At 42.6% G+C, this 72089-nt stretch overlaps 1 protein-coding gene across 1 annotated transcript; it reads left to right on the top strand.

Annotated features, from left to right (window-relative positions):
• Positions 1–13601: 13601 nt before the first annotated feature.
• On the top strand, positions 13602–52199 carry MTX2 (metaxin 2). The gene is made up of 10 exons (XM_053410429.1): positions 13602–13820; positions 30475–30522; positions 31582–31628; positions 40816–40888; positions 44115–44191; positions 47229–47321; positions 47719–47757; positions 48109–48234; positions 49888–49964; positions 51680–52199. The coding sequence occupies exons 1-10, from the start codon at positions 13781–13783 to the stop codon at positions 51888–51890; spliced, it is 831 nt and encodes a 276-aa protein (XP_053266404.1). The 5' UTR covers positions 13602–13780; the 3' UTR covers positions 51891–52199.
• Positions 52200–72089: the final 19890 nt, after the last annotated feature.

Below are 72089 nucleotides of genomic sequence, written 5' to 3'. Positions count from 1 at the left end.
GCTGCTGGAGTCTAATAACTACAATTATCACATACTAGCTTGGCTATTGGGACACGGGTGGAGCTGTGGGTTAAACCACAGAGCCTAGGGCTTGCTGATTAGAAGGTCGGCGGTTCGAATCCCTGCGACGGGGTGAGCTCCCGTTGCTTGGTCCCTGCTCCTGCCAACCTAGCAGTTTGAAAGCACGTCAAAGTGCAAGTAGATAAATAGGTACCACTCCGGCGGGAAGGTAAACGGCGTTTCCGTGCGCTGCTCTGGTTCGCCAGAAGCGGCTTGGTCATGCTGGCCACATGACCCGGAAGCTGTACGCTGGCTCCCTCGGCCAATAAAGCAAGATGAGCGCCGCAACCCCAGAGTTGGCCACGACTAGACCTAATGGTCAGGGGTCCCTTTACCTAGCATGGCTATTCTTTTGCACAAGCACCATTGAATGGAAATAGTGCAAGAACATAGTAGACACATTATCAATAGTGGGCTGTCATGGGCCAGCTCTCAGATCAAGAGTGGAAACCCATTCATTTCTACACTGAAGGAAGTCCCTCTGTTGGGCTCACTTCCAAGTAAATATGTATAGGACTGCAGCCTTCCACTTTCCCTTATGGTGAAATAAAGTGGACAAAACTGAGAACTGATAGCCAGTAAAACTTGGTGAGCTCAGACAGTTCTTCCTTGGAGTTCCTGTTCATTTCAGTTGTTTTGTGCAGAAGGGCCTATTTCTTGACTGTGACTATTATATACAGTGGTACCTCGGGTTAAGAACTTAATTCATTCTGGAGGTCTGTTCTTAACCTGAGGTACCACTTTAGCTGCTGCCGCCGCACGATTTCTGTTCTCATCCTGAAGCAAAGTTCTTAACCCGAGGTACTATTTCTGGGTTAGCAGAGTCTGTAACCTGAAGCGTCTGTAACCCGAGGTACCACTGTACCACCTTTACTGAGACTGTTGCACAGACTTCATTTTGTACATCTTCCTAGAGTAAGGTTGCCATTATTCCCATTTTACATTTTGGAGAAAGAAGGGAAAGCTATAATACATGAATTTGCCAAAGGCCACCCAGTAAGCAGAGAAAGAAGCCTCAAACTGAGAAAGAGCCTTCTGACATGCCACTCTCTCCCCCTCGTGCCATATATTTCCCCGAATAAACAGATACACATGTTGACCTTGTAGTGGGGACAGCTCTATATCCATCAAAATGACACAGCCCAAATATTGAGACTTGCCTGTAAATTATGACTGAGCCACGCAACTTTTCTTACAGCAGCCGGTGAAGGGATAAGGGATGAGAGAGGCTTTCGATGCCAGGCACTCCTTAAGGATAATTTCTTGCTGTGTGATACAGGCAGTTTAATGAGGCCTTATTTCCTGATGAACAACCCAAAGAGTATAAGTGTTAGCTACTGCTCCTTTGCATTATTCTGTCAGTGAGGGGGACCCAGAGGAATGAGATAATGCAACTCATGTGCCAATTCCTGAATAATTAAATAAAAAATGTCTGTAATATATATGGGCATATACACATGAGACAAATAAATGATAGATAAGGGTCTAGCATTCAATTCATACAACATTAAGCCCAGCAGTTGGGTGCCGCATATGTTCTACTGATGCCAAACAATTGGAAGCAGGTTGTAGGTTATGCTGCAAGGAATGAAAGCCTGGCTCAGAATTCTCAATGGAATCGGAACTCACAGAAAAGGCTTCTGCCATCATCTCCATGAGTTCTTAACACCTCTTGATTCTCATGTTTATAACATCTAGTTGTTTGGTCTTACTTCCCCTCCCCAGACACTCTTTTTTAAAAAAGCTCTTTTATGTTATAGCTTTCTTATATCTTACCAGATCACTCTCCTATGTTATACAGAATCAAGGACACTCTAGATAAGAAAAGACTCAAAATGATAATTAGGGATGCCTGAAGATTATAGATAATTTAGTAAAGCAATCTGGCCAGTAGATGAAGTGAAAAACGCAGGCCAGGAGCATAGAAACAATAAGCATGCTCCTGCAAAAGTACGTTCCATTTGTATCAATAGATCTTACCTCCAAATATAATGTGTTTTAATAGCAAACATGAGTGACTGAGTGCCTATTGGTATGGAAATGTAACAGGGCAAATAAGAAATGAGGCTGTGGTTTCTGAATACCAGGGGAACATTATAGGTTTGGAGAAGTGCATATATTTTCCCATTAAAAGACAACAAAACATTTAGAACACCCCGAAACAACCCAATGATCTGAGAGCTTCCAGGGTTTAGGAAATATCAGTGGCAATTGAGCTTATAAAGAAATACCCCTTCCCTCCTAGATGTTTTGCCAGCACAAGAGGACTGAATCGTAGTACTAAGTACCTGTTCTAACTGCAACACTTTTCCAACGATGGGAATATACTGTAAGTTTCCATTTGTATAAACACTGAAGCAGCCTTATATAAAACCACGTTTCACATCTGAACAAACCAGTCCACATGCAGAGAACTGCATTTCTTTTTAGTACAGAAGCAGAAGGTCCTATTTACCACAACACCGGCTAAAGTGAGGACCATCCTCTGAGAGTTGTCATAATTTGCTTCAGCAATAAACCTATGAGGAAAAACAGGGAGAGATAGAACAAGCAAATGGATGGACTGATGGACAGCAGACAAAGAAAAAAGAAGGTTGAAATATACAGTGGTAGCTCTGGTTACAGATGCTTCAGGTTACAGGCGCTTCAGGTTCAAGACACTTCAGGTTACAGACTCTGCTAACCCAGAAATAGTACCTTGGGTTAAGAACTTTGCTTCAGGATGAGAACAGAAATTGCATGGCGGTGGCACGGTGGCAGTGGGAGGCCCCATTAGCTAAAGTGGTACCTCAGGTTAAGAACAGTTTCAGGTTAAGAACGGACCTCCAGAACGAATTAAGTTCTTAACCTGAGGTACCACTGTACTCAGAGTTGAGCGTGAATTTCATGCTCTTTATTCAGCTCATAGTAGCAATGGTTGAAACTTTCCCCAAAATGTCTAGCTATATATACATTATTTACACAATGGGCCCTGCATGATTAGCTAATTCCGGGCTGCTCCTGTAGGCCAATCAGGTTGCGGATTCACCTCCTCCAGAAGCCTGATTGGCTGCTCCTGCAAGCCAATCAGGTCACTGATTCACTTCCACCAGGAGCTGGATTGGGTGGCTCCTGCGGACCAATCAGACTGCTGCATTCTGGATCCGATTGTTTTAGGATTCAGCTCAGTGCATCAGAAAGGTAGAAGAAGAGAGAGATGAAAACAGAGAGATAGATGGGATGACTAGAACCTTGGGGTCTCCCATGACAGAGGTCTGAGGTTCTCCAGAGACACTTGACCTACAAGTTGAGACTTGTTACTTAGTGCTACATTAGAGTACTCTATAATGTAACACTATATAAGTAACAAGATGACAAAGGTATATTTGCATCTAAGTGATACTCAGAGTAGACTCACTGTAAACAATGGATTTAAGTTAGTCATGACTTTAATGGCTCTACTCTGAGTATCTTAGTAAGATGCAATCAATCACCTCCTCCACTGCCCTAATCAGTTGTTCCCTTCCTTACCTTAGTTTCTGCCTTTGTGAAATGGTTGTGAATGAAGAACTCAGTGACACAGTGTGTACCCAGTTAGGTGTAGTGTCTGCCAGCTCACCAACTAAAGAGATTCTTGCCTGGACGACTCGAATCTGGATTCACAAGGACCAATCTCCAGCATGAGATTAACCGGAAATTATTTATTGGCCATGATTAAAAAAACAACAACTACAGAATATGGAGCAGTATTTAATGAGATTCCTTCCAAAGCAAAGTGTAATGAGAACTTAACAAATATAGTTTAAAGGTATAGTGTGTACATAGTCATAGTCGTATGTTGAGGGTCACTAGGATTATAGCCGTTTCCAGACTGTTAATATTTTTGGGGTGGGATTCAATCTCATACTAGTAAATTCAGGTAACACAATTAAACCTTATTTGTAGCTTTTGTACAACAATTCCTCTTCCCTCCAGAATCAGACTTTTTGAGATAAGGAAAATGATGGGGAAACCACTGTGAAGTGTGGGATAACACTTGATTCGACACAACGTTGTCTAACCTCCCTGCAAGTGAAACAAAGTGAATGCTCATTAAAACAGAAACATTGTCTAACCTCCCTGCAAAAAAATTGAAATGAATGCTCAATAAACAGGTCATCTGGAAGATCCCTAAAATAAATTTATCTGCAGCAAACTAGACTTTCCAAGATTCTTTAAGCCATGATAGATTGGTGCAGAGTTATTAATGAAAAGGGCAGCCTCCTCTAAAGTCCAGTTAAACTAAAGCACTTGAATTTGTCCCATCTGGACACTTAATTGTTACAAATTTGTCATTTTAGCTGGGAAAATTAAGTGAAACATTCAAGTTCCTCAGCTGATTGGCTCAAATAGTTTCCAGGGCAAGTAATATCTGAACATTGATTGTGACATACATTGATTAAACCAGTAAAGTGGATTAAACACAGTGTGTGCACCTCAATTCAATGCACACTTATCCCCACTGAGTTCAACGGCGCTTACTAACAAGTAAGTGTCCGCTATCAGGTGCTACCCCAAAATGGCTTGAAATACGTCAAGGTGCCTAGTGAAGAAAGTTTCATCACTGCTACTTTCACATATTAACAATTTAACATCCCTGCTGCAAGAAGCAAAGTTACCGGGAACCAGGCAGGGGGCCTTCTTGGTAGTGGCACCCACCCTGTAGAACGCCCTCCCATCAGATGTCAAGGAAATAAACAACTACAGTGGTACCTCGGGATGCGAATGGGATCCGTTCTGGAGCCCCGTTCGCATCTCAAACAGAACGTAAGACACGACAGCGTGTCTGCGCGTGCGCGGGTTGCATTTTGCCATTTCTGCACATGCGCGTGACATCATTTTGACCGTCTGTGCATGCACAAGCGACGAAATCCGGAAGTAATGCGCTCCATTACTTCCGGGTCGCCGCAGAGCGCAACCCGAAAGCACTCAACCTGAAGTGTATTTATCCCGAGGTATGACTGCATCTGACTTTTAGAAGACATCTGAAGGCAGCCCTGTTTAGGGAAGTTTTTAATGTCTGATGTTTTATTGTGTTTTTAATATTTCTGTTGGCAGCCGCCCAGAGTGACTGGGGAAACCCAGCCAGATGGGCAGGGTATAAACAAACAAATTTTTATCATCATCATCATCAATTCTTAGGGAGTGAGGGGTCTTTGACCCAACCCATAAAATATTTGAGGGCCCACCCCAAAAAGTTGATAGGCATTGCCATTCAAATGGTGTGTGTGTACTGTGTCATGTGATAGATTATGCAGAGTGGGGCTAATCTGCCCCCCCCAAATATTTATTCAAGTTGACACTCCTGTTTGTAAGTGAAACCCATCACATTTATTTCTCTGCAAGAAAGCAACGATTCCCCAACTGCCTGAAGCATCTTTGAGCAGCGAACACACAGTGAAATAATAGGCAGCTGCTTCACATCATCCCTGTAAAAACACATGGTGACCCTATGGTGGCTTTACTCCTCCTGTAAAAGGGTGGGCTAGGTTTTATTGCGCAACTGCTTTGGAGATTGCAACGACTGAAGATGTGCCAGATAAAAGGAAGGGGGCTTAAAGGCATGTTTGTTTTCATACACATTCAGATGATCCAGAATAATGACTATTTCTTGCACACATTCAGATATCCTTGGAGGAGGAGGAGGATAGACAAGCAATAAGCAGATTGCCAAACTACTAAATCATTTGTTGTTCCTTTGCATTGTTCCCATGTGGCAGTCAGACTTAAAAGACACATTTGACAGGCCAATGGTGGATAACTCAGCGGGGAGAAGTTCCATAGTGACAGCAAAGGGAATGAACACCCGTAAGGCCAGCCAAATGGCCACACATCACAAACAAACACAAACAATTTCATCTTATTCAGAGTGGCTTTTTCTAAAAATATGCATTGCAAGCAACTTTGTATATTATTGTGATGTAGCTTCAGATACATGCTGAACAGACGGATGAAATTTTGGAGAACTGAAATAATCTAAGGGAGATTATGTGAAATCAGCCCCCAGCAGCCCTGTAATGCTAAATCTACACATGCCATAGTCAGAATATGGATTGTTGCAACAATGTCTAAATTAACATATTATAGAAGAACAATTTATGATGAGCTAAATGGATTTTTAGAGCAATTGACTTTATTTGTGATGTATTGGAGCAATACATTTCAGGATAACACAGCACTTTTGCATTACTATAATTATATATGTGTAGGATGCTCTTTAATTATATTTATGTATAAATTATTTTTTAATGAAAATATTTTCTTCTTCTTCTTCTAATCACAATCAAAATTCTTCTTCTTTAAAGGTACAACATGATTCCAGATTGCTTCCATCTCCCAAACTCAAGCTATTATTAGTGAAAGTCAGTATAGCATAAAAGTTAGAGTGTTAGGCTGGGAAGATGGGTGGGTGGGTTAAAGCTCTATTCAGCTATGAAGCACACTGGGTGACCCTGGGCTAATTGCCTTATCTCAGCCTAGCCTACCACACAGAACATAAGAAGACTTGCAGGGCTCACCCTATCCTTTGGGCTATAATTTATTTTCACTGGTTTTAATATTGTATTTTTAAATAACCATGATGCATCCTGGGACTTCATGGCAAGAAATCTAACAAGAACAAGAACACCTGGGTGGCTCGGTTGGTTAGAGCTTGGTGCTGATAACACCAAGGTTGCAGGTTCGATCCCCAAGTGGGACAGCTGCATATTTCTGCATTGCAGGCGGTTGGTCTATCAGCGGTTCTCAACCTGTGGGTCCCCAGAAGTTGTTGGACTACAACTCCCATCATCCCTGAGCTCTGGCCGTGCTAGCTAGGGGTGATGGGAGTTGTAGTTCAACAACATTGGGGGACCCACAGGTTGAGAAAGGCTGGACTAGACGATCCTCAGGGTTTCTTCCAACTCTGTGATCCTATGGACATAATATGCCAGAGAAGGAGGAGATTCCGGTATTAGATGATTGGCAGGATAAGTAAATAATAAATGAAGTATTGCCAGTAACGTAGGAAATCTACTTACCACCAGCATTTTATTTACAGTATTTGGTTTATACTTCCTCCAAGGAGCTCAAAGTGGCATACAAAGTTCTTCCCTTCCCCATTCTGTCTTCACAACAACCCTGTGAGGTAGGTTAGACTAAGAGACAGTGACTGCCCCAAGGCCCCCCCCCATTGAGCTCTATGGCTGAGTGGGGATAAGAACCCTGGTCTCCCAGGTCTCGAACCACTGCATCACACTGGAACTTCAATTTAGTTACCCACTCCCATCTCTATTTGAGTGGCTCATCAGAACTTTTTCATATAATGTAATCTTGGCACAGCCCAACCTATACAGTGGTACCTCGGGTTACATACGCTTCAGGTTACATACGCTTCAGGTTACAGACTCCGCTAACCCAGAAATAGTGCTTCAGGTTAAGAACTTTGCTTCAGGATGAGAACAGAAATCGTGCTCCGGCGGCGCGGCAACAGCAGGAGGCCCCATTAGCTAAAGTGGTGCTTCAGGTTAAGAACAGTTTCAGGTTAAGAACGGACCTCTGGAATGAATTAAGTACTTAACCCAAGGTACCACTGTACAGTTAAATGGCAGTGTGGGAATTGTTAGGAACCATTGTAGAATACTATGGATTTAACAGGTTAACTATAATTATTGGCACAGCAGTGAATCCTGTAGCTCTGTAGTACTGGATTCAATGCATGTCATGATCAGATTCTGACTGCTGAATGTGCATTGCTTCACATGAAGTGGCATATTTCATTATTGCCAGAAATGCCTGAAAAAGAACTGAAATGAGGTAACGTGTCAGATTAATTTGATATTTCCAGTATAAACTATATCTACCATCTATGAGAAGTTATTGCAACTCCCCAGGGGCTCCCCTCACCATTGATCACAATCCAAGATTTAAATTAGAAGAGATGAGCACTTGGCTGAAAAGGCAGATGCTGATGATGAAGATCTTGACACAAGATTCCTGTCACATGGACAATGTGGGGCCTTATATTATGTCTTTTTTTTTTTGTCAGTTGCAGTAGGAAACTGGACACAAGATATTATCAGCTAGGGGAAAAGTCCTTTTTATTCATGCCTGATCTGAAAGGGCGAACATTTAATTTATGTGATTGAATTCTGAGTGCCAATCTGGGATAGAGCTTGGTGTCAGGCACCCAGGCCTCGGGGCAAGCGGCAAACAGAGAGGCAGAAATCACACAGGCTGAAGTAAGTGCTGTCAATTGTTAGAAGTCAACAATTCTGTTATGGGTGGAAGGGTAAAGCCCAAAGAGGGTCTGGGAATACAGATAAAAACCAGTGCTTTTTGGTAAGTTGAAGAAAGGACAGAGCTCAGCGCAAAATATGTGGTGTGGTGTAGTGGCGAGAGTACCTCAGAGACTAGGGCTCAAATCCCTAAACAGTCATGAAGTTCACTTGGTGACCTTGAGCCAGTCACTGTATTTCAGCCTACAAGAAGCAAGCATGTCATCTTGAGCTCCTTGGAGGAAAGGTGAGATATTAATGTAATAATAAGATCCATCTATGTTGTGTGCAGACTTTAAAAGAGGGCAGGGAGGGGGGATCAGCCTTGCACCTTGCTTTTCGAGCCCTGAATACCTGAAGGAGCATCTCCACCCCCATCGTTCAGCCCAGACACCGAGGTCCAGCTCCGAGGGCCTTCTGGCAGTTCCCTCACTGCGAGAAGTGAAGCTACAGGGAACCAGGCAGAGGGCCTTCTCGGTAGTGGTGCCCACCCTGTGGAACGTCCTCCCACCAGATGTCAAAGAGAAAAACAACTATTTGACTTTCAGAAGACATCTGAAGGCAGCCCTGTATAGGGAAGTTTTTAAATGTTTGATGTTCTACTGTGGTTTTTTAAATTGTTGGAAGTCATGTTTAAATTGTTGGAAGGCAATCCAGTCAGATGGGCGGCAACTTCTTCTCCTTCTCCTAAACTGTAGTCTGATGGTGCACAGGCAAGACTTGTTGGTTCCTCTTTTCCAACAGATTGCCCAAGAGATGACAGCAGAGCTGGAAACTTTGTCAGCCAATAGCACCATGATGGTTCTCTGCTATTGCCTGACTTAGTCCTGGCAGACCATGGACCCTGTTGAGGGTGGCCCAGATTTTTTATTATATTATTATTATTATTATTATTATTATTATTATTATTATTATTACTACTACTACAGTGGTACCTCTGGTTAAGAACTTAATTCGTTCTGGAGGTCCGTTCTTAACCTGAAACTGTTCTTAACCTGAGGTACCACTTTAGCTAATGGGGCCTCCTGCTGCCGCTGCCGCCCAATTTCTGTTCTCATCCTGAAGTACAGTTCTTAACCCAAGGTACTACTTCCAGGTTAGCGGAGTCTGTAACCTGAAGCGTTTGTAACCTGAAGCGTTTGTAACCCAAGGTACCACTGTAATTGATTTATACCCTACCCATCTGGCTAGGTTTCCCCAGCTACTCTGGGCGGCTCCCAACATAATATTAAAAACACAAAAAAACCACCAGTCATTTAAAACTTCCCTAAACAGGGCTGCCTTCAGATGTCTTCTAAAAGTCAGATAGTTGTTTATTTCCTTGACATCTGATGGGAGAGCATTTCACAGGGCAGGCGCCACTCCTGAGAAGGCCCTCTGCCTGGTTCCCTGTAGCTTCACTTCTCGCAGTGAGGGAACTGCCAGAAGGCCCTTGGAGCTGGACCTCAGTGTCCGGGCTGAACGATGCGGGTGAAAACACTCCTTCAGGTATACTGGGCCAAGGCTGTTTAGGGCTTTAAAGGTCAGCACCATCATTTAATTGTGCTTGGAAACGTACTGGGAACCAACGTAGGTCTTTCAGGATCAGTGTTATATGGTCACAGATAAAATTGCCTTCTGTGAAAAGCAGGCCTGTGGTGAGGGAGAAGCAAGATAATGCCTGCTCCACAGAACTCCATAAGTACACATTCAGTACTAAGTAATGTTGCAGCTGCTGCTGCTGCTGCTGCTACTATTACTACCCACGTTTTATGTAATGCAATTAAGCAACAATAGATGCTGTGTGCACAGAGCTTCCCTGAACATAGATGTGCATGGACCAGCCCCTGCTTTCACAGAAGTGCCTTAGAGTTCCACTGTGGACCATGATATAAAAGCTTCAACAGAAATGGCATAATTTATACAGCCCACAGATTGCACTTTATTCCACCAAGTGACACCTTTGTCTTTAAAAAACTCAGATATAAATACTGAGTGGAGAACAAACCTTTATTTAATATATAAATAGCTACTCTCCATAAGGTCACATACCACTCTTCATGGTAGATACAACCTGAGGTGAAATCCCCATAAAAATCTCTCATTAAATTGCTTCCTCCCTCTCTCCTTCATTGAGAGCTGCAAGATTAGGCCGGAGATAATGACTAGCTCACTGTGAAAATATAGTGAGAAAGAGCCATGTTGAAATTAGATCTAGACAATGTAGTAATGAAAAGCACTGGCCAATATTGTAACGGATGGGGATATTTATCATAATTCTGTTCATTATGATGGATTGTTGGTTTGAGGATTAGCCACATAACTATCCAACAAATGGAGGCAAAGCATATGTTTGAAGGTGATGACATTTACAACATAAGTCATGACGGATGTAAAACCCGTTAGTAACATAAACAGTGTTGGCTTCTCGAATATTGCTGACAGTTTAATTCTGCTTCTGCTATTAAAATGAAATATGAAGTAAGAGGGATAGAAAGCCTGCGGACATTGGAATTATTGGGGTATACAGCGTCAGCCATGCCGTTAGTCAATGCTGGTCAAAGTCAGATGCATGAGAGGTACTCAGGAATCAAGGTGACTTGATGTATACAGCTAAATCATGCGGAGTTGTAGGGCTCCAGTATTGTGGTTATTCCATAATGTGGAAGGAACCCATAAAATAATTATGCAAGAGCAGATTTTCATAAAGATACAGAACAAACTGTATATTCTTAAAGTTCAGTCATGCATCATCAGTGGTCTCATCAGTGCAGGACTTTGGGTCAAAAGTCGCAGGGCCCCATCAGTTTTTTAAGGAACTGAAAATGACATTACCATCTAAAGAGCCTCACCTCATAAGACCACTAGGTTTCTCAAGGCAAATCTAAAGAAAAGTAGTATAAACACCGACAACTGGGAAACACTGGCCTGTGAGCGTTTCAGCTGGAGAACAGCCTTTACCAAAGGTGTCATGGACTTTGAAGACGCTTGAACTCCGAACGAAAGGGAGAAACATACTAAGAGGAAGGCATGTTTGGCAAATCCTCACCGTGATCAACTCCCGCCTGGAAACCTATGTGGAAGGACGTGTGGATCCAGAATTGGCCTCCACAGTGACTCACTGTTAAGACCGTATTCATGGAAGCTACGAGCGATCGCCAAAGAAGAAGAAGCCTAAAATTACTAAATTGTGTCATGATATGAATATAATTTGAGTAAAAGCCTTTCCAGATAATCACTTGACAGCACAAATTCAAGAAAGAATAGGTGTGTATGGCCTCTCACAGCTGAAGTCAATGGCTTTGGATGTCTCACAGTGCAAATGGGAACAGAAAAGTGGCTCACATTTATCTCTGGCCCTCATTGGCAGTGATCAAGTTCTCAATGCAGCAATGATTCAGACATTATAAAGATACGCGGGGAAACAGAAAATGTGAGCCACTTTTCTGTTCCTGTTTGCACTGACTTCAGCCACTGACTTTAGCTGTGAGAGAGCACACAGACCTATTCTTTTTTCTTCTAAGAAAGTTTTGATCTACGTCAGTGAGTGTGTAGGGCATGAGCAGGACGGTTCTACTCAGTGGTAGCCCCATAGGGTTATTATTTTATTTATTTTACAAATTTACGAACTGTTTTACAGCCCAAGGCGACCAAGATAAAATTGAAAAAGAAACTTCAAAGAACAATTTAAATCATTTCTACAGACTCTAAAAAGAAGAAAACCATTGCTACAGAGGTACAATTGATATTTCATAAATGGCATGATCACACCTCAGGAAAAGCCTTCTTAGGCAAAAGCATCTTCAGTAGGTGTCTAAACATCATGGCACTGGGTGTCTAATTTTTGTTCATTCCAGAGGGCTGGAGTGACAACACTAAAAACCCTGTTTCTACTACAAACTAAATGCACCTATGAGGCATGGGATACTCCTGGGGAGTGAAGTTGCTGAGCTGGGATATATATTGGAACTCATTACCTAAAACAGGGGTGAGCAATTATTTTCACCCTGAGGGCTGCATTCCCTAGAGAACAGCTTTCCCAGTACAACATGTCCGTGGTGGGTGGGTCCAGACCCAAAAGCAGTGGGGCAATGTGATTCTTAACTTTGTACAGTAGGCTACATTCTAGCCACAAAAAAACCAGAGGTTTCTAACTCCTCCCTCCCCCCCCCCCATTTCTCCATCTAGGCAAGCAAGTGGCATTATTACAATTCCAAGGACAAAATCATGCCAGGCAAAAAGCACTTGAGGAGGGGATGTAGCAGTGCCAGTGAGGACTGCAACCTGGGGAAGGTGGCATGGACTGGGAAGCTTCCTGAGAGGTCTTGAGGTCTGCGGTTGGCCTGTGGACTGTAGGTTCCCCACTCCTGACCTTAAGCATCAGCTTTCATATTTTTAAGAAGTAATGTAAGACCGTCAAAGTTGTGATTCAATGTGGTGTTATTTCTTCAGTACCCCCTTTATTCTTGCTTTGCTTAATGGCAGTTACATGCTTCAGATCAATGCTATTTTGTTATGAAGTTTTTATTTCTGGGTTACATTCTTACAGAGTGCTCTGCATGCTGCTTTGAGCAGCATATCTAGGACTAAAACTCAACTTCAGGCTTGCCTTTCCATGCTTAATTTCCAAAAAAGTTTGTGAGAGAGAGAGAGAGAAAGAAAGAAAGAGAGAGAGAGAGAGAGAGAGAGGAGAAACCAGGATGCAAAACTTTGCTTTTCATCCTGGAAGCTTGCTAATAATCACCGTCCTTTCCAGAGAGGTAGCTGAATTAGTCTATCACAGCAAAAACCAGTATCTCGTGGCACCTTAGCAACTAAAAAAAAAAGACGTAACATTTCATGGTCTTCATAGAATCACAAAATTGTAGAGTTGGGACGGGCTCCAAGGGTCATCTAGTCCAACCCCCTGCAATGCAGGAATAAATTCAGATGTATGAATTGTTCTCAGCTGAGCAAATACTTGAATTCAAATTCATGAGCAAATACTTGGAACGGCTGAACAAATACTTGAGCGTACAGGGAAAACAGTGGGGATGTATTATTATTATTATTATTCCTAGGTTTCACTCTCAGCCTTGGGGTTCCAGAAATAAAAGATCATCATCATCATCCCGGTGTTTCAGGCAGGTTTTGCGGGCAGAGCGGGCTCCGGCGCGGTGGCACAGAGGGGGCATTGCGCTTTACTGCTAAAGCGCCTGAAGTCGTGCGCCGTGCGCGCTCTTGCCTCTCTCTTTCTCCAGGGCACCGACGCCGCCAGCCGGGCGAAGGGGTGGAGCAGGCCCCGGATGCACTTCCCTCGCAGGGTTGTCGGCGCAGCCGCAGTGCTCCGGTGGGTGCCCTTAACCTTGCGCGGTTTGCGGCGCGGCCCGAGGATCCGGCGCACGGTGTGTGCGCGCGCGAGAAAGAGAGGAGAAACAGAAGGCGACGCTCGCGGGGGAGCTGCGCCCGCCCGCCTCCCGCGTGGAAGCATGTCTCTGGTGGCGGAAGCTTTCGTTACGCAGATAGCAGGTGAGGAGGGGAAGAAGCGGCCGTAGCGGGGGCCGGAGTGAAGCAGCAGGGGCCGTGGAGCAGCGCCCGGGCAAAATCATTTTGAGCGCGGATAGAGGTGCGTTGCGCGCGTCCTTCCAAAAAGGCGCCTTGACCTGGTGGAGTGGCTGGGCTGTGAAAGGCAAAGTGGACCCCCTGTTTTTCTTGGGGTCTTGCTTCCTCCCACCTGGTCGGGCTACTTTGCGGGATATTGCTTGAAAACCTACCTGCCTCTCTAAAATAAATAAATAAATAAAGCAACCGTAGGAACTCCATAGGAAATCTTATAGGCCTTAAGAACTGTTTTGAGTTCTCATGGTTTGGTTGCCATAGTATCAGCAGGAGCCTCTGCTTTGGCTACTTTGTGGATATTCCCTGGAGTAAAGTCATATCTGGAGTCCCAGTTTGTGGCTAGGGTCTCCTGTGACAGTGCTGGATTTACATACAGTATAAGCTAAACAAGCTATAGCTTAGGGCCCCACTCTCTTGTGGGCCCAAAATTTTTTTAAAGGAAAAAAACAACAACTGGATGTACATTTCCAAAATACAATTAAAAACAAAATAAAACCTACATACAGCAACAGTGTTTTGTGTTGTGTAGGCTCCTATGATGTAAGTAATGGGCCCTGCCTGCTAGCCTGCTCCCTAAAATATCACTGGTTTGCTCATTTCTATATATAGGGTGCCTACATTCTGCATGGACTGGTTGCCTCGCAACATGTGGAAATGACTTTAGATACCTGTTAGGTCCATAAAATACCATATAGCATATATTCAACACAAAAAAACAGTGACAATTTGTTGTTGACAAAGGACAGCCGGATATAGAAAGGGCCCCATTACCTCCAGTAGCTTAGGGACTCATCAAACCTAAATCCGGCCCTGCCTGTGGCTTCTGGAACTAGGAGTGCTAAGACCCAGTTTAGGCTGATTTGCCAGGTGTGGGATAGCCTGGCCACAGTGACCTCATGTCTGGACTACATAGTGTGCTGTATGTGGGACTGCCCTTGAAGACAATCTGGAGGCTGCGGCTAGTGTGGAATGTGACTGCTAGGCTGGTGAGCTCTGGCAGCCCGGTGGGGCCATCTGAAAGCCCTGCACTTTTTGCCAGTGAGCTATTGGGCCCAATTCAGTACTGGAATAAGGTAAAGGTAAAGGGACCCCTGACCATTAGGTCCAGTCATGGCCGACTCTGGGGTTGCGGCGCTCATTTCGCTTTATTGGCTGAGGGAGCTGGCGTACAGCTTCTGGGTCATGTGGCCAGCATGACTTAAGCCGCTTCTGGTGAACCAGAGCAGCGCACGGAAACGGCATTTACCTTCCCACTGGAGCAGTACCTATTTATCTACTTGCATTTTGACGTGCTTTCGAACTGCTAGGTTGGCAGGAGCAGGGACTGAGCAATGGGACCTCACCCTGTTGCGGGGATTCGAACTGCCGACCTTCTGATCGGCAAGCCCTAGGCTCTGTGGTTTAGACCACAGCGCCACCCGCGTCCCTGGAATACAATGCCCTAAATGACTTAGGGCCCAAGTACCTAAAACAACGCCTTTCCCATCTTGAACTACGATCGGCAGGTGAGATCTTGCTAGTGCTGTTGCCACTTTTATCAGCCTGTGACAGGGCCTTTTCAGGGGTAGCTTCCTGTTTGTGAAATGCCCTCCCTGGTAAGGTACATCAGCCTCCTTCGTTTCCGGCTTTCAAGAGAAATCTAAAAAACGTTTCTTCTTTACCCACGTGTTTGATGGCTGAAAGGCACTGTTCTTGGCAACCTTGAAATCACTGGTTGATAAAGTGTTTTTAAAATGCTTTTAATAACGTTTTTGGTCTTGGTGTGTTTTCTGCCCTGGGCTTCTTTGGGAGGAAGAGTGGAATATATTGTAAGATGAATGAATGAATGAATGAATGAATCCAAAAAGCTGGAACAAATGGCCTGCCTAAAACTTTTTTATTGCACTAGGCCTACACAGGCAATTAAGAAAGCATATTACCACAATGGTTAACTGATGTCTGTTTTTAGCTTTTTTATATGCTCTTCATTGTATGTTTTAATTATTTTTTCCTGTAAATCTAACAAAGGGAAATTTTACCAGGCCAAACCTGTCCTCCAAGCTAACTAGCAAATACTGCTCCAGCAGCTGAGGAGTTAGGGTTTATGTCCTGATCTTCTGTAATATGTACCCAGAGCAACTATAAAAAAAGAATATTCAAGAATAAAAAAATTTATATGTGAATTTATGTACATAGCTAGATATTATTGTTTTGATAATGTTACGCTTAAATCCAGTTTCTTTATTTATTTTTGTAAAAAAAGAACCTAGCCAGAAATTACACCAAGGATATGTTATCCGAATCTCAGTTAACCATCAAGTATGTCATGTTCTTGAATCTGGATATAATTCACCCTTTTTTTTCATTTGAACTGTCTAAATCTTTCACCAAGTGTTTGTCGGTAGAGGCATCATAGTTGACTACAGCATGTTGCTTGTTCACACTATGTGACTGCTGCATCAGCTCACAGCCACCTTTGCCATCAGAAATAATTTCTTGCGGCAGCCTATGACAGGTGTCTCTACCTCTCACCCAAAACCAGGATGTTAATCTCATTTTCTGCTTAGTTGATAAATCCTCGCAAGGCTCCGTCATTCATATTCTGCACAGTGAGGATGTGAAGAGGAGCAAGTCCCATTGAGTTCAGTGGGACTTTACTCCCAGGTGTAAGATTGCAGTTTGCTGTTTGGAAAATAAGGCTTATTTACTCCTCTGAATTTGTGAAGAACATTATTTTGGGGTGTGTTGATATACTTCCATAGGATTACAGTTTTTAATGAGGTATCCACACACGACTAGTTCACACATAACATGTGTGCATGATTTGTTACCATGTGAATATCTGGCATAATATATGAGACATCTCCTTTGAAAAGTGCTGAAGGAGCATCTCCACCCCCATTGTTCAGCCTGGATACTGAGATCCAGCTGCAAGACATGAAGCTACAAGGAACCAGGCAGAGGGCCTTCTCGGTAGTGGCACCTGCCCTGTGGAATGCCCTCCCATCAGATGTCAAGGAAATAAACACCTGACTTTTAGAAGACATCTGAAGGCAGCCCTGTTTAGGGAAGTTTTTTATGTTTTATGTTTTATCATGTTTTTAATATTCGGGGAAACCTAGCCAAATGGGTGGGGTATAAATAATAATAATAATAATAATAATAATAATAATAATAATAATGGATTATCACAACTTTCTTTTTAACCTAGGATTGCTAATTCACAGTTTGCAAGTGTGAGCCAGTTTACTAGTTGTTAACAGGGCTGGCCAACTCATGAGACAAGGTGAGGGGACTCCCTCAGGCAGCAGGAACTACAAGAGCAGCAGATCCCAATGTATACTTTTATTCCGCCCTTGTTCCTGATCTAGATTGTCACTCACCCCTTCTTTCCTGGTGGGGCTGGTTGTGCCATTTTGTGGTTTGCCTCAGGTGCAAAAATGTCTTGGGCTGGCTCTGGTTGTTAATACATTCATAATCAGCCAATAGTTCCCTGGATTAATAAGACTCATTAAATACTAGCAACCATGTACCTGGCTTTGCTCAATAATTTTAAGAATCCAAAAGTTCAGGGCAGTTTTGAAGGTTCAGTCCACCATCTTAATTCAAAATGGCATCCAACATGTATCCAAACATAGAAGTTCTCCTGTTCCTTGAGGTTGGGTCTCCAACTGCATACCATATAGCTGATTCCCTGTGAAATACGTGGATAAATAGTTTGGTTAGTTTTGTAATTTGCAATGTAGTGCAGTGATGTGAAGGGAACTTAATTGGGCCACTCAGGCCTCAGAGGTTGGCCAACCTGGCTGCTTTGGGTGGTGTTAGATATGACAAGAGTCCACTGGAAAACTATTGCCACAATGCTCAGGAAATTTCCTTACCTTAGAATTTATGAATGTTTCTGTTGAAATGTTTGTAAATTCTTTTCTAGTAAGATATTCAGCACAATGCAAGGAAGTTGCTTTGCTTAGAAGCTGATAAACGTTTTGGTTACTTTGGAAGTATCAGCAAAATAATAATCCTTAACTTTTTGCTGCTGATACCTACTGTTAGAAGATTAAAATGGATCCCACCAAATCTTCTGGAAGATCATCTCCTGGATTGTTACATAAATCTGCAAAATCCTGTTGAACTGCAAGGACATGTTCACCATACGGCTCGTCATAATCTAGTGTTTCAGAAGTGAGTGGAATTAAAAATATAAGAGCCAATCTGTAATACTGGTTATAGATACACTGGTTCAAACTTTTGCTGAGCCATAAGGCTCTCTGGATGGCCTTAGATAAGTCCCTTTTTCTTTGCTTGACCTTCCTCCAAAGGTCTGTTAGGATCATAGAATTGTACAGTTGGAAGTGACCACGGGGGTTGTTTAGTCTAGCTCCCTGCAATGCAGGAACAATTTCCCCAATGTGGGGCTCAAACCCACAACCCTTAAATTGAAAGTCTCATGCTCTGCTGACTGAGCTATCCTGGCGTAAGGCCTTTTGTGAGAATATAATGGGGATGGATGAGCAGAACCTTGTATACACCATGCTGTGCTCCTTTGAAGGAAAGGCAGGATACAAATGTAATAAAAGAATTGGATATCCAGTACTCCTTCATATATACTGATAGAACATCTGAAGGCAGCCTTGTTTAGGGATGTTTTTAATATTTGATGAATTATTGTATTTTAATCATTTGTTGGAAGCCACCCAGAGTGGCTGGGGAAACCCAGCCAGATGGGTGGGGTATAAATAAACTATTATTATTATTATTATTATTATTATTATTATTATTATTATTATTACAATAGTTGATGTTCATGCATTCATCACTCTAACCCAGTGGGGCTTTAGTGTTCACACAGATGTCATTCAGGAATAGAAATAAATAAATGAGAATCTGAATAAGTGCCTCTTAAAAGGATAATGGATTTATTTTCTGTTTCTCTGTTTTCTGTAATACCAGGTCCCTTATTTTGTATGCATGGTGGTGCAGTCATAATTGAGAAAGTTTTTATATCGGTAATAAAAATGAAATTTGATTGGCTAGTAATAGAAGGTCCTGTTCGTGAAAACAATCACTTTGTCATGCAGTTCCAATTAACTGAAACTGCTGTGGTGATATAGCAGCTATAAAACATTGATCTTCACTGCATGTGCATTAAAACTGCTCTAGGGTGATTGTATTATATTTTAATTTTTTGAAATGTATTTAGGAGATTTTTCTTGGCCCAACACTGGGTCATGACTTCTGTCTGGATGTTGACTCCCCGCCCCCCCTTCTTTAATGGCCTTCATCCTCTCTGGAGAAAGTGTATACAGTCTCTCCTGGTCTTAATAGCTTTGCTTTTCATGCTTGTTCATCTGGACTCCTTTAAAAGCTCAGAGAATGTTAGTTTTCTAAAACATTGCCCCCTCCACTTGGGAAGTTGCGTTTGTTTGAACATGCTGAGCAGAGTCTGATGCTCTAATGCACTAATGATTAAATATAAAATGATGACCAAATCATTTATGAAGCGATAAGAGGCTTTTCGCGATTATGTTGACTGGGTAATGAAGAAATCATTTGCTTGCGTTTCTTTCTGCAAAATCTTACGGGTTTTAGCTGCGGATCAGCACAACACTGCTTTCTCACACCAGGGAAGCAACGTATTTTCCTCTGTAATGTTATAAATGGTAATTGTATGCCTTTATTTCAAACTGGTTGTCACACAAAGCAGTCCCGAGTTCTGTTTTGTGGAGACGTCTAGTGTAACCTGTTCTCCCACAGACACGTGACGATTTATAGAGATTAATCGTATATGTATCACTCTCAGGATAAGAAAATGAATTTCCCATGCCACTTGGAAAGTGAACATCTTGGTTTTCAGATGGTATCAGACCTTAATCTTTCTTAAAGCAGCAACTTTGCTGAAATATCAGCTCGATAGTGTTAGGCCAGAAAAATCTGTTGCCGATGTGATAGATTAGTGGATGCAAAGAAGAGAGAATTTTCCTAAGCTCTCATTTGCTCTTTGTAAATGAAAAAGAAAATGAGGGGATTTTCTTTTCTGTGGTTGCTGCAGTGGGTGGGGAAGAGGGACATATTTATTTACCAAAGTTGAGAGATTTCCTTTCTAATCTTATACTGTGAGAAATGACTTAAAATGAAAACAAAAGCCAGACATTCACTGCATGCTGGCTGATCCCTTATATTTGCCAGACGTTCACCTTCCGAGCATCACAGAGTTGTTTAAAAATAAATCTCTTCCATGTAATTTTGATGTATGAGGTTGAACCCTGATTGCACTCATAATAAATATGTAGAATGCCACACAAAGTGCTTTTGTAGACAAAAAGCTACCTCTCTCCAATAAGACTTCAAGTAACAAAGCAGGCAGGATAACAAATGTGCCTACGTTAAACTAAAAAAACACAGTATTAAATTGACATGTTGTGCAATGTCTGCGACCAAAGTGTTGAGAAAATTTGGATATAAAAGGCAATCCCTCATATACACAGATATGTTGGAAAGCTTTTCATTTAACTAGTTATGTAAGCTGCATTTCCAACGTTTCTAATTTATATAACTTCTCCAAGGCTGAAATGGGTTTTCATTGATAAACCAATTCTTCAGATTCAGTAAAGGCAGCCTACCTTGAACAAATCTTTAGCAAGTGTCTGCCACAAACCATACTCAAAATTTGAGAGTACCTCTGTGATATACGCTGCAGTACATACCCATCATTTGGTGGAGGTTTGCTATTCACTGTCTATTAACAGTCTATTAACTGTACAATCCTATACATGCCTAAAAGGTAAAGGGACCCCTGACCATTAGGTCCAGTCGTGGCTGACTCTGGGGTTGCGGCGCTCATCTCGCTTTATTGGCCGAGGGAGCCAGCATACAGCGTCTGGGTCATGTGGCCAGCATGACAAAGCCGCTTCTGGCGAACCAGAGCAGCGCGCGGAAACGCCGTTTACCTTTCCGCTGGAGTGGTACCTATTTATCTACTTGCACTTTGAGGTTCTTTTGAACTGCTAGGTTGGCAGGAGCAGGGACTGAGCAACGGGAGCTCACCCCGTCGCGGGGACTCGAACCGCCGACCTTCTGATCGGCAAGTCCTAGGCTCTGTGGATTAACCCACAGCGCTACCCGCGTCCCTATACATGCCTACACAGAACTAAATCCTATGGAGTTTAGTGGGCTTCCTCTCTTGAACTTTTGTAGGATTGTAACCCAAATAGGGCTGAATAATATCTGGTTTTCCACATCATGATATATCAGCAGCTAAACATTGCGATATACCAATATATCACACTGCCTGAAATAAGTATGGAGCTATGTAGAGCTGAACAGTAGGGCTGGGCGATGTATGTTTTTCAACATTGCGATATATCACCAGCTAAGCTTTGTGATATACTGATATACCATGATGTCTGAAATAAGGATGGAGCTATGTAGAGGCACTGGCTGGCTTCACAGTTTTTCCTGCATTGTGACTTTTGCATAGCGCGCACACACACACAGACACATATTGCCAGGTCAAAAAATGTGAAACTGATATCACAATATCGACTTCAAACTGGTTTTGAGTGATATATAGGCCAGCCCTAACATGCATCATGATTCATGATGTATTACCAGGTTAAAAATTATGAAAGCAATATCACAATATGGGCTTCAAGCTGGTTTTGTGTGGTATATCGATATATCGCCCAGCCCAAAGCCCGAGTTGCAGAATGAGCAACAGCACAGCATAAGAAGGCAAGTAGAATTGCAAGCCAGATTATAGCCTATAGAGCCAGGTATCCTCCCTATATCTGTCCAAGAGGGCAACTGGCAGTATGCAGATCACATCTTGAGCTGCATACTGGGCCGTAGTATCAGATACCTGACAGCAGCATATAAGCAAGTACAGTCGTAGCTTGGATCCTGAACGCCTTGGTACTTGAACATTTTGGCTCCTGAACACCGCAAACCTGGAAGTGAGTGTTCTGGTTTGTGAACGTTCTTTGGAACTCGAACGTCCGACGGGGCTTCTGCGGCTTCCGATTGGCTGCAGGAGCTTCCTGCAGCCAATCAGAAGCTGTGCTTTGGTTTCCGACCATTTTGGAAGTGGAACGGACTTCCGAGGTACGACTGTACTCTGGTTTTGGAATTATGTTATCAGACGTATATTAACAAACTGGCACTTAGGTTTATGAGGAGAGGGAAAGAGCAAAGAAAACAAACTCATGTGAGCCAGTGGAATATGCTTAAGAATAATTGAACACTTATCTTGTCGAGTAGGCGACCAGGTTGTTACCCGTTGTTTTTTTTTAAAGGCCATGTGTTGGATCCAGAATTCACTCCTGTCAGTGAGAGCACCCCCAAGGGCAGTTGCATTCAGAGGATGCCCCTGCTGGTGGGATGGGAGGTTACTTTTTGCTAGTTTTTCCTTACCCCTGCAGCCCCCAGTGCCATAGAGGGTTGAGTGACTTTCAGGCCTTTGGTGGCACTGGGGGTTGCAGGTGGAGGGGGCACCTGCAAAAGTCGCATTGCCTCTGCCTGCCAGTTTGATCCCTCACCTGTATCAAAAGCCTTCCCATTCTATCTGCAGAAGGTGAACTCTGGATCCTGTGCCATGTTTTTTCTTGTACAGTGGTACCTTGGGTTACAGATGCTTCAGGTTACAGACTCTTCAGGTTACAGACTTCGCTAACCCAGAAATATTACCTCAGGTTAAGAACTTTGCTTCAGGATGAGAACGGAAATCGCGTGGCGGCGGCAGTGGGAGGCCCCATTAGCTAAAGTGGTACCTCAGGTTAAGAACAGTTTCAGGTTAAGAACGGACCTGCAGAACAAATTAAGTACTTAACCAGAGGTATCACTGTTCCATGATCCCAGTTGAGTTTTGGGCATGGGGTTGTATCCAGAGAACTGAGCAGGAGGGAAATTTCTGCTGCTTCTGTTTGCAAATGCTTGCACGAGAGGAACACTCTAATAGATAGGTTCTGTATTATGCTCTGCAAGCAGAATAGCATTTTGGGATTTTGTTGAGTGCAAAATGTAAAAAAAAAAAATCGTTTGTGAAAGATGTACTTCCATGAGCTTAAGTTCTCCTTTCTTATGTGGGAAGCTACCTTTGGATCCAAACTATGGATTTTAACTAGAATTTGTCATTGGGCTAGCAACTGATTTACTGTGCTATTCTCGGTAATTACTCAGAAGTAAAGTTCAGTGGCACTTACTCTCTCTAAGTGTGTATAGGATTGCAGCCTCAGTTAGGGCGAGGAAAGATGATAGATGTGTTCACCTACTTCTGAACCCAGGAATATTTTTCATTTTCAAAATAAAGTGTGTGTGTGGGGGAGGGGTTTGCTACATTTTTAAGAGCCTTTGAATCTCCATCTCAATGAACTTGTTTTCTTGACCCTTTCTGGCGAAAGGTCTGAGTACATCTTGAAATTGATCGTGCCTTCATATAGGTATTTACGTTGGATGACGATGATGAGGCAGCTAATTCATAAAGGGATGTATTTGTGCATTCTTTATTGATCAATCCTAATGGATGAGAGTTCTTTTTAACTGTTGTTCCAAACTGACTGCAGGCTTATTGAAGTAATAAAGGCTAGTTTAAAATTATCAGCATTTTCATGTGCCTGTGAGGCAGTAGAAGTATGGTTTAAAATAAACTTTTCTATTTTTAAAGGATAGCAAACAGGTGGTAGATTTGCCTATACATCTTTCTAGGAAACAGGTCATTTTTTAAAAAAATCTCCTGCGGAATCCATAGCCTTCCAGATGTTGTTGGACTCCAACCTCCAGCATTGTTTATTATCATCATCATCATCATCATCATTTATTTCTTTATTTAATAAAATTTACACACTGTTTGAGTGAAAAACCCTCACAGTTGTTGCAGATATGGCCATCTCTAATGGCCACAGGTGACGGCAGTTGTGGTCTAGGAACATCTGGAGATGTTCCACAGGTTCCACATCCCTGCCAGTGTAAGTCCTGCTGGCACAAGTTCCGCCTCCTGCTCCAGCATGACCCCTGCTCAGTTGGGTTGTGAATGTTATGCTGGGCGATCCCTGGCTGAGCCAGGATGAAGATGTATTGTTGGTGTGGTCCAGGCTGACTGAGAACAGCCCAATATCCGTCCATTCCAAACTTGCTCATCCTGATTGATTTTGGGTCTTCCTAGCTGATGCTGAGCTGGACAAGCGTATTGGCAAGGCAGCTACAGCAATGGCTTGCCTCGTCGAAAGGGTATGGGCAAACGTGATGCCAACGATCAATGCCAAGATGAAGGTTTACCAGGCTTGTGCGTTGAGCATGTTGCCCTAAGTGAGTTGTGGGCAACTTACAACCGCCAGGAGCGACGCCTCAATGCCTTCCACATGCACTGTGTCTGGATGATTTGGGGCATCATATGGCAGGACAAAGATGTGCTTTCCCAAGCCCCCATCCCCACATGTTTGCACTCCTGTCTCAGTGATGTCCACGCTGGCTCGGTCATGTCCACAGAATGGAAGATGGCAGGTTCCCCAAGGATGTGCTCTATGGGGAGTTGCCTTCAGGCACCATGCGTGTTGGCACACCAGCCCTGCACTATGTCTACATAGTGACATGAAGGCTGGCAACATCAGCCCTGCCATGTGGGAATTCCTTGCAGACAACTGCAATGCCTCGAGACAGACAATCTAAGTTGCGTTCCCATAGCAGTGACCAGAGGAGGGATGACTGGTGGGAGGAGTGTGGCGTTCGTACGGTGCCCCCGGCCGTACACCACTACAGTGGTGCCTCGCAAGACGAAAAGAATCCGTTCCGCGAGTCTCTTCGTCTTGCTTTTTTTCGTCTTGCGAAGCAAGCCCATTAGCGGCTTAGCGGCTTAGCACAATTAGCGGCTTAGCGGGCTTAGCGGATCAGCTGTTAAGCGGCTTAGCGGATCAGCTGATAAGCGGCTTAGCGGCTTGGGAAAAAGGGGGGGGGGAGGAAAAAAAACCCCGCAGGAACTCGCAAGACATTTTCGTCTTGCGAAGCAAGCCCATAGGAAATTCGTTTTGCAAAGCACCTCCAAAATGGAAAACCCTTTCGTCTAGCGGGTTTTCCGTCTTGCGAGGCATTCGTCTTGCGGGGCACCACTGTAAACTGTACCAGGTTCCCCCTGGTAAAATCACTTCAGTCTCAGTCAGCTTCTCAATTCATAAAGAAGAGTGTATTTTATTTCAGACACAAACAAAACTTTTACAGCATTGCATTCCAAACGTTGTTGCTCTTTACTTTCTTAGTCTTATTTTCCTCTCTCTATCTCTTCTACCTCCCCTCACTCAAGAACCCACTGCCCTAACTGTCTCTCTATTACCAACTGCCTTTCCCAACCAGCCAACCCACTAAATCCAACCAACTACCCACCCACAACTCCCAGCCAACTCCTCCTCGAACTCCTCCCAGAACTGGTTTTATAGTCCCACTGACTCCACCCCCCTGGGTCCTGACTGGGCAACCTGGTTAACTATTTCCCCTCCAGCACTCTCTCATATATGTTAACGTCACAAGGAGTGCAGAGAGAAGAAACGGCATGGTGCATCTGCAGCAGCACAACCAGATGCTTTCATCTGCCCCAGCTGCAACAATACATGTCTCCCCTATATTGGTCTCTACAGCCACAGCAGGTGCTGTAACTCTCCAACGGTTTGATTTCACCCGACAAACGTGCACACCTCCATTGTCTCCTGAGACTGATGGATGCCAACCCAGACTTCCTAGCTGTGGAGAAAGATCACACAGATCAGTCCATAAAGTTCTCCTCTCTGCTGTGAATAAGGCATTGATATATTTTGCTAGCAAAGGACTTCTTTTCTCTCAAGTCTTAATTTCTACTAGCTAGGATGGCTGGAGGTCAAACTTTCATGTGTTGTCCGCCTTCGTGCCGCAAAGCAGGCAATCTGCACGGGCAAAATAACAAGAATATTGTACTTGCATCAGGTATGCATGTTTGGGAAAAATAGACATGTTTTTGTGTTGGGAACAGGAAAAAGAAGGACCTTGGCAAAGCTTACAGGGGTGTTGAGGTGTCTCTGTGGAGATCTACATTCAATCTTTACATTTGCTAATAAAACCAAATACTACAAAACGCTCTAAGACTCCAGTCTTCCAAAGGAGTCCATATCCAAGCCAGCACTACTCCTGAAGTTTCTCATTGCTTGGAGCAATGAGCATCATTGCAAGTCATTCTTGACGCTTCCCCCTTCAAACTAAAACCAGTTTTCATTTCTTGAGTCACCAGCCATGTGCTTGGCTTTCACCCTTCCCCTCCCTTCCCCTGGCATTAGTGTGATTTAGGCGAGATGGACAAATAACAGCTAAAGACCGAAAGAATCTAGTTGCTGAAGGATAAACTTGGTTTGACTTCATTATTAGACAAATGATAAGTTTGTGTGGACTTATTATAACATTAATCAACCTGATGGATTGGAAATATGACAGAACTGAAGCAGCGTGTAATATTAGTGCCTATTATTCTACAAATTATGCCTTCACCTATTGTTCGCAAGGCAAGAGTCATGCTGTATATTAAAAAATGTTGTGTGCACATTTCCCCCTCTCTTGTTAAGATACCTCCCACCTCTTTACAGTTCTCATTGTTTTTCTTGCTCTTGCTAATTTGGAGGCTATTGCCTTAAATCCAAAAATCAGAAAAAGCATGAGTAATACGGGTGAGCTGTCCTTCGTTTAAAATGAATTGATTGCTTTTATTTGGGTTTATAGCCAACCCCCCATTCCAGAAGCTCAGAATGGGCAACAAAAGCAACCCCCTCCCAGAAGAAAAATAATAATGGAATTCGCTGAAGTTTCTCTATGTTTCTTCTGTTTAATCCTGACCCTCAGAGCCTCTTCTAAAAACCGGCCATGAAAATCTTCTGAATGCATTAATACTTCCATCAGCTTTATGGACTGGCAACTCAGTTATGCTGTCTGTTTGTATGGGTGGAATCTAGAGGGGTCCTTCAGTTCATGGTGAAAACAGGGATCCTGTAGAGGCTTCCCAAGGAAGGGGGAAGGAAAAGATTTCAGTTGATTTTCCCTTCCATGACTCCCATGCTGTTCAGAAGGATCCCCCAACCTCTCTTCTTTCAAGGGGCACAGGAATTGTTTATATTATTATTAACTGTACTTATTAAAAACAAGCTTCTAAAACTAATTTTTCCTGTTCAGTACTCCATAGAAATCTTTATACAGTACATTTGTGTTGCCTCTCTCATCTCCAGAATTTATTTCTCCAGGGTGCAAGCTTTGGTGTTAAAGTAATAAATGTTGTAACGAAAGAAAGTTTCGCTATAATACTTGGGTATGATTAGTTTTTTTCCAGGCGCATAGAGTTACAGATGTGTGTGAATGTATTTAATATTAAAGGTCAGGTTGCATTTGCGATACTAGATGCTTTACGGTCCCGTCCAACTTTTCTGAAAAGACAGGTTAGTATATTGCAAAAAGTGGAAGGGGCAAATAATTATACACTAGAGTGGTTTTGTTAGTATTCTGGTTTCTGGATCATGTAGAGAGTAATGTTTCTGACTGCAGCAAAAGCATTAGTTGTGGTAATTAAGTTGAGCCAATCATTTAAAGTTTATTTTATATATGAAAATGATTTGTATCCTGTGTATCCAGCCAAGTGGTATCTAAAGCAGCTAAATTGAACAGTATCTTAATTTTTACTCATAGACAACGCATTTGAATGTGGATTAGTTCAGTGTGCAATTCGGGCATTCAGGCCACCATGCCTTTTAACCACACACTGCAAAGTGTACGGCGGCTGGCAGTGCTAGCCTATCAGTACTGCTGATCAGTTGTTCAGTGATATACATTCGTATGGTGCATGATGAATTGGTGAGACGCAAATTCTCAAGAGTAAAGACAATTTATACTCCCTTGTTTCCCCTTTTAATATAGCATAGCGAAGAAATGTTGTACGTAACTGCTTTTCACAGTAGGTTCTAAAAAGGCATGTTTCCCCGCTCCCACAGTTTTCATTGGTTAAATCATTTCATTATAATTTTATCTTTAAGTCGCCTTTCTGCACACACACAAACAAACAATAAACAAACAAACGTGTCAAAAGTGGCTTACCTGAAAGAGAACAGCAACACATCTCAAAATCAACAATCGGAGGAGCAATTTCATCATAACAGGAATAATGAGACAGCAGCTTAATAGCAAATATATCAACAGTGTACATTACACATCCCGGCAACAGCAGAAACAATAAGGGAGCTTGAGAGTTTTAGTTTGGTCCTGTAAACGCACCTCCCGTGATGTTCCTCCCACATATATTTCATGTGAATCTTATCTTTATGAATGGCTCCATATGTGTTTAGCTTTCCGGACAACTTTTTAAAGTAAAGCTGGTTTAAAACAAAACAACAAAGCAAAGCAAAGCACGCATACTAAACTTTTCTTCCACTCCCAAATTCTCAGTTCTTCAAACATTATTCTCCTGCTGCTTCACTTGAAAGGCGAGAGAGCCTGTTAAGAATATTTTGGCACCTTCTTCAGAAGGTGTACTCCCTTGCGCATGAATGCATCCTCCTTAAGCATTTTCTTCCGTTTCTTCAATGCTTGATGGTGTTTCATTCAAAAGTGTGTATTTTGACGCTTCCTCCCCCTCCCTTCATCATTTTCTCAACCATGTCAATATCAATTGGATTAACTCTTCTAAAACACGTCATCTTCGCCAGTAACCTGTTTGCCATTTTATCTAAGCTTCATCTTTATATTATCTGGATTTTAATTTTGCAGTGCTAGTTTGCCAGGCCTTTTCCACTTCATTGAGGTGGAAACTGAATTTGGCTTAAATGCATCTAACTTTTGCAGGGTTGTTGTTGTTGTTTTTAAATGCAAATGGCATCAGCTGGGTGGGGAGCTGGTAACTGACAGGGTCAGAGAAGGGTGGAATCTAATCCATTTTGTCCTGCTAGCATATTGGACTCAATCCCTCTTCTGAAGCTGTTTTCAGAAAGGAGAATAAAGGGGTTAGGGCAATTGGATGTAGATGGGCTTACCTCTAGAGGGAGGGTAGAGAAGCTCATGATCACATGTTGTCGTGATTGGTAGGTATTTTGTGGTTTGAGGACCCGATCCCCGCTTTGTGGAATGAAGACATACAGACACAGAGTATAAGGTTAATGGGCAAGAAAAGGCCACAACTTTATTGATTACAGCAAGTGAGAAGGTATTGGACCACGACAGATTGAGTCCACCCACTCAGAGAGGGGTGAGCCCAAAGGGGGTTTATTCACCAGAAGGTGGAGCCTGTTGATGCTAATACAACTATAAGCTCTCCCCTGATGTCACCGAGGGTCGTGCCATGGCCCCCTGCCACACAGGCATTGGACAGGATCCACGACCGCCAGATTCCTTTAACGGAATACCCAAATTTGAAAGGGTAGGTGATGGCCACACCTACCCCTTCCACACACCATCAACACATTCCAATGCCTAACCTAACCGCCAATACCAATAAAGTTGTGACGATTGCTACGAGGTAGGCGAAAAAACCAAAAGGCCTAATGCCAATTGGAAAAATTCCTACCAGGCCCCCTGGGCAACCTGGGCGATCAACCTAAGGTCCATAGCAAGGTCAAGAGAAAAACTAAGCCCTAAGCTCTAAGGGAGTGGAGGGTGGGTGACTCGCAACGAGAAGGCGGAAAATGAGGCGGAATGGCTTGCACAGCAGTAAGTTAAACTGCAAACCATGCTCCCTCCAAGTTGCCTGGTTGGGTGCTTACCTGTGGGCGTGGTGCGCCAGCCAGGTGAATGGGGCAGGGGGCGTAACACCCCCTGCGTGATGCAAAAATCGCGTCCCGCCCACAACACCTCCCCTCTTGGATGAGGAGAGGCTTTGTGGTTTTGCTATTTTATATTGTTTTGATTGATTTATTGTGTTTAACATACTTGTAATAGTCAGTATCTAGCTAAACAGATCCACTACTAGTGCAAGGATTTCTGCTTGTGAAATGCAACTTTCCCTCTCCTCTTCCCTGCCCCACACCTTTCCAAATCTGCTCTGGATGATTGGGGGAATCCCCAAAAGTGATTGAGGATAGGGAGGAGAAGTTCCGTGGTGCAGATGGAAACCCTTGTACTAACAGATCTGTTTAGCTGGATACCACCCATTGTATCCTTCTTCTTTTGTTCACCGCTTTGGGGTCCTTGGGCCCCAAAGTGGTATATAAATATATTATAACAGTAACGTACTCTAATGGTTTGGCAGATGTGCGATTTGATGTGTGTCGTATAATAGGCATGTTATGGTGGTTATACTGGAAAATGTTTGTTAAGGTGCAGATCTTGACTCCTCACCTGTCTAGGACAAGGGTTTCCAAGACTTGGGTCTCCTGCTGTTTTTGGACTACAACTCCCATCATCCCTCGCTAGCAGGACCAGTGGTCAGGGATGATGGGAATTGTAGTCTCAAAAACGTCTGGAGGGCCAAGGTTGAGGAAGCCTGATCTAAACAGAGAGGGTTCTGGTGTTTTTTTGTTTTTAATAATAAAAACCCCTAATGACTAATGCTCATTTTGGCTTCTTTAAATTCTGAATGAATCCAATTGTTTTCTTTCTCCTTCTGCAGCTGCAGAACCTTGGCCTCAGAACGCAGCATTGTATCAGCCGCTGAAAGGTGAGTACTTTATTTTTTGCACTTAAAGGGGGGGGGCTTCATTAAATATGCAGCGGTGTAATTAACTGGAGCCTGGTGGGTGTGAAGGGGGGGGTGGGTAAGTGGGGAGAAAAAACCTTGTTAAAACGAGCATCCTTTGTGGTGGTCGTCCGGCCATAGGTTTTTGCTAAACTTGTACCTGCCAATATAAGCCAGCTATTCATGGCCTTATAAGGTCCTTGGTTTATTATTGACTCATTATATTGGCTGCTGTAGGCAGTGTAAAATGATGTGGTTTGCAGGCCCAGTTGGCAGATTTACTGCGCCAATAGCTGAGGCAGCAGATTTTTGAAGTCTTGTGGTAAAGTGGGCTCCCGGTAAAAAGGAACTGTTAAAATGTATAGGCTAGGATGGTTCAGGCTCCCTTTAGCAGCTCTTCATATATCATCAGATCACATTATGGCCCCCATTTGGGGCTCAGCAGCCTGCTACAGTTGTCAGAAGACTGCAAAGTAATGAAGACTAATAGGTAGCAGCCCTAGTCTTCTAAGCATGGGATTTTTATTGCTGTGTACTTGTCATCTTTCTTTTGTGTGACAGACCTAGACACAGTGCGCAATATTAACTGCAAGCTGGTTTTTTATATATATATATAGATTTCTGTATGCTTTTACTTTTTAGCAAGAGGAATTATGAAGTTGTTTGTTTTTATTTCTATTAGGAAATGAATAATTGCCCGTTTATTTTATTTTTTAAAAAGAAAAAGCCCAAGGCATGCGCGCACACAAGAACTTACACACACACACACACACACACACACACACGCATATCGGTTAGGGATTTTAACTGTTGGGACCATACGATAAATTGCAGGGCAGAGCTAAAGGAAATATTTCTGAGACCACAGGCTTCCTAAAGCTACATTAATGTAATGGGGCATGTGATTCGTGTTAAATCAGTTTGTCTCCTTATGTTTGTACACCATTTATTTTTGCACCCCCAAATGATCTGCAATTATCCATTGGGGAAGGAGTCATTATTTCCAATAATTGTCCTGCACTTTATTTATTTATTTTACAGACGAACAAGTTTTGCTTTCTGATAATGCTGCTTGTCTTGCTGTTCAGGTAAAAGCATCGTTCTACTTTCCTACTTGGCACGTGTTAATGTATCCGAGAACAACTGGCCCCATCCACTGAACATTTCATTAATGTATGCCCTTCTGAAATGAAAAGGACTTTTGCACCGTTGTGTTGTATTGTGTTCCCGTCGGATGTACACGGGCAATGCTCTTTTCTCTCTGGAGGCGTAGCAAAAATGTGAAGCGAAATATTTTATCGCACTTCAGCTGCGTCTAGACAACGTGGTAAGCCACAAACCAGGGCTTACTGTGAAAGAGTAGCATGCCAATACATGCTTCCGAATTGTTCCCACCGTGATTGTGTAGCATGAGTAGGAATAACAAACCACGAGCCTTGGCGTTCCGTGAGGTCCGAACCAGCCCTTGTGGTTTGTTTCTCTCTAAGCGTGCTATGACCCGGAAGCCAAGAACAAACCTTGGATTCAGATTGCGGTTTCTTTGAAAAGAAATGTCACAGTCGCTGTGCATCACATTAAGTCCTGGCTCATGGTTTGCTGCTTCCTCTTGCATTAGTGGAGGACGTACTTATGGATGTTTGGGTAGCATGAACTCAGATGCCATTCTGTCATGGCAAACCATGGTTTATGGCTCGCCACGGCATCCAAACGGGACTGCTGTCCCCACCTTAGGCGTTGTCAGTGACATTTGGGCCAATCATCCATGACAAGATGTACTTTTTGAGAGAGGAGCAACAGGACACAAGGTAGTAAAGGTAAAGGGACCCCTGACCATTAGGTCCAGTCGTGGCCGACTCTGGGGTTGTGGCGCTCATCTCGCTTTATTGGCTGAGGGAGCTGGCGGACAGCTTCTGGGTCATGTGGCCAGCATGACTAAGCCGCTTCTGGCGAACCAGAGCAGCGCATGGAAATGCCGTTTACCTTCCCGCCGGGGTGCTACCTATTTATCTACTTGCACTTTGACGTGCTTTCGAACTGCTAGGTTGGCAGGAGCAGGGACCGAGCAACGGGTGGTCACCCCGTCGCGGGGATTTGAACCGCCGACCTTCTGATCAGCAAGTCCTAGGCTCTGTGGTTTAACCCACAGTGTCACCCGCATCCCAGGACACAAGGTAGCAAGTGGCAATGTTGTCCCTAACACAGCACAAGCTCATGTATTTTATCCAGAACCATACGAGTACAGCATTAGATGTCTTGCAATCTGCACTGACTCAAAGCAGGGCCTTAAGTGTAGCTGCCCCTCATAGACTCATAGAATTGTAGAGTTGGAAGGGACCCCAAGGATCATCTGGTCCGGGGGTCAGCAATCTTTTTCAGCTGTGGGCCAGTCCACCGTCCCTCAGACCATGTGGTGGGCCGGACTATATTTTTTGGGGGGAAATGAACGAATTCCTATACCCCACAAATAACCCAGAGATGCATTTTAAATAAAAGCACACATTCTACTCATGTAAAAACACGCTGATTCCCGGACCATCCGCGGGCCGGATTGAGAAGGCGATTGGACTGCATCCGGCCCACGGGCCTTAGGTTGCGTACCCCTGATCTAGTCCAACCATCTGCAATGCAGGAATCTTTCGCCCAGCCTTATTCTGTGGAACATTTCTGCCAAAATACAACACTAACCCCAGCCTTCCTAGCTGGATGAATAGGTCTCTGCTATGAGTGCCTGTTTACTATTGGTCTGTGTTTTTTAAAAAATCTGCTGCTATTTTGCATATAGTTTTAAACTATTTTTAGCTGTTTTTATTGCCCTCTGTCCATTGCCTTGGGATGTGTGTGCAAGGAGATAAATAGACAATAATATATCCATATACAGTGGTACCTCAGGTTAAGTACTTAATTCGTTCCGGAGGTCCGTACTTAACCTGAAACTGTTCTTAACTTGAAGCACCACTTTAGCTAACGGGGCCTCCTGCTGCTGCCGGAGCACGATTTCTGTTCTCATCCTGAAGCAAAGTTCTTAACCCGAGGTATTATTTCTGGGTTAGCGGAGTCTGTAACCTGAAGCGTATGTAACCTGAAGTGTATGTAACCCGAGGTACCACTGTACACTCCCCCTTCCATATCTGTAGGCTTCCCACTGATGTCATTTGGAGATTTATCCTCTGCTGTATTTTATAGCTGACCCACCCAAGTTCATGCTTTTGCAGTCAGAGGAGTATTTGTATACAAAATTAAACCCTTATACTCTGTAAAAGTTTATATGCAAGAACTAGCAGCCTCTGGTGCCTTATTCAGAATTAAAATTGGGCAGGATGCCCAGTTTTAACATAAGCATTTGCTGAAGAAGTGGTTTGGATTAGCATTACATGCAAACTGAGCCAAAGTCGAAGTGAAAAAGGATATTTTATGTGCCATAGAGGGAAGATACAAACTTAATACTACTTGGAATTGTACTACAGTCGTACCTTGGTTGACGAATGCCTTGCGACTTGAACGTTTTGGCTCCCGAACACTGCAAACGCAGAAGTGAGTGTTCTGGTTTGCGAACGTTCTTTGGAACTCGAATGTCCAATGCGGCTTTTGCAGCTTTCACGGCTTCCGATTGGCTGCAGGAGCTTCAATCAATTGGCTGCAGCCAATCGGAAGCCTTGCCTTGGCTTCTGAACATTTTGGAAGTTGAACGGACTTCCGGAACGGATTCCATTTGACTTCCGAGGTAGCACTGTACTTGGAATTTGAAACAAACAGCTGTGAACCACCCTGAAACCTCTGTGTATAGGGTGGTGTATAAATTCAATAAATAATAATAATAGTAATGTCTTCAGAGCTGAACAGCGCTGTTAAAAAGGTGTTTTGTTTTCTCTTTTCTCATTTATAATTGGGGGGGGGGAGGGAACAGTGATGTAACTGTTTGCAGTGTTGAAAAAACAAAGTTCATAATCGTTGTGAAATGTTTCCATGCTCTGTATTAAAATGACACTCTAAAACGTAAGCAAAAAGACCTAAAACCAAGGGTGATAGCCAGTCTTAGTTATACTCAAGAGTAGACTTCATGAAGTCAGTGGGCTTGAAAGTCTATTGATTTTAATTGGTCCACTCACTGGACATTGATCTAGGACAAGTGAGTAAGAACTAAGTGAGATTTACAGCACAATCCTATACATGACTACTCTGAAGTAAGTCCACAGAGGCAGGAATCCTAGGCACATGTACTTGGGAATATGACCTACTGTGTCTGAACGGGAGTTACTTCTGAGTAAACATGTGCAGGATTGTGCTTATCAGAAGGCATACAAAGATGTAAAGGTTTATTAAAAGTAATACATAACAATAAAGCCCAAAATGTAAAAAGTCACATTCAGAGAAATGTTTGAAAACAGCAAGAAATTTACATGTTAGTAAAACTATGCTGCAATCTTTTTAAAAAGTGTTTTTCAACTTTTAATTCAAAAAGGGGTGTTAGATGGGGGAAGTGAATAAAGTACATAAATAATACTAATTTTGATGGGTGACACTGATCACAAGCACCCCCAATTATGGGGCACAATTGTAGTTAATAATATTGATTTCCACTAATGTGGAAAGCGCTGTTATTTTGATAAGCAAATATTAGTGTAATATATAATCATTTTAGCTAATCCTTGGATAAAGAAGTAGATTACACCATTAAAAGTTTTAAACCCTATATTATAGTTTTTGGAATACACATGTGTATATAGAGCAAGTGTTAATAATTACCTTCATCAGCATAATAATATTTTTAAAACAAGGTCCCCCCCACCCCGCTGAAGGAGTATATTGTTTGATTATTTCCATTTTGTTGTTCTACACATGTCACTTAGATGATAAATTAACCATAATATATTAAAAGAACGTCTTTATCTTCAATATTCTTTGGTCTGACAGCTGATAGTAGCCATAACTATAAATATGATTTCAACAGATATCTGATTTTAAACTTTATGGAACAATTTTCTTTGATGTAAGGGGATGGTATCTGTTTTAAGAATCTGTATTAAGAATACACTGCTGATTCCTTTTTTTTTAACATACTTATTTTTTCTAAATAATAATATTACTCCAATCTGTTAAGGTTAGTTTACTAGCTATTTTTAAGCAATGACTAATGAAAATATCAGTCTGGTTATCTCTTTCTGATGTTTAGACTTGCATGTTGTGGTGGAGACAATGGTAATTATTGTTTACTGAATTTATATACCACCCTATACCCAGAGGTCTCAGGGCGGTTCACAAAACAAAACAATCCATTCTTCTTACATCTTGGTTAGATTGATGTGAAACTTAGTTGCAGTAAAAAGGTAAAGGTTCAGTTGTGGCCGACTCTGGGGTTGCGGCGCTCATCTCGTTTTATTGGCTGAGGGAGCCGGTGTACAGCTTCCGGGTCATGTGGCCAGCATGACTAAGCCGCTTCTGGAGAACCAGAGCAGCGCATGGAAACGCCGTTTACCTTCCCGCCGGAGCGGTACCTATTTATCTACTTGCACTTTGACGTGCTTTTGAACTGCTAGGTTGGCAGGAGCAGGAACTGAGCAACGGGAGCTCACCCCGTCATGGGGATTTGAACCGCCGACCTTCTGATCGGCAAGTCCTAGGCTCAGTGGTTTAACCCACAGCACCACCTGCGTACCACCCATAATGTGGAATGTGTTTCTTGTGGAGCTGCTTGATATATGGCCAGGCCATACAAAAATTGCCAGGTGCCAAGGCGCATTTCGCACCTGGCTATCAGCCACTTGTGATCAAGTTAAGATGCTTGGACACTGGAATGGCTCCTGATATCTCCTGGGTACCCATGGATCCCCAGCTAGGAGGGTCAGTTGTCAGGGATTCTGGGAACTGTGGTCCAATAACATCTGGAGGCAGCTGGTTGGGAAGGTCATCATTTACAACAAGAGCCCCTTTCAGACATTTGGAAGGAGGGAGTTTCTGAAAGTATTTAGGAAGAGAGTGGCAGGCTTTGTCTCCCCACCCCTGGACACGTTTTGTCATACATCTGCAAGGCACCTATACAGTGGTACCTCGGGTTACATACACTTCAGGTTACATACACTTCAGGTTACAGACTCTACTAACCCAGAAATAGTACCTCGGGTTAATAACTTTGCTTCAGGATGAGAACAGAAATTGTGCTCTGGCGGCACAGCAGCAGCAGGAGGCCCCATTAGCTAAAGTTGTGCTTCAGGTTAAGAACAGTTTCAGGTGAAGAACAGACTTCCAGAACGAATTAAGTTCTTAACCTGAGGTACCACTGTATCTGCCAAACCTCCATTGAGGGACATGGAATGTGCCCCCGGGGGTGAAGTCAAACTGCTGTGTTAGCAGCACCGAAGTGACTTCCCTGGGGTGCAAGCCTGGGCAGTGTGTATGGATTTGAAGGGAACAATCTCTTGTCAGGGGCTTCCTTATAGTGAGTCTCACCTAGCACAGGCAGTCACATTCCACAGGCCTGGACAGAAGTCCCTTGTAGCCCCTTCTACCTGAGATAATTTGCAACTGGCAGTGCAGCAAATAGAGATGTTTCCGAGTACAGTTGTACCTCCGGTTATGAACTTAATTTGTTCCAGAGGTCCGTTCTTAAGCTGAAACTGCTTGTAACATGAGGCACGCTTTTGCTAATGGTGCCTCTTGCTTCTGCGCTGCCAGCGCGCGACTTCCGCTCGCATCCCGGGGCAAAGTTTGCAACAAGGGACATCTACTTCCGGGTCAGCAAAGCTTGTAACCTGCAGCGTTTGCAAGGAGGATGGTGCATAACATGAGGTTCCACTGTCTGTCACCCTGCCACTAGCCAGCTGAAAGGCCCTTCTAATCAGCTGTGTATGTCACCTGCCATCCCAGTCCTCTCAAATATGGGCCATAACATTACTAAGTCATTGCAACAGGATGGCATGGGCACTAGCCAATAGGAGACCATGATATTAGCACAACCGTATTCTATGCAGTGTTCCAAACGGCATTGTTTCCCAGAGTTGAGGGATTAGGAATGGATCCCTCTGTTCCCCTGAAACAGAAACATGATTGAGGAAAATGTTGCTGTGTAAGAGGGAGTCTCAGCACGCATTTGAAGGTCAGTAGCTTGCTTTTTGTTAACAATGAAAAAGAAGACTGTTTTATATATTACTATGTAGAAAAAAGAAAGACAACTCTGCAGGCAACCTGGTCTTGATTTTACTGATTTGTGACTTGTAATGTGAATTTATAATTTCAACTTTGTGACCCGAAACTGTGCTTGTTGCTCTTCACTAGGGAGAGAGAGAGAGAGAGGAGAGAGAGGGTCTGAACAGTATAATGAAAGCCTGACAATCTATTCTTTAACCAGAATAATAGCTGGAATTCTTCATGATTAGAAATACAGTATCAACATAATCGATTTAACAACATTACATTGTAGCTGAAAATAGACTGAAATCCCTAGCCAGGCATCCACTGTGTCTGAGCGAAACATCTTTCATATGGTTCTAAGATGAAATTACCCCTGAATGAATAGCATCTTCATTTATCTTCAAACCCTCCTCTGTGTTACCAGTGAGTCTACCCTTCTCACATTCTGCAGCAGGAATTACATTATACCATTATAGCAGCATTCCAGTGCAGTGTAAAATAGATTGTTTTGGAAAATGAACCTGGCTTTGCAATAAATTACATTTACAGGTACAAAGGAATTTGTTACTTTGTTTAAAGTAGTCACAAATACAATTAAACTCTTAATTTATGTTAAACTACAAATGTGGCTATTACCATAACTGGATTAGGAATATAATCTGTCACTCCAAGTACGATACTGAACAGTTTTCATTTATAATTGCAGACAGACTTTTCACTTTACAGGGTCTGCTACTGCTTGATAGGAAAGCTGGAATATTTCGTACATTTGTCCTGGGTTTTTTTTAAAAAAAATTCAGACACGCTTTTCCACCCCAGATAAATTGGAGAATAATCCCTCAATTGTCATTACCCAGCTTCCCCTTTGTTGTGCTTTTCATGGAGGAGAACAAGAGGGAAAAGCAAATCCACTTTTTTCTCCCCTGTCACGCTGGCATTTTCTGGAGCCGCGTTTAAAATATTACTCATTGTGATTTAACTTGAATCTGTTTCAATATATTTGTAAGATCAATAGTGTGCAGCTTAAAAAAACAACAACAAAAACAGCTTGGTACATGGGCGTCCCATGTACCCTTGTTCCTTTAGGGTAAAGGTAAAGGGACCCCTGACCATTAGATCCAGTCATGAACGACTCTGGGGTTGCGGCGCTCATCTCGCTTTATTGGCCGAGGGAGCCGGCGTACAGCTTCCGGGTCATGGGGCCAGCATGACTAAGTCGCTTCTGGCAAACCAGAGCAGCACACGGAAACACTGTTTACCTTCCTGCCGGAGCGGTACCTATTACTCTACTTGCACTTTGACGTGCTTTCAAACTGCTTGGTTGGCAGGAGCAGGGACCGAGCAACGGGATCTCACCCCGTCGCGGGGATTCGAACTGCCGACCTTCTGATCTGCAAGTCCTAGGCTCTGTGGTTTAACCCACAGCGCCACCCACGTTCCTCCTTTAGGGTAGTGATGGCCAAACTCGGCCCTCCCTCCAGCAGTTTTGGGACTGCAATTCCCATCATCACTGACCACTGGTCCTGTTAGCTAGGGATGATGGGAGTTGTAGTCCAAAAAGAGCTGGAGGGCTGAGTTTGACCATCACTGCTTTAGGGGCACATTCTCTCCTATCATTGCCCAACCCATGTCTGAATGTTTGTGGGGATCCTTATGCTTTGCTACTGTGCATGAATCTGTGGACCAGGGCACAAAAGGTATGCTAGCCAAAGTGCTTCACTGCCACCTTTCTCTTCATTTGTGTCTCCCTAACGCAGGTGGCTTTGTGGGTTAAATGCTTTGTGGCTTTGTGGCCACATGACCTGGAAGCTGTACGCTGGCTCCCTCGGCCAATAAAGTGAAATGAGCGCCGCAACCCCAGAGTCGGCCACGACTGGACCTAATGGTCAGGGGTCCCTTTACCTTTACCTTTAATTTTCTATTGCGGCAAAAGAGCCCTCTCTGGGATTTGATCCACACGGCACAACCTAGACAGGACTTTGCTTTAGTTGTGGCTAGAAGAGGCCAAACAGATGTCTCACAGTCTAGGGTTCCCCAATCCACAGTTTCAGATCTTAATGATTCTAGTCCATTTGTAGAGCCAGGATTTTGCCTTTAGGCAGCTCAGCTGACTAATGTTAGGGGACACAGGTGCATGTCACCTTCCTATTCTATAGGCTGAGCATTCTTCATGCTTGACCACTGGTGTTGGTGGTGGGGAAAGAGCACATTTCTCCATGCTTCATAAGTTTAAATGCATAGTGGGCTGCCATTTAGTTTGTGGGTAGAGTTGGATGAAAAAAAAAATCACAATTGTTTGCAAATAGATTTAAACCTGGAAGGATAGCTAAAAGCAGCAGTGTTTGCACTGGTTGTGTTCTCATTCATTCATTTTAAAGCTGCAGGAATCATTACTTCTGAACCAGGAAATAAAACAAAGTATGAAACAATAAATGAAAGACAGTAAGCGAAAACACACTTCATGTAAAAATATTCTCATTTTCAGTATGGTATAGAGAAAGGGAATATAATTATCGCCAACAATTTATTTGCATGCTGCTCCTCCGGATTATGCTCAAAGCAGATGACCAAAACAGTGTATACAAGTGTTAAAAAAGAGCTCAAGTATGTAAACAAGTATGTGAAATATATTTCATTATATCGAAATCCCTACTTGCAAGCTAGCAGAAGCGTAATAATTACAAAATTTCTTAAACATATGAAAGTACTCCTGTCGAAAATGAGAACAGTCACCGATATCTGCATTTAGCTAACAAATTTATTCACAAATTCATCCAAATCACTAAGGTATTAGCAATAAAAAAATGCATTAATTTTGAAGCGTTACAATTTAAACCAGTTAAATTTACTCAAAGGCCATTAAAACAGCAGGCTGTCTTGGTTATGCAAAAGTAATTGAATAAAGAATACAGACCATCTTCAATACTAACGTATTTGCTGTAACAGCAACTAGAGTAGTAAAAATGGGGATTTTGGTGTGCAAAATGTTGGAACCTTATACTGACAAGTCCCATATTTACCTGCTTTGGCAACCAGCTTTTAAAAAAAACCTATATTGTAGGTTAAAACTCCTGACAATTTTAATTTTTTAAAAATATTGCCCTCAGATAACTAATGCAATCTTTTCATTTGCTCTGCTTTTATTTCCAGGCCTTTTTGCAAATGTGCAACCTGCCAGTCCAGGTGGTTTGTAGGGCAAATGCTGAATATATGTCCCCATCTGGTAAGTGCAACACTCATTTACATCACACCTGTGGTTGGAAACTATGGCAACAGTATCTCATCACGCAGACCATGAATGCATGTGAGCTTGCATCTTGTTCTGCTGGAAAGGAATGAAAATAATGTGTTTCTACCTTTTTATTTGCTTGCATTATAACAGTAGGCTTAGGACCAAGGCAGACAGTTCCATGTATTTAAGTACTGAATGATTCAAATCATAGTGAATTTGGTTGCGAGAGTCTAATTTTTAACTTCAAAAGGACCCCATGGAGAGCTAGATATTGGAAAAACTTAGAAGGGGCCTCTCTGACAAACCAGTACAAGAAGTTATGGCAGCTAGAATTTGATGAAAAACAGGCCAGCCTCTGAGGCTGGCTTGAGAATTGACATGCATGGACCCATTTGTGGTGGTTTGGTACAGTTTTATTACATTCACGGCTCCAAATTACTGCAAAGGACTTCACTCTTCCTACCAGCTTTTCTGACTTGTCTGAATATCATTTGCTTCATCCTTCATAGACAACCAGAGCTTTGACAACTGATTGGAAATTGACCCTGTTTCCGGACGCAGACTTCATCTCTTGTAGAGGGCGATATAATGATAAAAATTAATTTATAGAGGGAGGACCCATGCGTGATATTGTTTATTATCAGAGAGGAGTTTCCCATATTGCTGGAGTTTTATTACAGAGCTAGCAGCCTGGAAGTGCCCAGCCCGAGGCAAACATAGTTGCACACTTGTGTGCATCGATTGTAGTAAACCAGCTATGCCAACTGCAGCGTCTGAGTTGGGTCTTTATCAGTTGAGTTGATTAGAAATATTGTAAGAGTGGACTCGATGAAACAGTGTGCCCAACCCCCTAAATTTATCACCTGGGGGTTTTCTTTCCTTAGGACCTGAATTCAAGAGGGGAGTATCTGTTGCTTTCAGTGGGTCTACTCTGAGTAAAAATTACTTGAATTATCACCTTTTGGCTGTGAAAGCCTCTTCCCTTTTATGGGATTCTGTTCCTGAGGGTTTCATGGTTGGCTCTGCTTTCGTTCTGTCCATCTGTTAAGAGCCTTCTGAGAGCACTGAATCGCTGACTCCTGCTGCAGAAACACCAAAAGACCATTCTTTATATAGTAGCTTTGTGGAAGTAAAGTCTGGATCGATAAAACCATTGAGAGGTCTGTAAGCTCAAAAAGACCCAGCATTCTTTTTGCAATGCATGCCATAGTGCAGATGCATCGATTCTTGTGACTGCTACTTTGAACCTGAGTAAAGCTCTATAGACAGCTAGACAGTATTAACTATTCAGGGGCTGTGTTTGCATGTCATGCAAAACCATATTTTCAAGTTGGTTTGTTTCAAACAAGCCATAGTTTAATGTTAGCTACAGTGTTTCTCCTGGGACTGAAAGACAAACTGTGGCTAAGCAAAACCAGAAACCAAAAGCTTACTAACTCCTCTGCCTGGGAGGAGCAGGGGGGAGCAGACAAGTCCAATAATTGCCTGTGTTCATTCATGTTGCACCAAACAAGGAGTGGGGAACATGAATAGCACTGGACTCCAATTCCCATGAGCCCCAGCCAGCAAGGCCAGTGGTTAGGGATGATGGGAGTTGTGGTCTAGCATTGTTTGAAGGGCACGACTACCCTTGGTTTAGTATGGTGTGCAAGTGTGACAATTATGCCTTTAAAACATTAAATCTTTCTCAGAAGCAATACAAAAATAGAACAAGGAACGAAGTCCTTCACCAAATAGACTGATTACTCAAGGAGTGTCAGGATTACATACTATCTCAACCTCAGATATCTATGAAATTCCTTTCTGTGCTCAGTTTTCTCCAGCTGAGCAGCACCAAAGGTTGTACATGAAACTAAAGCCAAGCCCTTGTTGGTACAGGAGGGCCATTTCTGTTTTACAGCTCTCACAGTCAGACCAGGGTTTGAATCCTCCCTCAGCCATGAAGCTCAGCCATTGGGCCAGTCACCATCTCTTCACCAGCCTACCTCACAGGGCTGTTGTGAGGCTGAAATGTGGAGGAAGAGAAGCATGCACACCACCTTGAGATCCTTGGAAGATAAAGGTGGCCTATAAATGCAGTAAACAAAATTAAAAAGTATATAATACACACACCTAATGGGTGTAGTTCACCTGATTAAGTGGTGATACCTCGACAAAACTGACACACAACAATATTCAAGGCTACAATATTGAATTTAACCTGCAAGTAGGAGTTAACATATGAGCAGCAGATAATATTGTAGATAAAGGATGATTAGAGACAAAAATGGGTGGAATATCAGGATATGTAGCAGATCAAGGTTGGCATTGAATGCCATGGAGAAATGGATTTGGAAGTCTTACGGAAAGAGATAAGTGATGGACAGTGTATGAAGTATGTATAAAAGTTGTAAAAAATGCATAAATAATAATAAACAACTGGCACACATTGTGAAAGCTGACCAAGTGTAGAATCTACTTCAGTGGATGTTTCACTTCCACGCTTGCTGCAGATATGACATAGGTGTCTTTGATTAATTGTTACTCTACTGAGTCTAATCGGTTTTGAAATGCCTTGAAGAATACACTGACAACTAGTTGACGGAGTCGAAGGGTGGCAATCAGCTGTCACTGCAGGCTTACAGCACAAAAATGAGGCAGATATATTGGAAGATGGGCAGCTCTCAGGTTCAGTTGTGTGCTATATCTGAGGACTCTTTTAAAGTGCGCTGTAGCAAACACCCCCCACATTTCTCTGCTGTGATTTTGGTACTTAACCAGAAGTAAGCATGGGAAGCTTTTCCAGGGAGATGCCCATCTACTTCTTGGGTATGTGGCTGAGGGTGTTCAGTCCAGAGTTCCCTGATTCTGCTAATCGGGTATGCAGAGGGTCAGGGTGGGCTGTGCAGATCAAAGAATGATTGCGATGGAGAACATCTCGTTGCAAAAGGACACAAAGGGATTCAGATATCCAACACTGATCCACATGTTTTAATTGCTTCCAAGCATTTGCGTTTCACAGGGCTTTGTATTTAGGATGGGATCAACAATCACCGCATGGAACAAATGCCAGAAGTATAATTTCCATAGTAGCTATGAAAGCGCAGAAGTTTTGGCACATCCCCCTCCCCCCCAACATGGCGTTTGTTGAACTCTTGCTGATTTCATCTAGCAACCTCTCAGATTTAATTAGATCAATGAGTTAAAAGTGTGCTGTTTTTTCTTCTTTCACTCGCAGGGAAAGTGCCCTTTATTCACGTAGGAAATCAAGTTGTTTCTGAACTTGGCCCCATTGTCCAGTTTGTAAAAGCCAAGGTAAGGTGCATATACAAAACCTATTTTTCCTCAGCAAATTCTTGTTTTAGCAGTTGGGCTAATTAAGTTTGTGTTGATAAAATTATCCTGAGAACCAGAGCTCTAGAAGACAGGATAGCATCATTTATTTTGCATAGTAAGGCTTCTTCTAATGGCTCATAACAAAAATAATTTATTAGCAAGCTTTAGGAAAGGTTCCAGTTTAGCAGAGAGGGGAGAGGAAAGGAGGGAGAGCTTTCCAGGCTCACATCTGCAGAAGGATATTTTTGTAGCTGTTCATTTAAACTTTTTAACTCTTGAGGGCAAGATTTGACTCCTCTGTCATGTCCCTTATTCTTTTCTCATCAGCTGAGTAAAACTGGTGCCCTTAAAATCCAGGACAGAATTTTTTCTTGGTGTGAAATATTGCCTGTGCGAGAGAGACAGAGACAGGGAGAGATTGTATATGTGTGTGTGTGTGTGTGTGTGTGTGTGTGTGTGTGTGAATGAATACAAAAGAGGTAACATGAAATGCTTTTGTTTTTGTCCTTTCTGTGGACCAGAGGGGCATGGATATATCATTCACGTGTGCACCTGTATTTTCCTGAGCACTTCCTTCTCAGAAAGAGGTGCCCACAGGTGGTACAGCTTCAGGCATGCTTTGTTGTTGTTTAGTCGTTTGGTTGTGTCCGACTCTTCGTGACCCCATGGACCACAGCACGCCAGGCACTCCTGTCTTCCACTGCCTCCCGCAGTTTGGTCAAACTCATGCTGGTAGCTTCGAGAACACTGTCCAACCATCTCGTCCTCTATCGTCCCCTTCTCCTTGTGCCCTCCATCTTTCCCAGCATCAGGGTCTTTTCCAAGAAGTCTTCTCATATCATGAGGTGGCCAAAGTATTGGAGCCTCAGCTTCCAGTGAGCACTCAGGGCTGATTTCCTTAAGAATGGATATGTTTGATCTTCTCACAGTCCATGGGACTCTCAAGAGTCTCCTCAGGCATGCTTAGAGGAAACTGATCACTTGGACTCATCCCAGTCTTTCTCCAAACCTGGTCACGGCACTGGTTAATAACATTAGTTAGGACAGGTATGCGGGGAGTGTCACCCTGTTCATTCTCCTTGAGCTCTTGGAGCCTGTCAATACTGTAGAGAGAGAGAGAGAGAGAGAGAGAGAGAGAGAGAGAGAGAGAGAGAGAGGGGTTGGGGGTACCATGTTTCAGTGACTCTCCTTCTACTTCCATTTCCAGAAAGTCATTATGGGGGACTGCTGTTTGGCACCATGGGAGTTGTCCTACAGTGTCCTACAGTGTCCTACAGAGTTCCACCTTGTCCCGAATGCTATTTAACATCTGTATCCTGGTTTCTTACCTATGGTCCATTGATCCCTAGAGGGTCCACGGATGGGCATCAGGGATCTGTGAGCCAGATGCAAGAAACAATAAAATAAAATGTTTGATTTCCTTCCTGTTACTTTGAAGTGCTTTTATTTCAACCAATCACAGAGTCATTTAGTAGACAAGCATATGTCTTTGATGTCTCCTGTCCTTTTTCTGGAGCCTTTTGGCTAATTTTGTCCCTGTGGTCAAATTTCATCATGGTTTATTCCAGTAGTTACTTGTCTGTCTTTTTTGTTGAGATACTATAGGTTGACAATTTTATATATAAAAAAACTTGAACGCTGCTGTTTTTATCAAAGGAATGTGTTGGAATGTTGTCTGAATGGGAAAATTCCTTGAACAATGCCTGTCTTCCTGTATGTGTCCGCACATATACCAGGCCTTCCACAGTCTCCACCTAAAAATATTAATTGGTTTAGATAGGGTTTTAGCTCTTCCACATATTTATTAATTATTCTTCCAACTATAGCTGCATTCTGAAGCCCCCCCCCCAAAAAAAATATTTTTTGCAAGGTATTCATCAGACAGCCTGGGTCCCTTCCAGTTCTGCAGTTATTTGAAGATGGGGGCCTTTGAAGTTCCAGTAGCCCTCCTGATCCTGCACCCTTGTCTAGAAGATTGCTGCATGTGGGTTCCTGCCATTTTGGCAGGCCTGGAAGTTGCACTTACGCCTTGGCGTCCACACACTAGTTCTTACGGAACAGAGATTCACTTTGTTTGAATCTTAAAATTCCACGTAATCAATGTTCACGTTGATTCCTGCTTTCTTTCTTTAGCCCTGTGGATCAATGCCGGTGCATTTTTATAAGGCATCTGCATCATCATAATTTACTTAGGTTTATTTACAAGGAGGCTGTGGTATTTAGAAAGGCTGCTTGGCTTCAAAGCAGAAGCAAAACAGGCGGATAGTTGGAAATCCTGCATACTGGTGTACCTTGCGCTTTTCAGCTTTAAAATATTGCATTTCAAACTATAGGAATCCAACATTGCACTAGCAGATGTGACAGGATTTCATTTTGCTTCCCTCTTGTCTTCAACCTCAACTCCCCAACTCCCTGGATCAGATTTTTGGGGTGCGTGGGGTTTTCAAGGTGGGTGGAGAGAGGTGGGAAGACCCCTTTGAGCAAGCAGAAGTCCATTCCACAAGCAGGAGACAATGATTGGGTATTGCCCAGTACTTTTTGTAAATATATAAGATTTATTATAGAGCTGTATATATACAGTTGTACCTTGGTTCGCGAACGCCTTGCAAGTCAAACGTTTTGGCTCCTGAATGCTGCAAACCCGGAAGTGAGTGTTCCGGTTTGCAAACGTTCTTTGGAACCCGAACGTCCGACGTGGCTTCTGATTGGCTGCAGGAGCTTCGTGCCTTGGTTTCCAAACGTTTTGGAAGTCGAACGAACTTCCGGAACAGATTCCGTTCAACTTCCAAGGTACCACTGTAATAGGAACATTGCAGTATTCGTTTCATTTTTCTGTGAAACTTCAATTGCCTTTATGGTCTACAAAGCAGCATTTTAATGTGTAACGTTGCAATGCAGGGAGCTTTTGGAGTGAGCCAGAGCCCTCGACTTGAGTGGGCTTTGGAAAGGACCGAAACGGATCGTTTTCCCTGCCCTTCCTTTTCTCACCCCCCTCTTTTCTCTCTCCTTGCCTAAGGGCCATTCACTTAGTGATGGGTTGGATGAAGTCCAAAAAGCTGAGATGAAAGCCTACATGGAATTAGTCAATAATATGCTTTTGACAGCAGAGGTATGGCAAAACACTAGTAATTTGTCAGTCTTGTGAAATGAATGTTATTGGGGATTGGAGGGTGGGGTGGGGGGGAATAGAATGCTGTTTTCTTTGTGATGCTGCAAGCGAGTTCCTACCTACTTTATTTTTTAATAAAACACAAGGGTGGGCTTACGGTTCCAGCTAGGTTCAAAAAGCAGCACGCCGCTAATTTACATATTGCAATCTCAATTCCGTTTTCTCTGTCAAATGGGATTTTGTGCCTGCTCCATGACAGAACTGGCAACCACCTTTCTGTGTTCTAAATATGATTATTAATGGCTTGCTTGGTAGGGAGGGAAGACAAAGCTGCAAGGAATAAGCTGTCTGTGTAACCTTACATGTTATGAAATTTTAGTATTCCTTGGTTTCCTAGCTGTATCTTCAGTGGTGTGATGATGCTACAGTCCAGGAGGTGAGTGATTCTGCAACATTTATCTTAATTAAATTTTAATGAGAAAACACTTTTGCTCACAATTGCAAGTCCCTACTCATAAATGAAACATAGAGGTTTATACCACTAATGATACCATATTTTTTTCACTTTAATTTTGCTTGCATACACATTTTGGGGGGAGCGCTATGTCATTACTGGATACACTGGTTTCAAAGTGAAAATGTTTTTAATATAATTTTAAAAGCTTTTTTTTTTAGCTGCAAGTTATAAATAATTGCATAAAATGGTGTATGAAAGCAGTGCCGTGGCAATAAAAGCCACAACATCTTTTTTTCTTTGTAAAAGTGACATTTTTTTTCCACTTTAAAGATTACCCATCCAAGATATGGATCTCCTTATCCTTGGCCCTTGAATCGTATTCTGGCCTATCAAAAACAATGGGAGGTCCGACGTAAAATGAAAGCTATTGGCTGGGGCAGCAAGTCGCTTGATCAGGTCAGTCGGTCATGCGCCAAACCTGAATGGTTCATATAGTAGTGAAATATTAAAAAACAAGGCTTCAAGGACATGTTGGTTTCTTACTACATGTGCACACATGTGCACACACATACACATATGTAATCCATAATCTTAGAGCAGTTGCCACATGATTAAAGAAATTTTGTCAATAAATCGTATGAGTTTCAGGTTGCAACCCTAAACAGAATTCTTGCGAGATAATCCGCATTTGAGCACAGTGGGTCTTAACCTCTGAGAGACCTGCATTGGCTCCCAGTACATTTCCTAGCACAATTCAAAGTGTTTGTGCTGACCTTTAAAGCCCTAAATGGCCTTGGCCCAGTATACGTGAAGGAGTGTCTCCACCCCCATCGTTCAGCCCAGACACTGAGGTCCAGCTCCGAGGGCCTTCTGGCGGTTCCCTCGCTGCGAGAAGTGAGGTTACAGGGAACCAGGCAGAGGGCCTTCTCGGTAGAAGTGCCTGCCCTGTGGAATGCCCTCCCACCAGATGTGAAGGAAATAAACAACTATCTGACTTTTAGAAGGCATCTGAAGCCAGCCCTGTTTAGGGAAGTTTTTAATGTTTGATATTTTATTGTGGTTTTTTTTTCTCTTGGGAGTTGCCCAGAGTGGCTGGGGAAACCCAGCCAGATGGACGGGGTATAAATAAATTATTATTATTATTAATTATAATAATTTATTAAGCATGCGTAGGATTGTGCTGCTTGGTCAGCTGATTTACATCTGCATGTATATGAAATGGTTGGGTTGAATCCAGAGGAGCTTCCTCTTCCAGATCCGTCCTAATTATTCTTAAGAAGTAAGCTTCTTCTGTGCTAGCAAAAAGAAAAAAGCACAGAAAGGCCACTCATTGGAAATAGAGGTCCCATCCGCACCATATGTTGAAAGCACATTTGAAGCACATGGCTTCTCCCAAAGAATCCTGCAAAGGAAATGGCATTGTCCAGGGGGATTCCCATAGTGATGTCCTCAGTATCCTCCCCACGGCGTGTTTCAGCTGAATTAGGAATTTTGCCTGTTTCCCCTATTTTAATAATTAAAAGCCGTCTAAAGAGCTCGCATAAAAATGTGGTTGGAGACAGACCTGCTCATGAAGTTCTTCAGTGTGCAACCGGGATCTTTTCTTTCTGGTGGCAGAAGTTGATCAACTGCTGCTCCCCTCCAGACTGGAGAGGGGAGGGCATCAAAAGTAGAACTGGAAAGTCCCAATGTGCAGAGATGTGACCCTGTGCATCTTGGTTAAAGACTAGCTACAGCTATAGAAACGTGCCAATTGTATTAGTCGTTCCTGTTCGTTCTATTGTTTCTTTGGTTTGGTTTTTTTTTATTTTACAAAAGCAGTATATGCTGAGAAATACCCAAGAGCTGCTTCATGCAGCGTTTGTACCAGAATAAAGAGCGATTCCCTTCCCCGAACCACGTTGGGCACAAAAATGAATCTCTGCATACCCGAAGCTGTTTTGCATTTCACTTCAGCTTCCACCTGCAACGCTTTTCTATTTGAAGTCCAAATTACTCCGGTATCTACAATCTGTTCTAAACACGCAGCTAGATTTGTATGGTCCTGTAGCCACCTGGCAAAAAAAAAAAAAAATGTGTTCTGCTTTCTGTTTATGTTTCCCTTTTTAGGTGCTAGAAGACGTAGATCAGTGTTGCCAAGCCCTTTCTCAAAGGCTTGGAACGCAGCAGTATTTCTTCAATAAGAAGTAAGTTGCTTTCATATTTATATTAAGGAGTTTTTAGTCGTTGACGGTTGTGGAGTGCTTATTGAGCCTAGGAAGGCAATCCCTCTCCCCTCCAAAAAAACCTGCACCTCCTTTCCCAAATGAATGGATGTGTGGAGTCTGTTCTGCCACGTCTTTCCCATCTTTCCCCCCACCCCACCCTCTCTTATCTGAGCCACATCCAAGGGCAAGCCAGGCGTTGTTTGCACTGCTGGAACTAGGACTGTGCCTAGGCTGGGGAAAAGACTTTCTTACCCTATAGCTCTGTGGCAGCCAATATGGCGACCCTTCAGATGTACAGCTCTCATCATCTCTGTTTGCTCTTCTGACTGGGGCTGAGGGGAGCTGGTAGTCCAACAACATCTAAAGCAGGCTTCCTCAACCTCGGCCTTCCAGATGTTTTGAGACTACAATTGCCATCACCCCTGACCACTGGTCCTGCTAGCTAGGGATCATGGGAGTTGTAGGCCAAAAACATCTGGAGGGCTGAGGTTGAGGAAGACTGATCTAAAGGGTGCCATAGTTTATCAGCCAAACACTGGCAGTGTTTACTGCGGATAACCCCTGCGAGCCACAAAAGGAAGCTCTGCTGTATAGCTCTGCGGTATGTACGGATAGTTTAATTTGAGCCCTGCTACTCCCTGGCTTTAGGGACGCGGGTGGTGCTGTGGGTTAAACCACAGAACCTAGGACTTGCCGATCAGAGGGTCGGCGGTTCGAATCCCTGCGACGGGGTGAGATCCCGTTGCTCAGTCCCTGCTCCTGCCAACCTAGCAGTTCGAAAGCATGTCAAAGTGCAAGTGGATAAATAGGTACTGCTCCGGCGGGAAGGTAAACGGTGTTTCCGTGCGCTGCTCTGGTTCGCCAGAGCATGCTGGCCACATGACCCGGAAGCTGTACGCTGGCTTCCTCGTACGCTGGCTTCCTCGGCCAATAAAGCGAGATGAGTGCCGCGACCCCAGAGTCAGCCATGACTGGACCTAATTGTCAGGGGTCCCTTTACCTTTACCTTTACTCCCTGGCTGGGCTTAGGATTGCTCTGCCCATACATTGGTAGGTTTGAAGTTCAAATATTGCTTTCGAGAATGGTACAGCCGCCTTTTAAAATGCAAAAATGATTCCAGTACTAGGAAGCCCAAGTTACATTGATGATAAAATGTGACGTGTGTGGAGTAATCCCGGAGTGGATGTGCTGTTGCCACTGCTTCCGTTAATTCCCACGCTGTGGAATTGCTTTGACAACCAAATTTGAAGCAAAGAGTAGAAATGGGTTCATATTTTTATTTTGTGGATGCCAGAGGAACCAGGAGAGGTAGTAGACAACATAGGAAGATGTCTTCTACCAAGTCAGATCACTGGTCCATAGAGCTCAGGACTGATGGCACTGATTGCTAGTGGTTCTCCATGGTTTGGGGCAGGAGAAATTTCCACCCCTACCTTGAAACACCAAGCACTGGACGTGGGGATCTTTGAATGCAAAGTATATACACTACTACTGAGCAATCACCCTTCCCTGAGGGTTGCTGTTGTTGTTGTTATGAATCCTCTCCCTGATGGTGTCTGGTAGAATTTTGTCTTTTAAAATGACAGTTCAGCACACTCTGTGGTCTATATGTGGAGCTTCTACTGATGCTTAGTATGAAATGCAATGGTTTATTTGTCTCTTTTCAGAATATTGTTTTCCCCTTTACTCCTAGGCCAACTGAATTAGATGCTTTGGTGTTTGGGCACCTGTTTACAATCCTTACTACCCAGCTGATCAGTGACGAACTATCGGAGAAAGTGAAAGGCTATAGCAACCTCATTGCATTTTGCAGAAGAATAGAGCAGCACTACTTTGAGGGGCGTGACAAAGACAGCTTGGCAACTGTTCCATCTCCGACGTTGAGGCAGTCATTGATGACCTGAATGTTCTTTGGTGGCAGAAATTTGGCAAATGGATCTTTGATTTGTGCATTGTTTAAAAGAGACTAGTAACGACTTTGGAAAATTGGATGCACTGCACACTTTCTGTTTGAAAACTGCCAAAACTGTTGTAGCCCAAGAGTATGTCCTTGTGACTAATTCTATAAACACACATTACGATGAAATAATTAAGAGTGGGCTTTGTTGTAATATTAGCCTGCATGCTGTTTTAACATAACTCTAAAGTGTCCTTGAAAAACAACGTTGTATCAGAATTCAACAACAATAAAATTTATGACAACTCTGCAAAAACCTTTCTGTAATCTTTCCTTTTGCATTCTCTTGGGGTCTTCAGATTCTTACTGCAATTTTCATTTTATTCTGTAGAGTTAAAAGTTGAATACATGATTCAGATTCGCCCAGAATAAAATATTTGGGCTTCTATATCTAACCAGTCATCATTAAGAAGGATTAAGAAGAAATTTCTTACAGGCCAGATTTAATAAACACCCTAGCCTCATCTCTTCTCCTCCATGGCTTGAAGTACCATGAAAGTTTCTGCTCTGCCTTAATTTTTGTATATTTCTGTAAATAAGCACAGTATGCAAATAAGAGTTTGCTAACCTTTCCTCTAAATCTTGTTTATTACATGCTGGGTTTAGCTGATCATTTAGGCTTTGCCCTGCTTCAGGATTGTTAGATTAAAAACGAACAAACTCTCAAAAACTTAATCAAAATAGAACCATCAAATCCCATTCAGAGCACTTCCTTCCTTGCCTCATTTTTGCCCTTCACAGATTGATAAACTCAGCTAGCTCAGCTTTGTCACTCAAAATCAAAGGTGTTTTCTGTGTTGTTGTTTTTTTAAAGTGCTCAGATTTGAGTTCTTCATAGAAAAATAATTATTCAAATATGGAACAACCACCATAGGTTCTTGCCTATGCTTCCCATGCCCAGTTGATTTTATTCTTTATGTAACGTGGTGGCTCTCTTTGTTGTTATTTTTCTTGTGTTGGTGTTGTTCAGATATGTTTCTTGTTTGAATCACCAGTAATCTCTTGGATGCCAATTTGCAGCAGAAAATGACTGCATGTCTTGTTCAGCAGCGTCCCATCAACCTTTTAACTTCTTCTTAAAGTCTGACACTATGCATTAACTCAGTTTGGAAGTGTCTTTCATATTAGAAATCCCAGCTATCTAGAAACGATTTAGCAAGAGAATACTGATCTATTATAAGCAAATAAAGCATGCACAAATCTATTTGAGCCACTCAGACTGCACTTAAGGATATGGAGATGAGTGAATTATGTTGCAAACTCAATAACTAAAGGAAGATGAGCTGCAAGGCTGTAAGACTATTGCAGATAAATATTTTTTTGTAAACTAAGCTATCTTCTTCTCAGTCCCCAGTATCACCCCATTTTCCGTTGCTCTAATTGAGTTATCAGAACACTCCATTTGAATTAGGTTAAGAATCAGGAACGCTTGTTCAAAGGATATAGGACTAAGTACTTCCTACGCTCTTTTAATTCAGAGGAAGTGGCATTCCAATAACTAATGCAATCATGTTGCCTTGAGTGTATTCCTTGTTTAAAAAGCTTAGCGTTTTGAAGTTTGGAAAATTAATTTTGAAAGCTAATCAAACTGCCGCATAACGAAGTTCGGAAGCGCCATTGAATTGCAATGTATTCTTACGGCAGCAAGGAATGGAAGCTGTGCATACCACCGATAGTTAGAATTGTAATCTTTAATCAGTATAATTAATCCATTAAAGGTTTAGGCTGCAGTTTAGACCAACAATTGATTAATCAGGTTGTTACTTCCACTGTAGGAAAGGCTTCCCGTACTCTGCTGCCCAACCCCCCGGCACTTGCGAATACCCCTTCCCCATCCCCAGCTTGTCCATGTTCCTGTGAACATTGGGGAAGAGGCCTGCATGGACGTCGTTCCTTTCCTTGAAAACCTGCCTGATTCCTAAAGCAGTGTGCCCATGTAGAAGACTGCTCCCCTCACTTGAGGACAATACTTGTGCTCCTTCCTGGTTCCTTTGGCAGCTTAAATTGTCCTGAGGAAGGGGTGGAAGTAGGCTACCGGACGGTGTCATGGGCTGGTTGGATCTACAGTGGTATGTCAGGTTAAGTACTTAATTCGTTCCGGAGGTCCGTTCTTAACCTGAAGCACCACTTTAGCTAATGGGGGCCTCCTGCTGCCGCCGCGCCGCCGGAGCCTGATTTCTGTTCTCATCCTGAAGCAAAGTTCTTAACCTGAAGCACTATTTCTGGGTTAGCAGAGTGTGTAACCTGAAGCGTATGTAACCTGAAGCGTGTGTAACCCGAGTTACCACTGTAGATGAATGATGAGAGGAACTAGCTGGGGAGCCAGTAAGGGAAGAAGGATCAGGGAGCCCAGGGAGCAGTGGTGGGGTGACAAGTGGTCAGAGGGAGAAGATGGGGAAGAGGTGCTGTTGGAAGCTGAAGTTGGGAGAGTCTGTGGCAGAGAGATGTCCAGAATCAAAGGCAGAAGTCGAAGCAGGTGAGTGGGAGGAAGGAGGCCAGTAGGCAGAGATGAGTTAGGCTGGTGAAGAGTCACAGGCGTCTCCCCCTCCTGTTGCGACCAGCTTCCCTCCCCACATCTCCCAGAACCAGAAGAGGGCTGAATAGGGTGGAGCAGTGGCAGGCTACACACAGGTACAGTCTCCGATTGCTTGGAAAAAAGCCCTTAGAGGAAGAGGTGGAGTAATTGCAAACCAGTGCGATGGTCAGTGATCTACCCTGCTGAAATTGTTCTGCACCAGTTGCATACTTCTTGAAAATACCTCCAGAAGTAACCCTATACAGAACCAATTCACTTATCTGGTGTGAGCATATACAATGTCCATGAGTGATATTCAACTAAGATTTACTTGGAGTAAAATTGAAGAAGTTAGTGTGCATGAGTAAGTTAGGTCCATTAATTTCATCAATATTATCTATTTTATTATCTCATTGTATAAAATTTCTACAACACTTGATGGTTTGTTTATTTTTTTAGAAAAAACACAGTTTACAGAAAGAATAAAACAATAAAATTATTGGTAAAAATAGTTACAAACAACAGTTTTAAACACCCAAAAAATTAAAATCAGCAATAAACTAAAAATAGATTGAAAGATACACCAACATTCTAGAAATCTGGATAGACCTGTCTAAACAAAAATATTTTTAGCAGGCACCGAATATGATAATAATAATAATAATAATAATAATAATAATAATAATAATAATAATTTATACCCCACCCATCTGGCTGGGTTTCCCCAGCCACTCTGGGCAGCTTCCAACAAGCTATTAAAATACAATGTACAGAATACAGTGAAGGAGGCCGTCTGATGTCAACAGACAGGGAGTTCCAAGAGGTAATGTCTACATTACAATATATGTATTGAATTTATGTTTTGTGGTACAGCGGAACAGCTTAATTTAAAGGCTTTCTTAGGCTCCCTTTGGGTCTATTCCTCTGATTTAGCTGAAACATTCTTTTTTGAACTAGCATTTGGCAACCAGCCTGGAGATAATGGGGATCTCATTTCAGATACTCTGAAAAGGTTTCTGTACTGGTACAAGGTGCTGGAGTCATTCTTGCCTCTTGCCTCCTTCAATTTGACCCTTTTGTGTCCTTCTGCATGGACACTGCTGGAGCATGTCAAGTGGAACTCTTTGATCCATGCTGACTTCGTAGTTTGTAAACTGCTTAGAGGTTCATTTACAATCAAGCGGTGTGTGCGTTTGATTTTGATAAGTTTTTAGCATTTAAATTTTTGTATGTTTTAAAGCAGGCATAGGCAAACTCGGCCCTCCAGATGTTTTGGGACCACAACTCCCATCATCCCTAGCTAACAGGACCAGTGGTCAGGGGTGATGGGAATTGTAGTCTCAAAACATCTGGAGGGCCGAGTTTGCCTATGCCTATTTTAAAGTATGGTTGTGAATTTTTCTTACTGAAAAATTCAATAAGAAAGCTTTGAGGTTTTCTACAGCTCAACAACGTGTAGATTTTTTGAAAAAAATAAATAAACACACATAGATAGAGTAAAATAAATGTTACAGTCGTCACATGGAGAAAAAATCCTGTTGTTTACAGGTTGTTCTGAAGCAGGCTTCCTCAACCTCAGTCCTCCAGATGTTTTTGGCCTACAACTCCCACGATCCCTAGGTAGCAGGACCAGTGGTTAGGGATGATGGGAATTGTAGTCTCAAAACATCTGTAGGGCCAAGTTTGCCTATGCCTGACCTAGATCCTTTTTCTCCTAATGCAGCTTTGAGGTCTTAGGCAAAACCTTTAAGCTGGAAAAAAGCATTTTTGGCTGGGGGGGGTGAGGGGAGGAGGAGAAAACAGGCATTGTTTCCCCCCTTTCTGTCCATCCTCTGCTTTATAGGAATTGGGCGTGGTCCTCATTCTAGCCCATGGGATGTGTCTCCATCATGGCTACTTTGCTGCATAGACATCACCTACAGGAAACATTTGCATGGGTACCAATTCCCTTGGTAGCAAATTGCATCATGATTAATAGTTAATTAGGGGGCATCTGAGCAACTTGCCTTGAATAGATGGCTGTTGTCTTGAAAGCAATGAATGGGCCTCTAAGCATGTTAATGATAATTAAGTATTTCCATATTATTCCAAAGGGCTTCATAACCATTCTGCGGTTGTCAAGAAAGCAACTATGCTTAGGGCCCAAGCCGTAACCTATGTCAGCATCAGAGTCAACTTCTGCTGCAGTTTGGGCTTTATTCACCTTTATTGCTCTGGTGCTTTTCTATTTACATATGTATCTATCCATCTTTACAGGATGCATGCGCAAAGAAAAATCCTGATAGATGTGTGCCAGTATTCCTGCTCACAGGCAAATATACTTGGGAGCAGTGAACTGCTAAAGCAACACTCTTGCACCTTCCTGAATGTTAGGTATTCCGTGGTCTGTGTTTGCTTGAGTCTGGACTAAGGATTCTGAGCCCCTGTGCTCTGATTTGATACATGATATCCAATCACAGAACATTTCAGGATTTGGGCCTCTGCCATTGGCCCTTAAACTTGTGAGTTATGATTTGCAGCTTGGAAGTTTAGACAACCAATCACGTTGGGAATGGGAGTGGCCCAGGCCTTCAGAAATGTATATAAGCAGTTGCTTTGTCCCTGTTGTCCGGTTCTGTTAGTTCAATAAAGGTTCTTGTTGTTATCACTGTGTCTTGCCTCATGGGAACCCACCTACACTTTACTGAGTACATCTCTGCTGCCACTATGGCTTAAATGGCAGACCCACCTATTTACGAGAGGAAGGGGAGAAACATGTCACTTGCAGTCCAGAGGCAAGTTTGGGTGGGAAATTCTCTGGTAAAGAATGGGGTTTTGTTTTTTTGAACAGATGCCTTGAGACACATGGCCTCTGTATATGTGTGGAGAAACAAAATGTCCTTACAGGTTTTAGGCTACTTAAGCTAAATAAAAGGTTGTGGGCCTGTGATAGAACAGATCATCTTATTCTGACACACAAAAGAGCAGTTTTGCTAAGAGCCAAAATATTTTAGAATTTCTAGGTGGTTATCAAAAATACCCTGCCTGTCTGTCCCAACAATGTGACCCCTCAAGTGGATGGTGCAAAACTTAAGATAAAATGCTATAAAATCAAAATACATAATATTAAAAGGAGTTTAGTAGAAGCTGCTACAAGTGGCAAGAGCGCACCCAAACTCAGGTTTCGAAGCCCAAATTCATGATGCAACTCTACTGCTTGTGGGCATCCGGTGTTAACCACTGTTAGAACAGAATGGTGGACAAGATGGGCTTTTGGCCTGATGGGAATTGGAGTTCAACAATATCTGAAGGGCCATAGGTTTTCCATCAGTTGGTAGGGAAACTACTGCAGCACTACAGCTGGATTTGCTTGGTGGGTTACATCTGTGCAATTCAGCTGGGTTTTTGAACCTGATTCCAAAGATTCAAAGAACATTATTTTATTCATTCCTCCTTACTTCCCAATGTGACTTGCTTCAAATTTCAATGTCCCAGTTCCTGAAATCAATTACCAATGGAAAATTCTCAGATTCTTAAATTTAATATTTGGAAACTTAACGCAAAATTTTCATTTCACTGTCACTGAAGAGTTGCTTAAAAAGTTGACCTGCCAACCCATACCAACACGCTACTGGAATGTCTTAAGTCGGCAATGAATAGCGTTTATTAAACTAACCCACAGTTGCCAGACAGTCTTCTCTTACTGTTGAGTTTTGGCCAAAGTTCAAGCAACAGTAAGGAAGCCTACGAAAAGGAAGTTTATGCAGGTTTGTGTCAGAACGCAACATCTAATAAGACATTAAAAAAAACGTTTTTGTGTTTGGAAAGCCAGTAGGTAAATCACTTGATCGGAAGCAGATTGATTTTTTCTCCCATCTCCCCTTGGTTGTCCTTCCACTTTAAAAAGTTGTGCATCACACTGGATTAATCTTCCTTTTCTCCTTATAGCGTTAAGGGTGTTTTAAGAGGCGCCAGACAACCCCTGGTGCCCTTTGCTACCCTTCCCTTCAAATTCATTCATCCTGGGTTTCAAATTGCTGTTTTGCTGCACTAAATCTCATCTCGCTGCCAATCCACCCACATACACACGCGGGCCGCATGCACACACATGCGCAGCCGCACACTAATTCCAGTGGGTCAAAATCTGACCTTGATTGGAAGAAAATCTATCGAGTCAAATATTCACAGCAGAACGCTTCTGCCTGGCTACATGTCAGAAGCCATCTTGCTACAAATGCTTCACACACCTTGGAGTGCAGCTTGTGGAACTGATGAGGTGAAGAGTACTGCACAGCATTCCTGCGCTGGTAATCACAGGCCTGAAGAAACACATACATCATCTGCCACATGGGCGGGCGTTTCAAGTTGGGGGGGGGATTGTAAAAAAAACCTTCACATTGTGTAAATCGTTGGACAAATGATGGCCATATGCATGTTTGTCTCTACACAGATGGCTCTGCAGCCTTGGCCTGGTGGGAGGGGAAGGAAGGAAGGCAAAAAAAAGGCTGAGCTAGGCTTTCAAGGGAGAGGCAGCTTCGTAGTGGTGACACAGTGTATGTCCTTTGCAAAATAATAATAATAATAATAATGGAGGAGAAGGTGACATAAATTATTTTGCAAATCGGTTGACGTACGCAGGCCATTGTCCTTGCAATAATCCGCACCGCTCTGTCAACTTAAGGTATGAACTTTGCCACGACCATTTTGTATCAAGCTTTCACCTGGGCTGGTTTTAAGTATTTGTTCTTCTGAGAACCAGTGAAACACCTATCCGAGTGTATTATGTTTAGTCAAAATACCACTTGCTGTGCATTGCTGAAACTTGGAGGTGATTCATGTGTGTGTGCGCGCACGCACACACACACACACAACTACACCTTAAGCACACACTACCTCAGAGGAATCTGCTGCATTTAAAGGCGTGTCTATACAGCCAATCTCAAGCTGGTTTGAAAACTGCTTAATTGTCATGGCTTGCAACAATGGGAAATTAGCTCTGTCCAAGGCATGATGGAGAACAGCAACAACCAGGAAAAGATAGACGTAGCATTTTACAAGGACAGGAAGAAACATCACAGACAGAATAATTGCCACACACAGGAAGAATAAGAATATGTGCCCCATCTGTGGTTTTATAAATAATTTAATGTGTCAATACGAATGGAAGTTACTAATATTGCAGTTGTTGCATAAGGGATTGTAATCTTGACCGGAGTGTAACTGAAATTAATAAGATTTTGGAATGCAGAAATAAAGAAAATAATCAAACCATCAATTCTAGCATGCAGGGGGCCACCTAAATTATATAATTTGGTATCTGAATGGTATCTAATTGTATTAGAATTTGCCATTGTTATAATGAGGCTATTATTGGACTGTAATTGAAAACTAATAAAATTATTAATTGTCACGGCTCTCTTTCAGAAAGGATTTTGGAGGTTGTAATTGCATGAAAGCACCAGGGCTTCCTAACCAGGTTCCCAACCACCTTCACATAGCCTTCTGAAAAGAAACCAGTTTCAATGTATTTTTATAGCATAGGTGCTAGCAGAAGAACAGAATTCAATTGTTCTGGATCAGACTAATGTTTCATCTAGTTCAGCATCCTGTTCTCACAGTGACTGACCAGAGATGCGTGGGAGAAGCCTGCAAGCTGGACAGGAGTGCAACACCACTCTACCCACCTATTATTCCCAGTAACAGTTATTTAGAGGCATAATGTGTTATGTATAGTTGTTTAATTGCACATTGAAATGGAAAATGGCTCTGTGTGTGTATTGCTAAAGGGAACATGGAGAATTCAATTGAAGCTAAGTAAGAGCTCTCTGAGTACCTAATGGGTTGATAATTAACTGTTGATATATCTCTGCTGCTGTCTCATATGGTGTTTAACTTTAGATCACATGAGAGGGGTATTCAGTTGCAAATCTCCATTTTGAGAGAGTAGTCTTTGTTCTCAAGCAGCTGGAGATCTGCTAATGAGTCTTTTCAGGAGAAAGCAGCCTTAGGCTAATGGAGGCTGGAATGGGGGAGAGACCGAGTTTTGATTTTAGTTCTGGATGTTATTTTATATTTTTAAGATGCTGAGCATGTGCTTAGACATGACATTATGCAACTATTTGGATGTAACATTATTTGTTTTTGTGACTGAATAAAGTTCTGTTAGTAAAGTGTTAGAACCATATTTATGGACTGGACAATTTTTATTCCAAGAGGAGCCAGTTTTTATTCATCCTATTCCTTCAGTCTGCACAGTATTAATATCTGCAATCCAATGCCTCTGACAGTGAAGGTAAAACATGTGCCCACAGCATGCTTTCTTTTTTTGAGACTGATGCATATTATTCAATATGCCTACATATTTCTCAAGGCCAGAGAAAAGTAAAGATGTTTTTAGTGTTCTTTAGCTATCCTCAATGATGATGTTTAAGCATTAGAAGGTGCTGTGTTATGGTACGGTGTCTGGAGGCAGTTTTGGGATGGATGAGGGTAAACATCCCAAGTTAGACCCCAAGTCATATGGAAAACCACAAGGGTTGGGAAAGCTGGATGAAGGTGGACAATTTGTTCTGGATGTGGCTGCACTCTCTCAGAAGAATCAGGTACACAGCCTTTGGGTTCCCCTGAACACAGCAGTGTTAATGGAGGCTCACGCGTTGTTGGTGGCAGTGAAGTGATGCAGAACTTTTTCCACAGTGAAAAATTGTCTGTTTCATAAGTTCATAAATAATGATAACTCCAAATACAATATTAGGGAAGCCTGACAGTTTGAAAGTTGTAATTATCCCCCCACCCCCAGGTGATTATGGCTAGCAAGTAAAAGAGAAAATGCATTTATGTAATGGAGTTGGATTTGTAAGTTGGGGATCTAGAGGAATAAAAAAATGACATCTCAGCAATTTTCGGTACATTTAAACAAATTTAAACACTAGTAGGAGAAGTACAGATATTGCCTTGAAAGGCTTCCAATAAAAAATTCTGCATAATGTCACACGACATTAAGGGCACGTTAATCCCTGCCCCCAAAATATTTCTGGTCGCATAATTTCTGGCGTACTAGGACAGAATGCTAACACTGCATACTTTTTTTTTAAGCTTTCAAAATACAAGTAAAATAAACATTCTACATTTGTCACTCTCTAGGGGGCATCAGAAAAATTCTGATGCAAGATGAACATTTACTGATGCAAATCAGCACATGCAGATTAACCTAATTTGCATAAAATACTCTACCGCACTGTTCCCGGTACCCATCAATTGGATCTTTGCTGACGAGGGTCTCTGATGCAGATCTTAAACTAATATGAATGGTACAAAACCCCTACATGTCTAAGTTGGAAGAAAGTTCCTTGAGTTCAGCGAGAATTACTCCCATGTAATGAAGCCCCAACCAATGTCATTATGTCAGACAGCTGCTTTTTACTTTCCTAAAAATAACCCTCCTTATTTTTTGTCATGTCATTCAACAGAAGCGAGGTGGTTTTTATTCATTTTTACTGCTTGTTTCTCATGCAATGATGGTGTTCCCGATTTCTGGCACAAAACCCTCATTTGTATACAAAATACCAGTGTAAATTTTATATATATATATATATATATATATATATATATATATATATATATAACCTTGCCCCCCCCATCTCACCCTACCCCAGTAAATGGCAGAGGCTATTGTCATTACTCCACCCCTCTGGTCAGGCCGCACCTGGGTTTAAAGGGGCTGTAGTCTTCATTTTTAATCTTCTGGCTGGTTGTGACACAGTAATATGAAAAGTTCTTACTGCTATCCTTATGCCTCTGATTATGCAGTTTATATTTTATATTTTAGATGTTGTAAGCTGCTGTGGCAAAATGCACACACACACACACACACACACACACACACACAGTGGAAGAAAAGGCATCTTCAAGAGAGTAGCTATCATGAAATGATAGTCTAGGAAAGAACAGTCCTTATACTGTAGTCAAGGAACAGGCAAACACGCATTCTATTTTGTGTGTATGGAAATTATCTGCAGTTTCTGGTCAGCAGAGAAGAATCTCATCTTTTCTGGGAGACCTTAAACTGGAAGGGTTTTTATAGTGTTTGTTTCTTTGAAAGAACATTGTCTTTTGTTTCAGGCAGTCATTATTACCATTGCCACTTTATATCCTCCTGATAAGTGCAGGCACTAAACCAGATAAATGCCTTGCATGCAAATTAAGTGCGCAAGCCACTGAACCTTGCACACGACCAGAAATGCTTCAATAATATTCGTACTAATAATGAAGCTCTGTCCAGGGGAAGGGAGACTTTAGTAGTAATAGCTATTTTAAACCTCAGAGATTTCTAAAAATGCAAAGGGGGGGGGGATTAATGAGTACTAAGCTAAGAACCAGCTGCTTAGCTTTGTCCCTGCAGATCATGAATTACTAGAAAATTACATGGTGTAGAACACGGTTTATAGACAAAAGATACCTCTTTTTGTTCAAATGGTAAACCCAACCAAAGAAGGGAAATTAAAAATGCAATCATTGTAGAGCTGGAGTGAGGAAAGTCCAGCACGCAGGCCTGGCATGAGTTCCAGTTTGGCCCTCAAAGTTATTCCCCACAAACCATGCCCACCTGCCCCACATTTGACATCATATGTGAAATCAGGTGTGGGGCACGTAAGGACATAGAATCATAGGATTGTTGAGTTGGAAGGGATTCCAAGAGTTTGGGTTCCAAGAGTCCATCCATATGAAGAAACAATCAGGAGCTTAAAGAGGGTTCCTAATTGTATTTTGTCAAATCATTATCCAAGATGTCCTGTATTGAAAATATTTCCCCAATATTCCTTCAGCATTTTATACCTGCCTATGGCATACAGAAAAGCCAATGGAGTTATGGCTAGTTCTTTTGAAGCAAGCAGTACCAGAACTTGACAATACTGTCAAATGCACTGGTTGTGTCCATGGTTGTTTTCACATTTTGTCACCTAGAAGGAAAACTGGGCACATATGCAGGGCCAGATTTAGGTTTGATGAGCCCCTAAGCTATTGAATGCAATGGGACCCTTTATATGTCCAGCTGTCCTTTGTCAACAACAAATTGTCGCTGTTTTTTGTATTAAATATATGCTATATCAGGCATCCCCAAACTCGGCCTTCCAGATGTTTTGGGACTACAATTCCCATCATCCCTGACCCCTGGTCCTGTTAGCTAGGGATGATGGGAGTTGTAGTCCCAAAACATCTGGAGGGCCGAGTTTGGGGATGCCTGTGCTAAATGGTAATTTATGAACCTAATAGGTATCTAAAGTCATTTGCACATAACAAAATATGTATTTTATCAAAGTAATTGTTGAACTGAAATAGAATTAAGAAGAAGTACCGGTATATTAATAGTGATTTTTTTTGGAGGGGGGGCAAGAGAGTGGGGCTATAGCTTGTTTAGCTTATACGTAAATCCAGCACAGCACATATGCCAGAGAGCTCTAAATCGCAACCGCTGAATCCCATTCAAGTTGCAGTGGATTCTGGGGCTTTTTCTACACTTAGGCCTCATGGGGCAGTGCCATTTCACACCAGCACTCCTTGTGTGAAATGAAAGTGTGGAACACACCCAAAATTCCTGTTATACATTGCAGAGGAACAGTGGGACTGGTAGCAAGCTGTCTCATCGAGGAATCCTGATACTTCCACATATGTGGTTCACAAGAAGATAGTCTTTAATGTGTGGCAATTTTTAATAGGGCTAGTTAATATTTGATATTTCTCATGAAATGCGGTTTCATTTCCTGGTGAATTTGAATGAAACAACACGTTAGGTGTATGTAACGGGCTCCAACCTGTATCTATATTCTGCTTTCTTTGTGAGTGGTTCTGTGCTCTCTCAACTTTGATCTGCAATTTGGATTCTGAGTTGCTCCATAGGAAACAAAGCTCTGCATCCTCCTTACATTATAATGGGCAATCTAAAAATGGCTAGAACATTTCCCTTTTGGCAAAAGTGAATGAAATTTACAGGCATAGGAACCCCTCCAGTGAGAATTATGCCTGCCAAATTGCAGACAAACAGGTCCAGGAGATTTTTGTGGGGAAAGTTAAAAGGGATTAACTATTTTTCATAGAACTTTATGAGGGCGTGGGTGGTCTCATGCTCTTTCTTGCCTTAATATAATTAGAGGTGGCCAAGCGGAGCATCATACTGCTTCTACATCTTTTAAAACTTTGCAGCTTCACAGCACCCTTCCCTTTCTAGTGCTTCCTTGTGTCCTCTGCTGGGCCCTCCAGGTCTCCAATAGGTCTTACAATGCGAGGCTGTCTAGAATGCTGCCTGCAGAATTCTGAAGAGCTTTGGGCTTTTATTTTGTTTAAAGGAAAACAACATATAATTCAGAAGCTTAAATAAAGCTTTGAACTTTTTAAAAGTAACTTTGACTCAGCAAGGGTGGGGGGTGATGATACTACTTTGCCTCATTATTTCATTCTCACACAGACCCCGGACACACCTCTAGAACATCTACAATTTCAATTCAGTGGTAGACTTTAGTATTTCAAATTTCTGTGGCTTCCTGTGAGACACCAAAATCCTGTGCCCCCCCCCAGCCTCTTCCACTGGATGTCAAAGTTGCTTTGCCAGTTCTGCGTCTGGTGTGACTGCATCAGTCGGGCTCCCCGAGACACCCCCCCCCATTGACGGGTGACACATTTGCCAAAATCAAAGCAGTCTGTCAAAATCAGACCAATCACAAGACACTAAGAAGTGTCAAGAATATGGAACTTTGCATCTAGAAATTCCTTAATTCAAAAAGTAAATATGAAAGAAAGCTGGCAAATTGATCTAGTCTGAAATATTTGTGAACACGCCCAAGGTTTTATCAAGTTGTGCTTGTGGGATTCTTACCCGCCAAGTTATTCTTCTATAACGTCAGTTTCATCTCCAGTTAAGATTTCTGCCATGAGTGTTACTATAACTTTTGGGCTAAATGCTTCAGTAAAGATCCTGTATATAGCCCCGTTTTCTTTTCTCCACAAGGATATACATCCTTATATGAAACGTTCGACAACCTGGCTGGAAGAATTTCTCCCTGGACTGGGTGATTTATAAAGAATACGCACTGATCTGACAATGCTGGATGGATTATTAAATGTAATTCACTGTAGTTTTAGTGTCCTTTTTGCAGTGCTTCATCCCTAGATGCTGAAAAATACCTTTGCTCGCGTTGGATGGCCTCTTCTTTTTAATATCCTTGAGCAGATGGGACATAGACCAAAGTCCCCTCCTTGAATAAGAATGCACACGCCAGTTTCAGCAGCCAGGATTCTTATTAATAGCTTTGAATTCAAGGGCTGTCGCCTGGAACAATGGTAGGATTGCAAGGGACTTCTCTCTGGTCATCAAACCCAAACCTTGGCACTGCGGTGGGACTTGGTAGACTTACACAGCCTTTGACAAATGCTTATCCAAGTTCTGCCTAAGAACACCCTTGGAGTAGTTCCCACAAGCGTTCTAGGCAATTTATCCAAATGCAGGCAAGAAGGTTTCCTTACAGGCTAACTGACAGAGACCAGCCTTTCTCTTTCAGATCACCACTCCCTCTAATTATTGGTTTACAGTGCAGTTTTACACCTCTGCTAAGAAGTAAGCCCCACTGGGTTTATTGGGGCTCACACCATGGTAAATAGGTATAGTTTAATTCCTCAATTAATTTATATTCTGCCCTTCCTCACAAAGGGAAACAAACAACAAAAAATAAAGAGGCCCATATTATTTGCCATATGATGTCTGATTTTAAATGTTTACACACACACACAACCACTCTTGCTATTATTTTTTTGCAACATGGCAGTATATAAATATTTGAACAAATAAATAACTGGATTTATTAGCCATCAAAGACTGTGAAGTACAGGTCAGTTTTAGTCTGGCATGTAAATGGCAATGGCGTTGGTGCCAGGCAAATGTATCTTGGGCATGGGCTCTGCAGTGTTGCCATTGTAGGATTCTTGAAACTACCAGTGATGTTTCCTTGAACTCCCCTTTCCCACCCCAAAAGCTCATTTGACCTGTGAGAGGGGACATTGCTGTTGGTGAGAAGCTCCCAAAGAGGAAGGGAACCCATTACAAGAGCTTCCTTTTCTTTGGATTTCATCGGATGTCTATAGAGGAGTTGCACTGGCTGGCTAGAGCAGCCCCAGGGCATTGAGGCCTGGAGACCATGCTGTCAATATCATTCTGAATGCATTGGCAGGCCCTGGATGACTTTCAGTTTGCAGAGTTTGCTCAAGGCATAGTGGAAACAGTCCAAAATGGCAACTGACAGCACGGTTTTAATGCTACTTTATATCCCAAAGCTGCCTGCGTTGTTGTTGTTTTTAAAACTGGCGACTTCTGTTAGGTGTTTCATCCCCCCGCCTAATGCATTTCTCATTCATCTTCAGCCTATTCGTTCTTTTCTGACTGTGCCACTGTGTCAAATAACAGCATTCATTTATTTACACTTTTAAATGTCCTGGTTCAGTGTCAAAACCACAAGTACGTCAAGAACTACCACAGTTGCTAGACGTCTCTAGCTACGCTGGCGTCAACTGCGTGAAACTGGATTGCATATTCTGTGGATTGATGTTCAGTGATGGGCCTGTTTAATGACAGCACAATCTCATGCACATCTACTTGTAGGTAAGACCTATCGAGTTCAATGGGACATAGTCTTAGATCAGCATGTATAGAATTATAGCCTTAGTTAAAGTCGTACTATGGTTTCTACCTAGTAGGTAGAACCTACTAATGTTGGTCTGTATTTATATTTAAACGATTGTGTGTGTGTCATTGCCAACATTTATTGACTTTAGTAGAATTGGTAGAATCCGTTCACTGTCCGAAGAAGACACTTTATGATTCACTTTTGCCCTTTGTCTTTGCAAGGTTCACAACTTAAATTCATCAGTCTGTCATAAAATCCCTTCATAAAAGGCCAGAGTTACACAAAGAAACCAGAGGCCATCACAACTGGAGCTGAAATGAATTCATAGCTGAAAAACATGGCTCTGTTTTATCTGATCACAGAATCCTTTCCAATATTGACATTTGGATTTCAGTTACGTTTGGATTGCATTGGAAACATTTCAAATTCTGTAATGTCAGAAAATATGAACCAACCAGACAAAACGTCACAAAGCAATGAGCAAGTTTCTGAGTTCTGCGGAACTCTTCATTGGGCAAAATGGGAGAGAAAACTGGTTTGATGTTGGCGCCACAAACACTGACAGTTGTTTCTTCCCTGTCCTCATTTTTGAAAAGATCCAGCCCCATTAAAGAGCTGTGAAGGGCCCCAACGTTTACAAAATGTGACGTTTTGTTTGGAATCAGTAAAGATATTGGCCAATTTGTGGAGTTTGATTTCCCCTCTTTGTCTTTCTATTTTATTGCAAATAGGGGGCTCTAAAGTTATAAAATCTGATGGCTGAGCCTTAACAACCAAGCCACCCCCTTGGTTTTTGACACAGGGTCAGAACTAAATTAGGAAGCAGGAATAGCACGGGCGTTTGGCTCGGCTGCAGTGGGCAGCGGCCACTGCACAGCAATTTCCATTTATGCACAATATGCCCTCCTGTGTCCCCACTGGTCCTCCCATTCCAGCTGTCTCTGGATCAAAGATTGATGCCAGGGAGTTTAGGCAATATGATAGATGGCCATTGGCAAGCCGAGCTTGACCACAGGTTATCACAGGCTCTAATTAAAGAAAGACATGGGCTGCTGAGTCAAGGGTCCCTTGCACTGGTGACAATAGGGCAGCAGTCTCCAAAATAGCTGCAAAGGAAAATGGATTCCTTTGACTGATTGTGTGATGTCTGGATTAATGATCAGGAAATGAGCTATTATTGTATCCTTACTAGTAGGCAGCTTCATAGTGCTTCCACTGTGCTGTACGTTTTCTTACTTTGCCATGGGTGGGGTGTTTTTCTTAAAGGCTATGTGGTGTTCAGATTAATGCAATGCATAACAAACAGGTTTCCCTGTCAGGGGCAATGTCGTCTCTTCATTGTGCCCTCCCCTCCCCTCCCCTCTCATTGATCCAGTTAATGAGATTCACATACACAAGCTTGCTTCTCCATTCCGGACTGGGAAGTGTGAGCACCAATCGGACGCACCTTTAGATGCACATCCAAATTGCACCCACGGCTGCATCTATGCAACATTTTATTCTAGAGTCAATGGAGACCAAGTCCTTGTCTCTTCTACTGAGTCCACACACAATCCAGATCTATTGTATCTTTTTGCCCCTGAAAAGCACTTCTTGAAAAAACACACGTTTCTTTCTGAAAATAAAATCCCATTGCAGATTGATCCTGCGCTTCAGTCTGTTCATTTGAAGACGGAGGACAAGAGGTGTAGGTGGTCTTGGCAAAGGTGTGTGTTGTGTATCCACACCTGCCCAATGATGTTGTGGTTGTGCATGTACTAAGATCACAACCACCACTTCCTTCTTCATTCACCTGGGGCATGTGCAGGGAAGAAAAGATGTAGATAACCTGATCAAGGGGAGGGTTTTTGTAAATGCATGTCAAATAACCATGCCCACCTCTATGGCTGGCAAGATCTAGAATTAATCTAGACTGAAAGCAGCATGCTGAGGACAAGCATGAATTATTCCAGATTGAGGGATATTACGTTTTGTGTGTACTCAGCCCAAGTGAGAATGTAATACATTGCACCAAAAGAAGAGTGGCAGATGAAGTTAATGGACTACGCCGAGTTGGCGAAACTAACTGGGAAAATTTGGAACCAGCAGGACCAGACCTTTTTGAAAGACTGGAATAAATTTACATTGTATTTGAGAGACAATTGTAAACAATTGACATTGTTAGTAGGGCTAAAAGAAGTTTTGTAAGGTTAGAGATATCAATTATTATCAATACAATGTTTAAATGGTGTATTTAAGACTTGGTTTTAAGAGTAATAATAATAATAACAAAATGCAGTATCAGAGTATAATTAGGAAAACCACTAGTTGAGAAGGAGGGAAGTCTCAGGACAAGATGGCCAAGTGGTTTTTATATACAGTGGTACCTCAGGTTAAGTACTTAATTTGTTCTGGAGGTCCGTTCCTAACCTGAAACTGTTCTTAACCTGAAGCACCACTTTAGCTAATGGGGCCTCCTGCTGCTGCTGTGCCGCTGGAGCACAATTTCTGTTCTCATCCTGAAGCAAAGTTCTTAACCTGAGGTATTGTTTCTGGGTTAGCAGAGTCTGTAACCTGAAGCGTATGTAACCTGAAGCGTATGTAACCTGAGGTACCACTGTATTATATGTAAGATGGATCTTTGTCAATTTAAAAAAAAATAAAATTTAATTAAAAATTATAAAGAATGCAACACATCGACTTTTCGTGTCTCTGAATGTGTGTGTTCCAACATGGATCTTCATCTCAGTTCTTGCTCAACTAGTCAGACATCAACAGCATGTTTTTATGTATGTTGGTGTGCATGTGTGTGTCATTTAATATGATTTTATATCATCCTTAGATAAAAGTGTGACCATGCTGATTTCGTTGTAGCTCTTCCTCAACCTCAGCCCTCCAGATGTTTTTGGCCTACAACTCCCATCATCCCTAGCTAGCAGGACCAGTGGTCAGGGATGATGGGAATTGTAGTCTCAAAACATCGGGAAGGCCGAGGTTGAGGAAGCCTGTTGTAGGTCAAGCTGTTTTTAAAGGGATAAGAGCAGGATGGGCCATTTCCTCTCTGTTTAGCTGGCAAATCTTCGAAGAGTCCTCCACACCCTTCCCTTCCCTTCCCTGAGTTGAAGCCCTCCAGGGACTTTTCATCATCTCTCTCATCAGCTGATGGGCACTATTGTCCGAGCACCTGGAGGGCACCAGCTTGGGGAAAGCTGCCTCACACAAAAGCAGCATGCATATTTAATTACAGTCAGCCATTTTTAATTGCTTTGAGTCTCTCTGGTACCCTGGAAAAAAAGGAAATTTCTCATTAGCCGTTTCCTTGTCATCTGACACACATCATCCCCCTCGCCACCATTGATGACAGAAAGTTTACCAGACAGGAAACACAAAGAATGAGATGCAGGAATTAACTAATCAGACAAAACTGTGCCCCCGTTCTCATCCTGTTATGTAGGATCCCATTGTAGCTTGTTTCTGTGAGGCAAATATTCTTGAAACGGGGAAAGAAGAGTCTGAAAAGGTTTACAGCTGAAATGCATGTGTTTCCACAAAAATCCTTGTTTGCTAATTGATGGGCTGATTAAAATGTGAACACACCACCAAGAGGTTATTTTCCTGGTTACAGTTTGCCAGTTCCTATGGCAGCAGGCACTCCATTTAATTTTGTTTTATTAAAAATGTGAAGCAGTATGGCAGTCTCTTTAAACACAACGTACAGTTTCAATGTGGGACTTGCCCATACCGCACCCACTCTGCCAAATTCACTGTGGATGGCAATTATGCAATCACTGTTTGTTTGTTGTTCTATCTGTGAGAGAAGACCTGAAAGCAGCACAGATGCACCTTCAGAGTTCAAGTGATGAATGTGCACACATGGTTTGCTATCTTGAAGTTTGAGTGTGACTCGCAAGATAGCTAGGTCAACTTCTGTATCTGGGAACATAACCAGAGGAGCAGTCCTGGGAATGCCACAGATATGGGAGATCAGTGGATCATGCATTTAAATAATTGACATTTGCTATCACAAAAACACCAAGTCAGATGGCTGGGGGTGAGAATGGAGTGTTTTAGGAGCTGGCACCTCATTTTTAGGCACGACCAGCCCTGTACAGGTTCTGCAGGGGCACAGGAACCTGTCTTTTACCACGTCAGACCATTTGTCCATCCAGCCCAGAGGTGTGGGGAACCCTTGGGCCTCCAGATGTTGCTGAATTAGAACTCCTATAATCCCTGGCCATTGACAATGCTTCCAAGGGCTGATGGGCGTTGTAGTTCAGTAACATCTGGAGGGCCAAAGGTGTTGATGTAAGAGTAGCGAAATCACAGCTAAGAAGCTCAAAACGTATATATGACTGACACCCTTCTTTGGAAATTAAACCAAGGGCTGATGGGAGTTGTAGTTCAGTAACATCTGGAGGGCCAAAGGTGTTGATGTAAGAGCAGCGAAATCACAGCTAAGAAGCTCAAAACGTATATATATGACTGACACCCTTTTTTGGAAATTAAACCAATGCCCATATTTTAACATACAACAATCTTACTTGCAGAAACTTATTATTAAAACATAATACCGTATTTTTCGCTCCATAAGATTCACCTGACCGTAAGACGCACCTAGTTTTTAGAGGAGGAAAATAAGGGAAAAAAATATTCTGAATGAAACAGTGGATGTATGATTTTTGTGGTTCGTGCTGTGGCCACAGACATGTGATTTGACAGCGAGTTTGGGGTAGCCCAATGCAAAAATCCTGAAAATCCATGTGGATCCATGCTTTGCAACCACATTTTTGCGCCATTGCGGCCCCACACAACGGTGGGTGGGTGATTTTTTTCGTGCAGGCTGTAGCCATGGACATGCTATGTGATCTGATGGTGAATTTGGGGTGACCCAATGTGAAAATCCTGAGGATCCATGGGCTTTTACCTCCCCCCTCCCAGGCAGCCTCCAAGGCATTTGTCACCTGAGACAGTCACCTCACCTTGCCTAAATATAGGGCTGGCC

Source organism: Podarcis raffonei, chromosome 1 (assembly GCF_027172205.1).
Source record: "Podarcis raffonei isolate rPodRaf1 chromosome 1, rPodRaf1.pri, whole genome shotgun sequence".
Lineage (NCBI taxonomy): Eukaryota > Metazoa > Chordata > Lepidosauria > Squamata > Lacertidae > Podarcis > Podarcis raffonei.
This window is presented reverse-complemented; position numbering and strand designations above follow the sequence as displayed.

What these genes read in the sequence shown, in the direction of transcription:
- MTX2 (XM_053410429.1), top strand. Translation starts at nt 13,781, where the DNA reads ATGTCTCTGGTGGCGGAAGCTTTCGTTACGCAGATAGCAG. An exon ending in ATGATGCTACAGTCCAGGAG is followed by an intron (nt 47,758 to 48,108) that starts GTGAGTGATTCT and finishes TCCACTTTAAAG; the next exon opens with ATTACCCATCCAAGATATGG. An exon ending in CAGTATTTCTTCAATAAGAA is followed by an intron (nt 49,965 to 51,679) that starts GTAAGTTGCTTT and finishes CTTTACTCCTAG; the next exon opens with GCCAACTGAATTAGATGCTT.